Genomic DNA, 68,526 nt, shown 5'->3' with positions numbered 1-68,526 from the left:
CATCTAAAGAGCCTGTTAGGCCCTACATTTGAATTGTATTCAGAAGAGCACATCATGTTGATCTCTTTACATTTTAAAGTCCAAGATGCTAATAATCAACAGATTAATCAACAATGAAAATAATTGCTACTTGCAACCCTAGATTCATTAGTATTATAATGTAGAACAAACCAAAATCCCGGACTGTTTAATCTTTTATTGCAATACCACCATTATGTCAATCAACCTCTCTTCAATCATCACTCATATGTACCTTTGTGTCCTCCGACCCACACAGGCCACGTCTCTGCAGACTCCGACTCTGCTGAGGACATTGCTGACGACCAAGATGCTGCCGTAGATGAGGAGGAGGACGATGAGGAAGAGGTGCTTGTTGAGGAAGATCAGATACAACCTACGGTATGTATCTTTTCATCACACATCGGTGTGGCAAACCATAGATTTACATGCAGGTGATAAAGTAACAATGTCATGTCGTGTTCCTCCTCAGGAAGGAGACGAAGACACTGATGACGCAGCTGATAAACTGTTGGGGTCTCATCCTGATGCCGACACAACCATCATCTTCACGACAGGAGAAGGTTGGTTTGGCTCTGTTTGTCAGGTTTTTGTAGAAAACTGAATGTCATCCTGAACTGATTAGTCTGTGTGCCACTCATACTATGTCTGTACTATGTTTTTTTTAATTTTAGAGTTTCCTGCCAATGAGATTGTGAGGTTCCTGGTGGGTTTCACCAACAAGGGAAGTCAGGATTTCAGCGTCCAGTCGTTGGAGGCCTCCTTCCGTTACCCTCAAGACTTCCAGTTCTACATTCAGAACGTAAGTTGAATCTGAAATAAAAACCGACAGACATTTCTCCACCTTTTGACTTTATTTGAAGTTTGATACAAGCCAAAATAATTTTAATTTATTTTTTAATTAATTTTCTTCTTATATAACAAAACCCAGAACTGTTATTAAGTCCTTCTTAGAATATGTTCCACGCTCTAAAGTGAGGTCCTGCTCATAAATAATTCACCAGTATTTTGACATGTATTAACCCACACAAGTTCTACTAGTGAATTAGTTATGAGCAGGACCTCACTTTAGAGTGGGGAACATATCTTATGTTAGAAAATACTTGTTTGTGAATTAAATGTTATTTGCACACTGTTAACAGTTGGAGTTTTGTTTTTTGTTACATAATATGTGACCATATTTATGAAGTGCTATTAAGGGAGAATTACTATTCCTGTGGTGTTACCGCCTTATAAGGCCCATACTGAGCAAAGTATGTTAAGATCATTATTCATGTACAACAACTTCCTTACATACTGTCAGTAAGCAGTAAAAAACTCTCAATAGCCAAGTAGTTGCAAAATAAGTGCCAGTTCTCTCGTCTCAAAGTGTTTAAGTTTATTGAATGAATATTCAGTTAGATGCTAGAGATAAGGTCTGTGGTCACCACAGGTTTAAGATTTACGCGATTTGTTCTACAACATAATATACATCAGTAAATACCCCACATGTGAATTAAAAAGTGTTTACGTGTCTTTCAAAAGGCGGTTGCTAACAAGTAGCTAAATGAGACTACAGAAGTTGTCAGGCACATTAAACGTCATCGCACCAAACAGAGACTCATCTAGTCACTAGTCTGTCTTTACAGGTGGATTTTAGCTGCAAACTATTCTAACTCTAACTTAACAACTCATAGATTGATTAATTTATAATTAAGTGTGTATAAGTTAGTGTGGTATGATGCTTAGTGGCGGGGACTTTGAAGTCATGCGACCATGATGTAGTTCATTTATAGCCTAAGTTTAGCTTTTTGTGTTTGCAACAGAGCTTATTTTCTGCAGTAATCCAAAATCCAATCGGCAAAATCCCATAGGCTTTTTTGACGAGTGAACCAGGGCGATGCTAACTTCTGGGTTAGCCTACAAAAATACATCATCCCTGCGGCACTTTATTAATGGCTGCTTTATAATGACTAATTAAGAGCAAGATTCTACTGAAATGCATGTAAATAAGCAACTAGTTAATGGTTAATATGTGTAGGGTTGTGTGTTTTTGGGGTGTGGTTGTTTAATGGTATCTTAAAATATAATTCTGAATGATGTAGGTTTATAAAATACCAAGCTCAAGTGGTAAATTGCAACCATTTATCCCACTTAATTTCATTTTTATTTGATATTAATGCCACCATTGGGGTTTAAAGCATTTCTTCATTTTACTTTTAGTGACTCAAGACAAAAAAAGTAAGACAGATGCCTTTAACTTAACACAATAAATACAACAAGAAATCTTTACCATGTCTTCGGTTGGAACAGTAGGAGATTGCATGGTACGATAACTGTCGCAGAAAATATCACAGTATTACACAATTATTAACATTATCATCAGTTGCAATAACCCTAAAATGAATGAAAATAGAAGGGTTTATTTGGTTAAACAAATGCTTATTATAATTTAACAAAATATCATGTCGTATTTTTTAATAACACCTTTACGGTCGAGAAGCTAATGTACATGACGTGAAAGCCATCAATGTTCATGCCAAGGTATACCGTTAAACAGGTTTATTGCTGCCGCCCTAACCGTGTCACAGTTTCATATCTGTGTTTTAATGATTTGTTTTTTCTGTAGTTCACAGCTTTGCCTCTGAACACTGTGGTGCAGCCTCAGGCTCAGGCCTCCTTCGAGTACTCCTTCATCCCAGCTCAGCCCATGGCAGGACGTCCATTCGGTCTCGTTATCCTCCTCAACTATGTGGACGCTGAGGTAAAAAGAAAAAAGACTTAATAGAAAAATATTGGTGGTTGATGCTTGAGGTCTGTTCAGGTTAACTTTTCAGAGAAAAGATGTAGTGTGATGATGTTAGACGGTGACTGTCGAGATGCTCTGCAGGAAGGTTTTTCACAGCCCACCTCAAATTCTTATGATTCATGAAAATCAATACCTGAAGAAGTCAGTCTCAGAAAAGCAGTTTGTCTTTGAGCTTTGACTGTTGTTTCTGTGCTGTTAACGAATGATGTGATAAAGGCTGACTCATATTGACATTGTGGTGTGTAAAGAGCAGCTCTCAAAACCTTCAGCAAAGTTTTTAAGTGTCTGAGGTACCTGCTTACAAGATTTTGATTTCTTTTTCAGGGCAGTGTGTTCCAGACCGCCATTTACAACCAGACTGTCACCATCACAGAGCGTGAAGAGGGACTGGATGGAGAGACGTAAGGCTTCTTTCCCCTGGGTTTATTTTATATCCTATCGCAGAAATAACTATAACTGTAGAGAAGGCTTTTGCTTTTTTGTATTATTTCATTGCAAAAATGAAAAAAAAAAAAAAAAAAAAAAAAGACTGCAAGCTATAAACACCAAAATGACTAAATCACAGTAGACAGTGGGTGGACGCATAAGCCAATTTCTGCACCTCAGTTCTTTCCAAATCATGTGTAAAATCTTATTATTTTGCCCACCTATTACTTATTTTCCATGTCCCTGAAGGCTACATTCAGCTCTCGAAGGCTTCACAATACCAGCCTCCCCAGACGATTGCAGCACATGTAGGAACCTGTAAAAACGAGGTGTGAAATTGGCACAAAAGGATCAGTTGTCAGAATTGTGCTGCTAGCGCAAGACACAGAAACTGTCACCAGCAAATTAGTCAAGCAAAGGAGATGTTGTTTTCCATCCTTAACTCTCAGATCAGATCAGAAAATGTTGCAATTGCAGGTCACTTAAGGGAACAAAGGAGCCAGTTTCGGTAGACCGGTCGTTATGCTCAAAATCTGCTCTTGAAGTTGCACAAACATTAATCAGTAATTAATCTACAGAAAGCTAGGAGAGTTCAGAGAAATGTTTCCATACCATCTTCAACTGGCTTGTCTGCTATGGATATTTAAATAAATTACATCACAAAAAAAGCACTTGGAACATAGATGGCTACGAAATAAGACAATACATTGTGACAGATTTGTACGTGGAGTAAATTGCATTTCAGTCAAGATCTAAATGATGTATTCAGTCATCCAGTAGCCACAAAAACACCAAGTGACTCTTTGATGATTTCTGTTTTCTGATTAAAGGAGCAATATGTAGGATAAGGCTCGAATTCAAGTCTGAAACATCCAAAAATGGAACTAACCGTATCAAAATGTAAAGAAACATCAGTTTTTGACACTATGTCAAAGACGTCTGTATTGTGTGTATGTATCGCAGAGATGTCTAAAAGCTAGCCCTGGCTCAGCTGGCTGTCTTGTTATACAACTTTTTACCTCAAGAGGTAGTCCCAGTCCGGTGTCCAGTAGTGTTAACTGGGAGTGGTTGCTTCACTGCAGTGGTCATGTCCCAGGCAAACTCCAGTCAGCTAATAGGGCAGCTAGCTACAGCCATAGATAGCTACAGAGTAGTGTAGGGTAAGAATATAGTCGGCAATGAGCAGCAGTTAGCGATTATGCTGCGCCTTATGTTTTTGGAGCTACCTTGGACAGGTGGCCAATCCATGTCTTAGATTTAACACCTTTTAAAGAACTTCTTTTGTTTATTCTGCAGGATGTTCATGTACATCTTCCTGGTTGGACTGGTGACCCTGATGCTCTTCGGGATATACCAAGTCCTGGAGACGAGGACGGTATGTGTTAGTCTTCTCTCAACTGTTCTGTTTTTAATGTTTAGATTATGTGTGGTTGGTCTATATATATACTTGGGGGAGATGGATCAAGCAGTTCCCTCTGTTGTAATGTAATAATGTAATGTAATAAAATATTTTCCTGTGTAAGGCCAACAGCAGTAAATGTAATAATGTGCACTTTAACAAGGAGTGTCATCCATCCTCCTCCACTGTAAAATGTTCTCCTTAAAGAGGCTCATGAATAAAATGGTTAAATAAATTAAATAAAATTGGATGTGTTGTTGTCTTCCGACCTTTGTTTTGCAGAGAAAGAGAATCCCAGTGAAAATTGAGAAGGGCACCGGTGGGATGAATGATGTGGACATCAGCTGGATCCCTCAGGAGACACTCAATGTCATGAGTATGTTCACTTTTATAGAAATGACTCGTTTGAGATGTGATCTTTTGCTCATATTACTGTTACTCTCCATTAAAAACGAACAACACATATGTGATCTTTACATCCTGTCTTACAGACAAGGCTTCCCCCAAAGCATCTCCACGGAAACGAACCAACAGGGCAGCAGGAGCAGATCAATAAAATGCTCCGTTTCCATCCATCATATACTTTCCATCAGGCTTTTAAAGCTCATTTCCTCCCCACAGTAACACAGTTACCATCTAAAATGGATCAACATTTCTGGAATCCAGTTCTCAAGCAATGTGTTTAAGATGTTTGTACGGATCTCAGCCGGCTGGTTTGACGACCAGAAAGCATCCTAGACTCTACTGCTCTGATCAGAGTGTGACCATGTAGAAACTGACAGGACTGAACTACAGTTCAGTTTTAATGGGACTTTTTTTTTATCAGTATGTAAGTGTGTGAAAGGTGAGCAAAGATAAACCAATAAGTCATTATTTTTTTTTGATGGAAAAAGAAAGGGATTGCGGTACGAACTGCCCCCCATAAGAAACTGAATACATTAACTCTGTCTGTAAACACCATTGTGCCTTATCTGTACTGTACTTGCTGTGCCCTGCAAAGACGTAATGTTACATAATGTTTAGATCTGATACCCCTCTGCTTTTAACATCCAGTCACATATGGCATAAGGTTTTTTAAAGTTAAAATATTGTTTTACAGTGGGATGATGGCAGCTGCAGTAGCAACAACAGTGTTCTCTGGAGGTTTCTTCGGGTTATTTTACCTGTTTGTTTATTGATTTTATTGTTGTAAGAAGCTCAGTGGAGCATTTTTAAAAACAATAAAAGGGTGAACAAAGTGATTTGTGTCCCTTTTGTTTCTCTCTGACTATAAAAACTCTATTTCTTGATTATTATACTGTAGTCATTTGCACTCTTAGTATTAGTATAACTGAATACACCCATAAATAAAACATTTAGTTAAATAAATAATTGGCCATTAAAAAACATAAGAATATATATTTTTCCCTGCACCTCCAAACCGTATAAGTAAATGTATTTTACTCTCTTATTATCATTTTTTCTTTGCAAGATTTTTTATTTTCTTTATGCTGAGCCTGTATGATAATAAGATGAGTGTCTACATACTTTAAAACTCAACACATCCAAGTAAAATTAAGTAAAATAACAGTGTCAGGTTTACTCTGTGCACCCCTATAATTTATACCAAATTACTGTACATACTTCTTCCCAGGAAATTACTAAAATGTGTAAACAGGATTTCTCATGCACCCAAACATTGCACTGTGATGTGAACAGGAAATGATCAGATTTAATAATCATTTTATTGATTGAAATGTTTATTTTGAATATGTAAAGTACAAGAAACGACAGACAAGAATAATAGTTCAAAAATGAATAAAAAGCATAGACAGAAAACAAATATTTAAAGACAATAAAAAGCATAAAGCAAAATAAATTGTCAAACACTTGATGACTGTGTTTACATATTCGAAAAGGAGTGAGAAGAAGTACAAACTTATCTAATCCCACCCCTTCTCCATAAGTCACTGAATGATAATTAACAATCTATCTATCTATCTATCTATCTATCTATCTATCTATCTATATGTGTTATATATATATGAACGTTATATATACATGTATGTGATATAATAATAAACAATATCTGATTATGTGTATAAAATACAATGAATAAAATACAATATAATAGAATATACATAGAATAAAATAAATATAAGAAGAAATAATCAATTTTATAAACAGGGACCATAAAAATCATATTGTCGAATAACAAAAGCACCACTAACAGATCATTGTTAACCATAAGACAAAAAAATACAATAAGAAGCAACACAGAAATAAAAAATCATACAGTAAATAACAAAGCACCGTAAAATAAACATCAGTCCAGTTAAGATAAAGACACACAGTAATGAGTAGCTAACAAAACGATACTGTGTTGAAAAAATAATACATTTAATGCACATGGCCCATGTGTACAGTAAGAACAGACTGGAGCTCACATTAAAGTGGACAAAGTGTGATGAGGGAGTGATGAGCTGACAGGCAGCAGCGTCCTGACTGCGTTGTGTGAGGGTTGCGGGAGGGTTGCGCGGCGGTTCCTCCTCGGGGAGCTGAGAGCTGTCCGGTGCTGAGGGGGGAAGATGAGCTCAGCGCGCGCCGGGGGGCAGGTAACGTCAGCAGTCGGCCGGAGCAAGCAAAGACTGTACATACACACCCACCAAGTGTTTATCGCCGCTTAATCACTGAGACTCACCGACTCACATTAATAATGGGCAGCTAATCAGCTCCGTGTGACTCAGCGCCGCTTTTTAATTCCGATCCATGACAGCCTCGGCAGCATCCCGCGCCCTCCGCTTGGCTTGAAATGGGATGATATGGGATTTTTCATGTCGACGAAGATCGCAGGGATTCTTGCTTTTGCCTTGGGTAAGATATCTCGAGCTCGTCCGTGGGTTTATTTGGGCTGCGAGCCACTTTGGACGGTCTGACAGAGAAAACTGCCTTATATCTTTTCTTTTTTCTGTTTCTTTCTTTTTCTTTTTTTTTTATCTCCCTGCATCGGAAATGCCACTGCTGTGATCTTTATTTATCTCCATCAGTGTTGCATGATGGTTAGGATGAGACCTGTGCCGTGGCCAACAGCTTGTAGTACACCCATCGACGGTGGATGCTGGGTGTCTATACTTAGGTGATAGTGTGAAAGCTGCTGGGGATGCAACATTTAGAAATAAAAGCCGGCACATTGATTATTTTCTCTTAAATGCCACTTTTTTATTCATATTTACGGCTTTATTTGTGCTTGTTTTTTGCGTTATCCTCTTGCACAATGTTGTACTGTGGAGATATCTTAGCATTTAACCTGCAAATAGCTCTGAAGAGAGCATTGCACCCCATGTGGAAGGAATGCATGGGCTGCAGTGATCAGGACTCTGGGTTAACATGACGATTTTTTAACTAAGGAAAATGTTAATAATCAAACAAAAAATTGAATGTTTTTTGAGAAAAAGTTGCATGATCGTAAGCCGTGTTTGAAGCCACTGGGAGTGGGGAGATTGTTGAGAAAGAGGAACCAGACTGAAACTATTTGACACATAAATTATAATACATTATAATAATTTTGCTTGTGCATTTGTCAGGAACGAGCCGCAGATTCGTCTTTCAAACCTCGCCCATTCAAAGAAAATAGTTTAGGAGGGTTCAAGTTTGGTCACCTGTGTCTGTCTTGCAGTCTTCCTCTCCCTGACGGTGTCAGAAGACTCTCCAGATGTGAGGTGTGAGAACATTTATAAGGACTTCTCTGACTGTGTCCTGGAGCTGGGAGAGAGCATGGACAACTACCAGGAGAACGTGACCAGTGAGAGGGGAGTGGCGGCCGTGTGCAGGTGATGATAACTTCATCGGTGTGAGAGAGAGAGAGAGGAAGTGTGTGTGTGTGTGTGTGTGTGTGTGTGTGTGTGTGTGTGTGTGTGTGTGTGTGTGTGTGCGAGCAGCATGCAGCATCCTCTTGTGCACAATGGGACATCCCCAACTAAAAATTTGTGTTTTTTATTTCAACCAAGCATGAGTGAATTTAACCAGAAAAGGCAGGCGTCGGAATAAAAGCCTTGAGTAAAAAATAATCATTTGAAGTTAAATGCATTTCCGTTAAATTTGTGTGAAATAATGCAGAGAGATAAAGTAAGAGGTAAGCATTTTATGGCAAACTGCTGAAGAGAAAAAGAGCAGATGCCATAATCTCAGAGGGAGAATAGAGAAATGAACGGTGCTGAGACACCGAGCCATTGTTCTAAATAATTTATGACTTTGCTGCAGCAGTAATGAAATTCTGGGGACGCTTTTTGTCATTGTTACTGCACGCACCCCACAACCCCGGCACGCTATATGGAAGACAAAGATTTACACACAAGCCTCCTGCTGAAAAAAAAAAGCTATCACTTGCAGTATCATCTGTGATATTGTTTCCCTCTCTGATGCAGTTGCCATGGTAATTAAAGCTCAGTTTGACTTAGCCAACATAGCCATCTGAGTGATGGATTGTTGGCAAGTAAATTAATCCACGGCAGCCAGGGCATGTCTGCATGCTGAACTGTGAGTTACATGGCAGATGAGGAGCTAATCTGATGATGATTCTTTGTTTGCCACAGCCACTGGGAGGCCTTCCACACATGTGCCCTCACCGCGCTGTCCGACTGTCAGCAGGAAGTCAGCTCCATCTGGGAGACTCTGAGGCAGGACTCCAGGAAGATGCGCTTCCAAGGAAGTCTGTTCGACCTGTGCAGCCCCAGCTCCTCTCCCAGCATAAGTTCTCCTCTCGCTGCTCTTACCCTGCCACTGATGGGCATGCTGGTCCTGACTGGGCCTGACTGGTCCTGTATATAGACAGGGGTGGGGTTGAAGGTGAGGAGGGCCTCCAGTTCCCCTGGGTTCAGTCCGCCTGAGCTCACACTTAAAGCCAAGGATTTAAGAGGGACAAATGTTTTAATAATTTTGACACAGAGCCACGGAGGTCTGTGGCAAGCCAATCAATATTTGCTGTGATGAAAAATGTTTGAGATCTTCTCAAATACTTCAGCTTGATCCTCCCTTATGTTGAGAAACTGATAGAGTAGTTCAGAAAATTGCCTTTCTGCCGTCTCATCAGTGCAGGCAAACTAAAGCAAACACTCCAAGTATTCAAGGGATTCTAATGCGATCAGAACAGTCTACAGTCAGACACCTGTGGCTCTTTGTTACCAATATACAAGGGGTGGACAAAATATCATGAACGCCTGTGTGATCTAATGCAATCCAATGCAAAAGCCTCTTGAGTCATTTTAAGGCAGTGTTTGTGAAGTTGTGCTGGTTTTCAATATAAGACAGCAAGGTGTTCGTGTTTTTTGTCCACTTCCTGTAGCATGTATTGCATTGAATCATTTTATCATGATCGTTAAAGGAATAGTTCAACATTATGAGAGATAGCTGAAAAGATCTATGCCACTCTCATGTCAGTATGCTAAATATGAACATACGGCCAGCAGCCAGTTAGCTTAGCTTAGCCCAGGGTGCCTATGGCTGCTCCCAGTTCGACATATAACTCTCCGCAAAACCACAACTTGTCGTTTTATTACAGTTTCACAAATTATATAAAAAGTGTTGATTTTTAAGTTTTAGAGGTGCTGGTGTGCCGGTTTTGTTACCTTTGGAGGCCTGTTTTGGCGCTGTCCACACATACACTGGCATTTCATACAACAAGCTTTCTCCTTGTGTTTTGGCTTTTCGTACATGTAAACTGTTTCAGTTCACTGAAAATAGACCTTTACGAAAACTCCAGCCAGGGTGAAGACAGCCAAGATATCCAGTGTTTTCAGTGTTTACGTCTGAGAGATTTGCGGAATCAGGGACGCAGACACACAAGTTTATCAGTGTTTGTAGCATGACACGTGAACTTGGAGTATGCATTTTGATATTTGAGTTGTACTTCGACTGAATGGATGTTTTATTGTTTGACGTTATATTTAGAGACACAGACGTTTATGATACAATGATGGAAAAGAGAAAAAGAACGGGTGCTTACAATGATTTGCTGACAAGTTATCCAGAACAGTTCTGTGAAGAGCAGTCACATTTCCCTTCCTCGTTCATTGTATTTCCTACAACTAAGCAACCAACTGGAATATGCAATCTGCTTTACACTGGCATGTGCATGCCCAGTGTTCGTGAATGGGCATGGGATTTGCGTTTTCAGGCGTGTTGTATGGATGGAGATTATTTCTGAAACTGTGTAAACACAAGTCTGGACAGAGATTTGTTTTTTTCAAAACTCTGTTTCCAAAAATATCAGTGTACATGTGGACGAGGCCTCAGCGTACAGACATGAGAGTGGTATCGATTGTCACATCTACTTAAACTCAAACTATTCCTTTAATTTAAAAGCTATAGTTTCTGTTAGACACCAAAATACTAAGTTTAATCTCCAGTGAGTTTGTACAAATACAGCCAAGCCATCATGGTGTAATTAGCTATCATGTTACAAGAAAACAATTAAAGGAGCACTTCACCAAAAATAACAGCAATAGCTTAGAGAATCTTAACTCGCAGTTATCGTTATACGTTGTGAGGTAAAACGACCAAACTGCACGACTAAGCCAGACATTAATTCTACAGACTTGATTACACCAAAACAAGCGACTAAATAATGTTCAGATGTCTCACAGGTGAAATGCCCCTTTAATCTGTTTCCAGGTGTAGTAAATGTTTGTGTAAGTGACAATCAAGCCACTTGTATAGACCTTTTGCCCCCCGTTCCCCTCAACACCTCAGCCCACTGTGGCTGCTGATGTTGCACGGCTGCTATAAAGACACCAAAAACAGACATCTGACACGGCATCATCACGCATTCACCTCGCTCGACGCTTTGGTTCCATCTTACGCTCGTTCAAACTTCTGACCTGTTGATGTTTGTGCAAGAGGAAAATCTGAAGATTTAGTGTTCAGTGTTTGTTTCACTCAACTTGCTCACTTGTAATAATGTGATATTTCTAGGACTTAACTTTAAAGCAACATTATGTGACTCTGTGAGTCCCACTCTATGCCCTAATCACTTGTATTCACACTATGTAACTCAGGCAGGCGGGTAGGATCGCCTAGAAGAAGTGCGTAACTTGACAGCACGTCACACAACTATGTTGGTGAAAATGGATCTTATTTAATGGATATAATATTTTCTGGTTTCCCTACGACTGCTCTGCCTCAACTCTCTGTGATGGTTTATAGATGATAGATAGCTCTAACTGCTAACTGCTGCTAACTGTAGTTGCTGTTAGCTGGTTAGCTCAACTGACATCACATCTGATAATATTGTTACACATATTTATTTTTCAAGTGGTGGTGTTGAAACTGTGGGGGTGCCAAAATGCACAAAATAGTAATTCCTACATACTGTTGCTCTAAAGTTCTCTAAGTACTGCATAAACACAGTATATGATACAGTATACAGATAGACTACACAGATAAGATTTTTAAAGAAGAGTCTGTATAATAATGCAGCTCGAAGTATAATGAAAATTCCCAAATGTACTTATTTTAATGGCTGAGTACTCCTACACAGTATTTACTTGACTTTAAACACGTATAATTAATCTCTAATGAAGCCAAATTAAACTAATAGCTCGAGTAATACAAAGCAAAAGCTTATTTTTATAAAATATCCATACAATACCTTTTGTATCAACAGTATTTCAATTGAAAATCTTCCCATTAATGCACTACAAAATTATGATGTCAAACTAAATAGATTCCAAACTGTGGTGCTCCATTTATCTGTTTCATGCTTTTAATTGATATAACTCTGGCTTGATGTTAAACAAAGTACACAACACTTCAAAAGCAGCCAAGGACGTCTGCCTTGAATCTCATCAACAGAAATAAGCTTTGATGCTAGTGTGTTGCATTCCCAAAGCCCATAAACCACGTGAGATATCGCTAATTGTAATGGTCTTTCAATAATGCTAGATTTCCTTCATTGGACTGTTACTGCAATAGTCACCTAGCTTCAGAGCAAATTAAAAATTAATAAGCAATAGCATTAATTTGTTTTGTTTTTGTTTTTCCAAAACTGTCACCATTTGCATATTTCCTTTAACACTCATGGTCCCAACCGGCATTGCACAATTATGGAATGATTTCTGTGGTCCTGGATATTTTCCAAACTCTTCTATCACAAATGCATGATAATCTTAGTGACAGTGCTTCAAGAATAATGAACAGTCTGTTGATTTGGACAAAGTGTACAGTGCTATTGATCTGTGCATGAACTTAAGCTATAGCTCCTCAGTGTATCAGCATCCTCTTTATGCAGATGCATTACCCACCATCCTTACCTCCATTAGCATGTTTGTTCTAGTTGTTTCTATTTATTTCACGTTTCCATTGTGTGACTGGTGGTGAGAATACAAAAACAGTCGTGATGTCCTCGAAGCATGAGCAATATGTACGGTCACTTCTTAAGAGAGGACTCTAATCCCCTCGTACACTGTTGAAGAAAGCATGAAAACGATTGTGTTATCATAAAGCATTATTAGACCACGAGGAAATAACCCTAAAGACAGTTTCAACATGGAAAGAACTCTGAATGTAAAAACAAGTTCAGCATCCATGTGGATTTTTCAGTTTACTGATAGAAAAGCACACTATTTACAAAACTGTATAAAGCAATATATGGCAGAGTAATGTGTTTGTAATAATAAAGCACCATGTTTAAAACATACACTGTGTTTGTGTGTGTGTGTGTGCATCACCTTCAGCAGAATAATAGAAAGCAGAGATCTAGAAAGTGGTAAAATAAGGGAGCATTTAATCGATGCGGTAAGTCCTCTGCTGTTCGACTCATTTACTACAGGAGCTTCTGTTTTTAGACGCCCCTGAAGCAAAGTGTTGATAATGAGGATCGGAACCAGCATCTTTCAACTCGTTAGAGCTCGCCCATCTGCTTCTTTCCACCTGGACACAGAGGCAGTGGTGGGAGAAAATGAGGGATCGGGGACCCGGGGCGGAGATCCAAACACACGCTTGTGGTGTGCCCCTCATTAGAAAACCTCTCTCTGAAGCATAATGGCCAATTATTTTTTCCACCTACAGCTTCCTGACCGACTTTTACACTTTTTATCCAATGCATATGAACAGGTAGTGTTTTATTATACCGCATATGCATAAAAGTACTTACATTGGAGCATAATTCCTTCATGCTGGTGCCAACAGCCTGCATTTAAATCTTCAGAGAGGTGGAATAAATATGTAGACCTTGTCTGAGTGTTTCTGCACTAGAAACAAGTCAGAGGATTTAATTATATGAATAGGTGCATCTCTCCATTTCTCTGTATTTAAATACATTATAAAGCTTAAGTTTAAAGAATACAAAGGGGGCATCACATCAAAAAGGAGCATTTGCTAGAAAAAATAGGTGATGCTGGCTTAGAGAGGAGTCATGAGTTTGAACATAACTTAAAGGAATAGTCGACAATTTTGGCGATATTATTAGCTGTCTTGCTGAGAGTTAGATACGATCAATATGAGGCTAGAGCGATATCCAAAATTTTATATCACGATATTGTCCCACCCAAATATCGCAATTGACATTATTATCGTCGACACCTGCTTACAGCAAAGACAACATGTAGCCTCATTCGCATCTCTTGGCTGGCATTCAGCCGGCATTCTTCTTAGAAACTAAGTCCTCCATGTCTGTATGTTAAAGCGCTGCATGCGTGCAGCTACACTACGTTAGGCCAACTAACCTGTAGTAACCTCCCAAATATCCACACATATTGTCTCTGCTGCCATGACAGCTCTGCATGTAATTTCTTTTCAAAATAAAAGCCAGAAGATGCCTTAACAGCTGTTCGATATTCGACATTGTGAAAGATATCGCATATGACGGCAAATATCGCAATATTATATAATATTTAATTTTAGCCCAAGCCTAATCAATATTACTCTCATGTCAGTGCAATAAATACCACCAGCTGCCTGTTAGCTCTGCCTAGCATAAAGGCTAGAATTATTCGATAATTCAATATATCAAGAAATACTCTGCAGATGGATCGCTAATGAAAAATAATAAAAAGATGAATTAGTTGCCAGACAATCTGCTGGTTCTCATCAACTTTATGGTGTCAAGACGACTCCAGGAAGTCACAGCACCCACACAGCCAAGAACGATTGGTCATATAACCCCTGGAAAAGCACAACTTGTCATATCATACTTTAGTTTTAATCGTACAAGATATAATGTGTTCATTAGTGGGCTGTAAAGGTGCTGGGTAACATTTTGTTTTAGCTTTTTCCAAGTTTCCAGTCTAAACTAGGCACGCCGCCTGCTGCCTGTGGCCTCATATTTAATGGACAGACATGAGAGTGGTATTGATCTTCTCATCTCACTCTCAGCAAGAACACAAATAAGTCTATTTCCCAAAGTGGCCGACTATTGTGCAACTTTTTAATATGAACTCCTGTACGATATGATGTACTTATACTAAACTTTAGTAACCTGATTTCAAAACAAGACACTGCATAGTCCACACTATTAAAGCTGACAGTCACCACACAGGATAAAAGGATATAAGTGGATGTGTTGCAGAACCTGTAATATTCGAATAATAATTAGAACCAGTTAATTTCGACAGGGTTTTAAAACCATTGTCATATGAGCTGGAATTGTTCCAGAAACCATCAGTGCTGCACATTTCACTACATCTCACATCACGTCCCCACAAACAGTGAAAGTGTTCTCGGAGACAGACACATCCTGCTGTCAGAACACAGCTGGTGGCTGACAAAAACTGTCCCCAATGTGGCCACCGCGCCTGCATAATACATCATGACATAAAGAGACAGAAACAAACAAACCCAGGCTGCGAGTAGTGCTGTACAAGCTTGACAAGAATGGCTTAAAAGGAGCATTGTAAGACTGAATGTACAAACCTCATCCAGAAATATAAAAATAAGCCAGACTTTATACTTTCAACCAATTATGTGATGAGATAATAAAGCATAAAAAGTCTCTCCTACATTTGGGTTTACATAATGATTGATTATTGTATATCAGAAAACTACAGTATACCTGTTTGAACGCTGAACCTGTGGCCCAACATTTAATTTCTAGCTGCAGCTATACAAAAAAAAAGATGAAAGAGGTGATGGGTAACTTTGCACATTGCACATAAATTCCAGTGAACTTTAAAAACAAATTATCCTGTAACTAGTGGTCACGGTTGTTTGCCAATCAAGCCAACTTGTACTTATATCAAAACCACAAAGAGTGTCAATAAAGTGAAGTCTGAAGAGAAATGTCTGTTGTTGACCTTCTCCTGCTTTGTATTTGCTTTGTTTCACTGGGTCGTTTGCCGTTTGTGCAAATGTGTACATAACAAAAAAAAGAAGAAATATTCTCAATCTAAAAATGAGGGAATGCTCATGTACTTAAAATGAACACAAAAAATTTAATTACAAAGAAAAGAAAATCATATCTATAGTCATTAGTTTCAGAGAAATGTGTAAACCGAAGCCTGCTTTTGTAAGCATTAAAACATATATCTTAATATGCTACAGAGTTAATACCATCCAACATTTATCGGACAGCTATGAATAAATAGATCAGTCCATCTGGTGTATCACTTGAAGAGGAGATGGATGATAATCCAACATCCAGGCTGATGAAGGTTCATCCTGTATTTCTTCTGCAAGCAGTGAAAAACCTCCTCTGAGCCAGGTCTTTGCGGGTTAACCGTCCACAGACTTTCAGTGTGGAGTCATTTTAAAATTCACAGGTTAGATTTGGGTCCACTGTTGACTGGAATAGCCCTGAGCTCACTCCGCATGCACAAGTACTCTCCAATCACAGCCATCAGCGCCATGCAGGCCACATTGATGAGCCACCAGGACAGGGCAGCTGGAAGATGAGCGTTATAGATCCAGCAGCCGATCATATGGAAGAAGTGCACGGTGACTGTGAAGTCAAGGCACTGTTTCCCTCGACGGATGAACAACCACAGGCCAAGGGCGCTGCAGGAACAATGAAACAGAAAAGTTATGTTACCAGCCATGCTCATTTTAATTTCAAATTTGTGTGAATAAAAAGATGTCTTTCAATCTTTTCAAGTTCAAGTTATGTCATGTACCAAATCAATTATAAGAGTCATTTCTGTCTGTTTCGGTAAAGAACTACAGATCTATCCTCAATAGAAGCAGACGCAGGTGAGAGGCACAAGGATGCCGAGCTTGATAAGGCCTTGAGCCCTTAACCCTCATGGACTTATCTGATGTCATCTGGTAAGTGTGAGTTAGAGAGACTAAGAGAGCCCGAAATGGTATAAATAGGAATGGTATAGCACTTTACGCATTTCACTTTACCCTTGTGGTTTTGGGACTTTTTATTTTACATTTTAAAATATATAATAATAATACAAACAAATAACAGGAGTACACATATACATAAATCTAAACATATTCAATGAGAGGCTTCAAAGAAAAAAGATGATGTGACAAAAGCTTCTTAGTTTATGCTTTTTAATAAACTGAGTGTTTTAAGTAGAGAAGCAGTCCAAGGAGAAAGGGTGATCTAAAACAGTGATCTAGACAATTTCTGTTTGTGAAGGAAAAAACATAAAATAATGTAATTATTCAGATATTCAAGAGCACTCTCATCTTGATTATCAACCCAAAGTAACCGCTTGTTTAACATTACAATGCTATGAGCTGTGGGTAATTCCCTCAGACAAAGTCCGCAAAAATGCAGACTTATGGAGAGTGGCCATAAAGGGCTCGAAATCTCTGCAAGAGAGCCCTCATGCACTTGATAGTTTGACAGGAGGACAGACCTAAACCAACTTTGACTTCCGGGAACGCACTTCAAAGTCTGGAAGTCTGTGAGTAAGGACATTGGGATTGGGCTGTTGTTTTTCAACTGCTTGCTGCTGTGTGGAGAAAAAAGAAATTGCTTACCAGGTAAGAGAGTTCAAGATGAATGCCATCATTGAGAGCCGGCCCTGCAGTGTTGCAAAACCAAGGACCTGCCAAAGCAGAGCAAAGATTTAAATACCATCTCAGGAGTGTATAAACGTGCCACAATAAAAGGTCAGATGGTCACAGAGATCTTCTAACTTACTTCATAGCTGAAGATCTGGTCCAGTGACCGATGACTTTGCACCAGACTGTCCACTCCAGCCATCCACAGGCCCAAGAAGCTGTAGTAGATGCACTGCATCAACACAATCTGACTCACAATGAGGACCGGGTCCCAGATGTAGCTGCGGAAGTTACTGGCCATGGTGGACTGATGTTACACGTACAGGCCCAAAGGATGCTAACAGCTGGCCCCGGCTGTTAACAGCTGGCCCTTCCAGTGTGACCTGCGTGTGATCACAATATCTGAAACACAGAAAGTTACATCATACATATTAATATATATCATGTATTGAGTTTTGAAATGTAGCCCAACAGCTTTATTACACAGACACAGGGATGCACTGATAGCGTAAAACAAAATATCATATTGTGCTTCTTTTGGCATAAATTGTAATTGCGATTTGATTCACAATGAGAGGAAATGATCATTTTTGCATCACAATTTTCATTTTCACTGAAAATCATGATGTGACATTTGTTCGGTCTGGATAAAAAACATGTTTTCTTACATCTGGAGAACAAAATTTGTAGACCAGGGCATCTCTGCAGAACTACAGCACTTCACATCATGATGCTGTTTTGTCACACATTTTACTTTTATAAAAACATTGCAGCTTCTTGTGATTGGGATATTGCACCTGGCCATGTTGCAATTTCGATAATATTGCAATTAATTGTGCAGCACTAACAATAACTGTAGCATTATAGCTATATCAGTAACAATAGAAAGAGCCAGCCACTTTTCTGTGAGGTAGTTTCAAAACAGCTGACTCCTCATCTTTACAGATGGAAGGCTTAAATCAAAAGGAGCATTACATTTTGGTGTTACATCCGGTTAAGGTGTTTGGAAAAACTCAGGTAAACTAAGCACTGGAGCTCTATGAAAGACAGTAAAATGTAACAACCTCTATTACCTTGAAATTATTGTGTGACACTTAAAACAGGTTTTGGGTGTGTAAAGAACATGTGATTAGTTTAAGGGGTTAAAACAGCTTTTATTTGCCTTCCTCCTACAGAGTCAACAACTACTAATCATTAGTCCAGGAACAGAAACCAATACAGTCATGTCCCTTTTAATCAATTCTATATCAAGTCTGAACTTTGAATACAGCTGAAAAGTTAAATTTAGAAACAGTGGGAAACAAGGATTATAGCCAGACTGATACTTACTTACTGATAACGGAGTTTAAAAAGCCTGATCACATTATATATGGGCAATAATTACACAAACATAATACGAACAACAATCTTGATGTAGATCCTATAGTCTCGATTTTATTGTAAATTATGGTCAAGATACATACTGACTGATCACATGTTAATGTTCTCCACACAATCTATGTAATGGAGACACTCTAACTCTAGATTGACATTTCTGTACCAAAATGACTTTGTTTATAGGAGGGATATGAAGTAAAATGAAGTAAAAACAACAGAAAGGCTGTCATTAATCACATATGGGTTAAAACAAGCATAAAGCTCTGTATAAAAACATCCGCTTGTGTTGAATATCGAGCCAGTTAATTACCACTACACGTCTCTCGCCGTGGCTGTGTCACGTATACTGCATTTACAGACCAAGCTAGCCCGGCTAGCAGCTAGTTGTTCACCAACAGACACTCAAAGGTTAGCTAACATTAGCCAGTTCGAGCGTGTTAGCATTGTATCGTGGGTGACTAAACTACAACCAGGCCGCTGTGACGTTCAATTAAAATGAAAATAAATGGCAAGTTAACACAGACATTAAACTGTGGGTGGAAACAACTCTGAAGTCTCTTTCTCGGTAACGTTAGAACAAGTTACAGCTTGTTAGCATGGCTGTTTTCTTTCGGAGCAGCAGGTGAACAGTTTCTACAAAACACAAAGACAGTTGATACAGACCTGAGGACTGGATTAGAAAGACTCCTGTGTTTTGTATTAATCCTTTTGGTCTCTTTATTTATTGAATACTCCACTGGTAATGGACTGGGCCTTGTAGTCGCCTGTCGTGCTAACAACACGGAAGTGACAGTGGTGGACCCGGAAGGAAAACTTAACAGCTGGCTCCTGATTTTCAAATTAAAATGTGTTATTGAGATAATCTTTACTAGTTTTCTTGTGAAATTGCTTCTCTGCAAACAACCGCGGCAGAAAATATCCTCATCGGGATATACGATGTTTTTCACCCATCAAAAGGTATTTTTTTCTATAAATGCAAGACTTACTATTAGGTTGTTCTTTTATTTTGAAATCACTTCCCTTTATCCCCAGGAAGTCGTGACAGTAGTTCCAAATGTCGTAATGCGCTAAAAAATGAAAATGAATCAGTCAGATTATTATTAAGCTATGAAGATAGACATGAGGACGCTCATTTATTTGTCCACAGGCATTTCTTCAGTCACATTTCAATGTTTTCAGAACCTGTTTCAAAATCTTTTCTTTTTTTTTTTTTTAAGTAACTTTTTTCAATTAAAAAAAAATAGGAAATATGGTTGAGAGAAGTTTTATTGTGGAATGAAAAAATGCTGAATTATTAAGAATGATTAAAAATGTTTTACTTTTTCTGGGTTTTGAATAGTTGGCCAGACAAAAGTAGTAAGAACAATGAGAACCAGAACAATTTCATGGTTAATAAATGGTTAATAAATGATGATTAAAAAAATAAAACATACCAAAAAAATGTAAAAAAATAAATAAATAAATAAAAAAAATTAATGATCTATCAATAAGCTCACAGGCCATGTCCATTAAAATGGAGAATGCATTTCTATGAAACCTAAGTTATCCTGATATTTTCCCATCTCGTTCCATAAAAAAAAGTATATGTCATTAAAAGAGTTGCATGCTGGGTAATTTGTAAAGCTGTTATGAAACAAAAGAGAGAAAATCGGTTTAATCAAAACTCTGGTTGATGATGAAAAACATTGTGGCCACAGTAAGTAAGATCAAGATCAACGTCATCCAGCGTAATGGCAGCGTAATGGCAGCGGTCCAGCCCGGTCAAGCCCTCCTCTTTTCACAGCTTCCTTGTTTTCTTCAAAGTTTCGCTTTTCAGATGGCCTTTTCTCTGACATCACGGTGGATTCTGAGTGGTAAGATAATTTGATTTAGTGCACAGTGAGGATTAAATCACAGATAACCTCCGTGACAGCCTTGTGCGAAAGCGTTTTTCTCTGTTTGAAAACAGAAAAACAGCGAGTCTGAAGATTTAAGATCCATGTTCGATATTATGATCGGAAAATAAAATACATATACATTCATCTCCACTGCAGATACGCATTGTAATACATGAAAAAAATCCATATATAAAACAATAATAAACTATTTCTATAGCCTAATGTGTTCGCAGAGAGTCCCAGTGGAGTTCTGCTCAGAATATTCTTGACTTTTAATACATAAAATGTAAAAACATTCTTATTTTGGAGAACATTAAAGGAAAAGATCAAATAAGTTGCAACACATTGAATATTAATTCGTATTATTTAACTCTCCTAAAAACTCTTAAGCTCCTTTTAGGAGTGATGCTGACTGGGATCAATTTGAAGTCACTTTATATTGTGGGGTGTTTAAAAAACAATATTAAAGGGAAAGTCACCACCACCATTTAGTAATAACCGTATTGTACATAGTTAATATCTTAATTCTTATCAAACATTTCTTGAAGAGGAGTGAAAATCTCAGAGAAATCCTGTTCACAGTGATCCTGTCTGTGCCCATGTAAGATATTATGTCATTTTTACTGTACAGTTCCTTAAAAATTTAAAGGGAAAGTCACCTCAAAGAACATAACGCATTGGTAATTTCCCCGTATTTAAACTGTCATAAATCTTGAAGAGATTTGCTGAGATATTCAGTGGGATCCTTTAAGAAAAATCCTGTCTATGATGTAAAATATGTGGTCAATTTACTGTACAGTTGTGTAAAAGACTAAAGGGGAAGTCATTCCAAAAATTCTAATGCATTGTAACACTCAATGTAACAATATTGTTACAATTTCCTGACATCCAAACTTCATCTTTTAGGTTCAGCGCCTGGTCATGCTCAGGATCATTCTGAACAAACCTCTGAATAAAATGTTAGATTTATTAAATCAAACAAAAAAAAACTGTTTTGATTTAATAAACACTCAATAAACAAGTCTGTAGCTTTAATTAAATGTTGAAATGACAATGAAATGGCAATAGAATAATGATATCATCATCATTGAGATTGGTTTCCCAAACACCTCACTTTCAATAAAAAGACAGTCTGGCAGTTCAGTCAGGCTGGCGGACCAGCACCATTTTTATCTGCTTTAACGTCTCCATTAAAGACTAAATGAATGAATAAAATGATGTTTTTTTTCCTGTGGTGTGGTGAAAACAACTTTGTCTTCGGGACAGCAATGCCAACAAAAATACGACTTGGAAATGCTTGAGAGGGGGAGTAGTCTGTCTATACTTGCAGTACACGCACTTCAAATACTTCTGAAGCATTTTCTCCTACTTTAGTGAGTGCAGGACTGAACTGTTTTAGGATATATTTAGTACATCATAACATACTGTAAGACTGGCTCAAACCTGCAGCCAAACTGGAAAAATCCACTTGTTTCAGGGCTTAATCAGTCATGAAGCAGCTTCTCACATCTGCTTTGTGTTGCCATACTTTGCTGAGGCGTTATTCAGGACAAAGGTCTAAGGTCGACAGGGGGCAGATCTTAGCCTGAGAAATTCCTGCAGCTGAGTGTGGAGCTCGCCCTCGGATCAGTTGTAAGGTTTAATATTTAACTCTGAATGGAAAGTGACACAAGTTTGATCTCTACTCATTCCTTTTCCTAGAGCAGACAGAAACACCACGATGGTCAGAGCACATTTGAGTGTGACAACAATACGGCAGCTCATAGAAATGAAGATGATCACATGCATCAGAGTACACAGGAACCTGGCATGTTTGCATCGTGCTGTGGGTAAGAATGTTTTTCATTCTTTCTTTGTGTTTTTCAAATGGGTTATTGTGTCTGAGCTTGTGTCTGAGTACAGCAGTCTGTGAATGATCTCCTGGACTTGCCTATGACTGTTTGGTTGATTCACCCCTGTGTAATAACAGCAACTGTAATTCTTTTTGTAAACTGCCACACTCACCAAGGAGGTTATGTTTTCTCCACCAAGTGTTTGTTAGTGAGACATCTGGAGAGTTTAATGGGAAGTCAGACCAGGGGCCGGAACAGATCATTAGTTTAAGTTGCTAAACCTGGGTCTTTTTAAAGGGAAAGTTGAACACATTTCAAGGTATAGCATTCCTAAACATACATACTATTCTCTCAACAACTTCTACACATACAGCACACGTGCCTACTCATTGTAGCATCGTTAGCTATTGATTTAAAGGGTAGTGATTTAATTCCTCCTTGTTGTCCACTTATCAAGTGTCCTTGAGATAGGCAATAAACTCCTGATAGGTGTGTACGTGGGGAAAGTGTTAAATGATTGAAGTCCCCATCACTTTAAACACTTTTAACTGTATACATGAATAAAATAAACTCATATGTAGGCAAGAGCAAACATTAGCAAAATATCTCCCACAAATGCTTCAAAGGTCTCAAGTATTTCTTTCTTTTAGGTGGAGTTCGGTGGAAGAGCAGCTTTAGACAAGCCCCCCTCCTGACTGCAGCTCCCGTTCGCGGCCTCATAGATGAACAGATCAGCATTAAAGGACGTTTCCTGCCGCCACACAGTCCCGTCACAGTTCGTGCACGGATGCAGAGTGAGGAGGGTGACCTGTGGGAGTCATTTGCACATTACAATACGAATGCAGATGGCACTGTCAACTGTGAGTTACACTGAGTTTTGTAGTACAGTATTTTCCCTGATGATGCAATTACCTCAGATTTAAAGGCTAAATATATGAGATTTTTAATGTACAGATATACTGTAGTGGAGTAATGGTGTCCTGAGCAGAGGATGAAGTCACACTACCTATATGTGTGTTGTAATCTGAGCTTGATAATTTTGTCGGCTGTCAAGTTAGTGCACGTTAGGAATTCTGGAGGAAGGTAGCTGATTATTGAGTCTCGTTCCCAGGTGGCCGGGTGTCCCAAGGCGTCAGTATTTGAAGACCTGGGAATGAGACTCAACAACAAACCATCATTCTCCAGAATCTCTTACTGCACATTTAATGTTTTGATTTTATACAGCTGCTGAAAGAAAACACAGGAGGAGGATTATAGACAAACAATGGTTCCAATAAATGTTGGAAATGTTGGCATGATTAATTGTATTTAATTACAGTTACCATTTTTGCTTTTATATTTTTAACTTTGCAGCTGCAGGTTTGTAGTGTAAAGTTGTATAAAAAAATAATAAGTCATGAGAGTTACAACATTTATTCTGTTTATTGTGGATGCAGCTTTAAAAAATCTGATTATTTCAACCATTTAGACTTTTATGCAGGCAGTTGCTAACCTCTCCTCTTTGTCCCCTCAACAGTGACCCGGGATCATTCAGTCGGGGGTTCATATTTGGGCTGTGAGCCAATGGGACTGTTCTGGGCACTGCAGCCAGCTCCTGGTGCAAGAGAAGGTTTAAGGCAGGTGATGAAAAGAAGCTCTCTGAGAGCTACAGAGAATATTGTTTTTGGCATCGAACCGAGCTGTCTGTTGTCTTATACACTTGTAGTGAAGATTGAAATCTCTAAATAAACTCTGTTACTGATGGAGCTTGCAGTTGTTCAAGCAGGAAACAGTGGTCATTTTAATAATCCAATAACATGCAACCACAGCCTAACTCAAAAACTTACTGACTGCTTCCTTCAAATCATAACCACTCGTTTTCACTTAAAATTGTCTTGTTTTAAGTCGTTGTCACACATTTTTTCCTGAGCACATCACTCAAAGTACCAGAGTAAATTGTTTGTCGTTGTCATTGCAATAAACGGTCACAACAAATGTCCTTTTCTTCACAGGCTGAGGAAAATGAACGTGGAGACGCCAATCGTTGTGCTCATGTCTTTACTGGAGGGCCACGTTTCCCCCAGTGAGGGACAGAGCACTGAGCTGGCTGTCGTAACTACAGAGCGCTGGTACATGGCACCAGGCGTGCAGAGAATAGAGATTCGGCAGAATGGAGTTGTGGGGACGTTGTTTTTACCGCCCGGTGAGCACAAGATTAGAAGCATTCACAAGTTTTAAGACATCTGAGCAGCATACACTTTGTTTAAAATAGCTTTTTGGAGGTTTTATTTGCTTTATGGCATTCTGTTTTAGTCTCTTTGTGTTTTTGTGTGTAGTTTTTATGACTTTTAGCTTGTTTTATTACCTCCACCAAGGAGGTAATGTCTTTCGCCAGTGTCCGTCTGTTGTGTTGGTTGGTTGGTTTGTAGGCAAGATTACACAAAAGCTACCAAACGGATTTCCACGAAACTTGGATAAAGGATGGGTCGCAACCCAGAATAGACCCTATCAGCTCTTGGTATGGAACCGGATAAAGGGACAGAAACAGGATTTCTTTTTCTCATTTTCTTTGAAATTGCAATATAGGGCATTTTTTTGACATTTTCATTTAGGTGGCTGTTTTCTGTGAGTGAGTACAATTTGATACCTATCCAAATAAAAACCCAAGCAGTTTAAAATATGTTTTATTTGACTGAATTAAAGGGGATTGTTTGACTTTGGCGGAGCTATGAGATTGCCATTCTAGGTAGCTTTGTGTTTTGTTCGCTGCTGTAAAGCACTTTGTAACTGTCTTATGTAAGGTGCTTTATAAATAAAGTTTATTCTCATTGTTATTATACTGATTTCCTGCAGGGCCAGGCCCATTTCCAGCCGTGTTGGACCTGTGGGGTATGGGTGGAGGACTGATAGAGTACCGCTCCGCCCTGTTTGCATCCAGAGGCTATGCTAGCCTCTCCCTTGCCTACATAGGGCACAAAGATTTGCCCGGTCCACAGAACAGCATGAATGTTGGTGATTCATACTTCAAGGTGAGAGATGAAGATGGCTGTGCTTTGTCCATTTCTTTCTGCATCACGTGCCCCATAAACAGAAGCTCATGTTTACCTTTATTATTTCGTCATTCACTCAAAATCCACAATTTGTTTGTTTGGACAGTCAGCATTCCAGCTACTTCAAGATCATCCTCAGGTCGATGGCAGCAGAATTGGAGTTATGGGTCTCTCCTTTGGAGTCTACCTGACTCTTCGAATTGCTACTAACCTTGGTGTCAAAGTATGTCTGTCTCTGTAATCCAATTATAAATACAGTTTGATCAATACATACAGCTCCTTGTATGTAAAACATCAGACCTGTTTCATAAGAATGAATAGGTACCTCATGTCAAGCAACAAAAAGTAGATAATTACTTTTATTGAAGGTATTAATGCAGGAATTATGGGTTGCTGTTAAACAAACCATTTATAAAGTTTCCCCCTCCTCCCCTGCTCAACTACACTGAGAGAGCGGTGGTGTTCGAGCAAATGAAGAGACGGAGCAGTGTTAGCGAGAACAAAGCAGTGAATCAGAGAAATAAAATGTTATTTTCTGATTCTTTTATATGTTTATGTTTTAAAGTACAAATAAACATACCCCCACATCTGCACAAGAGAGCAGCGTAACCTGTAACCTGGTCGCTATGCTACTACACACCACTGGCCAAAGGTTGACCCCGAGAAACACACTTGTAGCGGGTCCTCAGTGATGATTGAGAGGGATTATGTTTGTAATGTAATGTATTTGTTGTAACGTATGTGTCTATACATTACCTATTTATCTTTGTTTGTTTTAGAAATCCCTGCATATTTCCTTTAAGTCTGATTAGCTTGTAGGATGAAGTTCACATTAACTTTTGACAATTTATGTTCTCCTCTCCAGCCATCCTGTTTGATTTGTGTCAACGGCCCCATAGGAAGTACTTTAAAACTCATAGATTCAGAGGGCAGGAGCGGCAACTTTGAAAGGTAAATTAAAGACGCAACTTGTGGATATTATTGTTTTTAAGACATCACTGTTGAATTATTGCATGAATCCATCTGATCTAATCGGATCTAGTTACAGGTGTTATATAAAGGTCCAGTGTGTAGCTTTTGGTGGTTGTTTTAAAAAGATTTACGATTTGAAAATATATATCTCTGTTAACGTGTCTTTCAGTGAGCAGAAGTATTGGACGTTTGATGATCAGGGCTACGTCAGTTTCAAAGACGTCTCCTTGCCTGCTAACCTTCTCCCTGAGAGCATAGTGAAGGTGATCACAACACACAACACTCAAATCAATATGCAGATCAGTATTATGTATCAATGAGAGAAACTTCACTCCAGGATCACATCTTGTGTTTTTGCAGGTAGAGCGCCTCACCTGTCCTTTAATGTACATAGTAGGTGAAGATGACCTGAGTTCGTCAGCCATAGAGAACGCAAACCTGGTAGATTGTCTTATTTTCCTGTTTGTTTGTTTTTTCCAGTATTACAAATGATGTTTGATAAATAGTATAGAATAGTGTTTTCTTATGTGGTTTTTGTTGTGTGTCTCTTAAATGCTCTTGTATGCACTTTATTTTAGTTTATGGCTCACTGTGAAGTTATTGAGTGATGTTTTATTGGTCATCAGATCGAGGAGACCATGAGTGCTGCAGGTAAATCCCAGCTCTTCACCCGTTTGTCGTACCCCGGTGCTGGCCACCTGATTGAGCCGCCTTACACACCAAATGCAAGAATATCCCTGTGGAGCGTCAAACCAAAAAAGGGTGAGCCCCATCCCAGAGCTGCATTTAATCCTCTTTCAAGCTTGTGGTCATTACATTTTTCATTGCAATATTGAATATGTTCTACCATGAATAATAACTACTGCCCGTTTTTCTTTCTCCTGCAGTGATGACTCTGTGGGGAGGCCACACGGCACCTCACGCTGCTGCCCAGGAAGACTCCTGGAAGAAGATCCTGGATTTTATGGAGTGTAATCTGAGACGGTGAATCTGTGTCGAATTGAAATCTGGAGACAGAAAATACATAATCATAAATGAGACTGTGAAATGCTGCATTTATCTGAGAGAGTTTTACGTACAGAGAACTGAGGCAGAAAGAAAAATAAATGTCTTTTAGAGATGTAAAGGACCTCCTAGAGCTGGTGTGTTACAGACACTCTTAAAATCACACGTTCATATTTAGCAGGCTGCAGATTCTCCACAAGGGGGAGCTGTTTGTTCACTTAACCTGCCAACCAGCACCTGCAGTGGAGACAGAAAGTCATGTTAGCAGCCGTTGAGACCATACTTGCCAACCCTCACGATTTTCCTGGGAGACTCACATTTTTCTTTGCCCTCTACCGGTTTCCTTCCAAAGTACCAGTTCTCCTGTATTTCTCCTGATATATAACACATTCTCACATCTTTTACCCTTGTTGTTATCACAACCTCTTTTTGGCACTTTAGCGTGCAGTCCGCTGTGCTGTTGCGCCTCATCCCCCTTAATGAGTGAGAGATGGTCAGAGACATAGAGAAGACAGACAGCAGATGTCCTGGTTTGTACAGAAAGTTTTAAAGGAAAGGGGCATGCAATTTCCAGAATCTGGAGTGTTGATTTTTCTGCCAACTACTGGTGTTGGAACGATGTCAATCACCACCGAGAGGCTGACAAACATAAGGCAATGGCACGCACAGACTACATACATTTTTACTGCGAGATTCAAGTTTTCAACACATAACATTGTTATGACATAATGAGTTTTGTTTATAGTTAACACCTACATTACATCTCAAAAACTGTTATAGACCTGGGATTTGTATTCACGACAGTGGTGTTGCAACCAAATCACACAAAAAACAATATCTACATAATGTTGCTTTAACATAAAAATGCTGTTGCAGTGTACTTATTATTTGGATGGATTAAAGGGACACTATATAGTTTTTGAGAAGGAATTCAAATTCATAATTTTGATATTTAAAATGTTAATTAGGTAATAATACAAACTCAGAAAGATTCATTTTTTCCATAACTGAATAATCAAGCTGTTCTCAGAGGAAAATAAGGTCCCAGAACACTGTGTCATCCTTTAAGGTCAGTTTGTTTATTCAGGTTGTTTAGGCATAAAAAAAGAAAAAAAATCAGTCACTGAAGATCTTTCTGTTCTATAATTTCTTCCCCAAAATGACATAGTGCACCTTTAAGTGTAAAATAGGTTTTCTTAGGACACATTACAGACTGGAATTGATTCATAAATGCAGCCTGTAGATGGATGACACTGACAGAGTCCAGTTTCACTGTGTCCTTGTTGTAGTAAATGTATGTTTTTTTCATGTGTTTTCATACATTTTTATTTTATATACCAACAAATATTAAATAAAACAAGTAACAAAGATCAAAATTGGTCAAAACCTTCTCAGACACCTTGTTTATGTACACTAACCACTCTCACACGCTCTTAAAAAAATCACAAACACTCTGTTTGAGTGATAAGTAAGTTTTTAATGATTAATGTTTATACATGCTAACTAATCACTGTGTTATGGCACGAAGAGTTCTTCACACGCTGAGGTGACCATGGCGATGAGGGCGATGAACTCTTTGAAGTCAATCTCCAGGTCTCCGTTCTGGTCGAGGTCCGCAAAGAGCTCATCCAGAGTGTCGCTGTCTTGGATTTTCTGTGCAGCAGGAACAGGGAGAAAGAAAGAAAGAAAGAAAGAAAGAAAGAAAGAAAGAAAGAAAGAAAGAAAGAAAGAAAGACAGAAAGAAAGAAAGAAAGAAAGATAGATAGATAGATAGATAGATAGATAGATAGATAGATAGATAGATAGATAGATAGATAGATAGATAGATAGATAGATAGATAGATTTATACACAAAAATTATTTGTGTGTTTTGGAGTGAGCGTTGTAAAGTCTGATGGCACCAGGTAGGAATGATTTCCTATCTGGTGCATGAAGCTGAAACATTTGAAGGATATTATGGACAGTAAATTTAACCAAAAGTCTGTTGAAATGCTCGTGACACCATGAGGTCAAACAGCTTGTTACAAACAAAATTGTTGCCAAAAATTGTGCAAAACTTTCTGACAATCCGCCCGATAGTTGTCATGATACTTCAGTTTAGATTAACCGACTAATAAATGGACCCAACAACATCTACCAGTGTTTTTTATCAACATATTCAAGTATCTGATACACAATAATACACATCTTAACTGTGGCGTACTGTCGTCTCAAAGTACAAATGAAAATGACACATGCTTATTAACAGCCCATCATCTTTAAGTTGTTTAGGTAAGATTATAGGTAAAAGTAATCACAAGCATTACACATACCACATACATGCTGATATTTCCACATTTAGTTCCATGACTCACCTTTATGAATTGACTCATCTCATTGTTGATCAGCTCTTTAAGCTCTGCTTTCTTCAGCTTGCACTTGTGACCCGAGTATTTGTGGAAAACTCGGATAATCGTGACCATGCCGTTCTCTAGGTCCGACATATTGTTCTTCGAAGCCTGAAACAACCCAAACTCAAATCAATCCCACCTCACACTCATGTTTTTTCTGTATGTTTCTATACATTTAATACCTTGTAAAATGATCCATGCAGTTAACTTGTTATTATCATGTAGGAATAGATGTAAAATATATAAAAATAAACTGTTAACTACTCTCTCTTACCTTCATCTGAAGGAACACCTCTGTCTTGTAAGGATCCTGAATGCAACTGATGGCTTATTCAGCAGTGTTTACTGCCTCGCCCAGTTCACAGTAGACACTTAACTGTATTGATCAACCACATGGCAGCTACTCATCTGCCGTGCACCACGTAATGGTCGACTAATGGATATCCGTGGTCAGAGCCTTGACCAACAAACATTTGCTCTTAAAATGTGTCATTTCACTGGAATCGAGTTTCTCCATTTCTTCCAGCAGTCTGAACGTCTGTGAGAGCCTATATAAGTAACTAATGGGTGCTTTTTCCTGCCACTTGATGTCTGTCCACACCACTCCACACTGTGTGAATGGATTATTTGACTTGTGATTAGTTCAGATAATGTTTAGCACACTCAGTACTTCATACACAGTGAAAGAAAAATGCAAATGTCTACAGAATGCAGCGTATGTGAAGTTTGTGAATATGTAGAAAAGATTTGTAGGCTAGTTAGAAAAAAAATGTTCAGTAGTTATATCAACAGTAAGGTACACACAGACACTGAGAAAAAATAAGTGCTTTTATGAACATCGACTACAGATTCATAGCAAAAAAAACTGTGTTTAAAGGATAAGTTCACCCAAAAATGAAAATACAGTCATTATCTACTCACCCCCATGCCAATGAAAAGTCAGGTAAAGTTTCATAGTCAACCAAACATTTCTGGAGCTGCACACACACATACACACACACACACACACACACACACACACACACAGTGATGCAGCACTCTCCTAAACAACTGAAGTAGATGGGGACTTATTTTGAAATGTTAAAAAAACAACTAAAAAAAACCCCCAAAACATAAAATGGCTCCATACAGCTCATCAGATGTAATCAAAGTCTCCGGAAACCTCTAGATCCCAAGTTGATTTGAAAAGACATTACTTACACCATGTTTTTGAGCAAAAATCTTTACGGTAGCTGCTAAGCTTAAAGTGTTAGCATGCACCCTGCTGAAGTAGGTGCACGAGCTCGAGGTGCATGTGGAGCTTTGAGATACACATGCACAAATACATTTAATTTTTTGCCATTTCGCTGTAAAACTAAAAGAAAAATATTTGAACCCATACTGTACATAACAAGTGAATTGATGTTATTTAGGTTTTATGGAGAACATAATGTGCCTTAATAATATATTTCCTTTTTGAAGAGTTAAAATATTTATATATTTAGAAGACAAAAGTAAAACACATGGAGGTTACCAGTGAGCTCTGCAGAGAGGATGGGAGAGGAGACAGTGTTTCCCTTTCTTCTCTCTAATAATCTGTTGATAAGATTACTGGAACTCAATTGCTAAACATGGCAATATGGTTTGGCAATTTATGAAATGTGTTTCCTGGCAATAAGTCACCACCCTTCTGAACACTTTGGCCCTCTGATATTACACGAACAGTAACTTCTCACTGAGATGGAGGTTTATTTACCATTTCCAGATGTTATAAACTCACTGACAATGCTAATAAACTGATATTTTAACAAATTTTAAAACAAATTTGAGAGTTTTTTGCTGACTCTCTTTTGGACAATAAGCCTAGCTGTGGTATTACTTCTAAAATGGTTGCACTCAGCAAACCCCATGGTAAGCACGCAGACAAATGAAATGCTGTTATGGAATGATTGGTGGAAGTGCTTGGAAGGCTTTTGCACGCTCATCACGGTGTGAGCTACAGAGTCACCTTAAACTTGATAATTTGTGAAGTATGGACGATTATAAGAATAGGATTGAGGGCTATTTGACCACTGAATGTACATATCTTACTCAGTGGGGATTCTACATATATATATTATATATATATACTATAATAACAACAACCAAAAATGTTCAACATCTAAATCTTTTGTTATTCCTATGTTCACATTAGTAGAATTTCTGAAAATAAATAACAAATAAATCCACATTAAAAACTAAACGACTTCAATGTTGTCCCAGTGTTACTAACCCACATCATAAGCCCAGTGATCAACACATAAACCATTGATTTTGAGGTTGCAGCTATGCACATTATACTGCAAAATGTGCCAATATGAGAGGCCATCGAGGGCCCCTTTTCCCATATTTCAAAAAGTATCTGATATTAGATGTACTTAAGTATCAAAAGTTAAACTAAAAGTAAATCATACATTTATTTACATGTATGTACTGTTAACATCGGTCAATTGATTATCAGCCTGGGCTGATCAGATCAGATATTCATATTTTTTCTGATTATCTCAATCAATTCGGTGTGTTTTTTTAATCTGATTTCCAATAAAATAAAGCAATATAAAAATGTGCTTCTTTGGCTCTGATCCAGGAATTTGAAAAGTAACCAGTAGCTAAAGTTATCAAATAAACTGAGTAAAAGAGCTATATTTGCGTTCAAAATGTAGTGGAGTGGAAGTGTAAGTAGCAGAACACGGAAATACTAAAGTGAAGTACAAGTACCTCAAAATTGTAGAGAAGTACAAGTACCGAAGTACATGTACTTAGTTACTCTCCATCACTGACACTGTCCCACTTTACCTGAAATCACCCTACAATTCCCAGGGAAGCTTGAACGTCGCATGTGCAGTTGAACGCACCGCGGCTCCACATCCTGTTGTCCGCACCTTGTAGAATACGCTCACCGTGCTCTGTGCAGCGACGCGCCTGTCTGAACCTTGTGCTCGGCGGCCTAGATGTGAGGAGAGCGTCCGCCCTTCCTGCGAATCTGCGATAGGAAACTCACTGACGTAAAGAAACCAGAGCAGACGGAGCCCACTGTTAATTGCTTTAATCCCAGTGTTTTACTGAAATTCACCGTCCTTTTTGCACTAAAACATCCGCGTTTAGTGACTGTGAGGCGGACTGAAAAACACAGCAACCGAGAGCGACTGCCGGCTGGAAAATAAGCAGTGTGTGCATTGGTTTTGGTAAGGTTTCAGTCATTTCACACTGTTTTTCTGTCCTCTGACGTTTAAATTCCTTTGCTACAGTATCTCACCTCACGCATGCTAAGCTAAACGCTAGCAAACACGCTCATTGGGATGCTAGGCGCTTTGACGAGAACATAGTTAGTTTACAGGAGTAAAGTTGTGTGTAGTTACAAGTCAGAACAGCTACATTTATATTAGTTTTCATGTTTTTTTAATGCTCAGAGGAGATACAGGTACTGTTATTATCCTCTGACATTACTACCAGCCCTCAGCAGTGTGTAGGTGGATCTCAGTAGTCACTTTCTACAGACAATATTCTGCTTCTTGGTTTTTTTTCACACTAGAAATGCCTGTACAGTTCAGTTATAAAGTTTTGCATACTTTCTAATTAATTATCTAGAAGTGTAAACGTGTTTGTGGAGAGGACTGTGAGCTGCATATCTGTTCTCTCTCGCTTCATATGCAGAGACCAGAAGCCACATCCCTCCTTCACACACTTGTCTTTTTTCAGAAATGCCCTGTTTTCATTTGGAGGCTATAATTAGCTCAGTGTGTGAATGTGTGACCTGCCTCATCTCTTTTTTTCTCTCACTCTCTCACACATAGAGTTTCCATCTCTGTGTTGACTAAACCCTCACTTCTGTTACATCTGTTCAGGCATGGCTGACCTGCTGAGGCTGCTGCTCCGGGTGGCTGAGAAAGCGGCGAACGTGGCTCGGGTCTGCAGGCAGGAGGCTCCCCTCTTTCAGCTGCTCGTACAAGAGAAGACTGGAGACGACAAGAACAAGAAGTTCGTCCAGGACTTCAAGACACTCGCTGACGTGGTGATCCAGGAGATGATCCGGCATGATGTCGGTGTTCAGGTAGGAGAAGTCAAACCGTCTGAATAAGGTGGAGCTGGACTGTGTGTTGGATGGTAATCATGTCCTGTCTGTTTGTGTTCAGTTCCCTGAGATGGTCGGCTTCATTCATGGAGAGGAGTCCAATAAGTTTGAAAATGGGCTTGGTAATTATGACTTACTATTACACTAAACACACTATGTGTTCATCTGGTCCTCCTCTGGTTTTAGGTCTCTCTGGAGAACAACAGTCCAAAACACAAAGACTCTTCATTTACTATTATAAATGACAAAGAAAAGCAGCGAATCCTCACATTTAAGAAGCTGGAACCAGCTAATGTTGGCAGACCTGCTGACCTGTACGTATTTAGACATCAAAGTACACAAAAAGCTTGTGATGCCTTGTGAATTTGACCAATAGTGCTGCATTACTCAGGTCTAACAGGAAGAGGCAATTAGCTTGCAACCTGCAAAATAAATAATAATAATAAGAGTTTGATCAGTCATTTCACTTGCCTTAACCCACCTATAAAACAAATATTTGCAAGCAGTTATAACAGACAAAATGCGTAATGTCAATTCAAGAGACTTGAATCAACAAGGTGACAGCAACATTCTTGATTTTATAGCTCGCGTTCTCCTTCCTCACTACTGCTGGCTGTTTCCTCACATACAGACTGTACTTTGAACTCCTTTGCAAAGGTAAAGCGACTCGTTACTGCATGTCCGTCTTCTTTTTTTTTTTTGGTTTCGGTATTGTTTGAGGATTTACAGCATGAAAGTACTGAATCAACAAAGGCAGGTCCTGCTTTATTAGCTACTTCTGTGATGGGTCTTAACATGAAAAATGTTTGTTTTGTTCAACACAAGATATTCAGTCCAGGATCACATAAGACAAAGAAAAGCAACAATTTGTCGTATTTGAGAAGACTATACCAGAGATTGTTTGACCTTTTTGTGTAATAAATGACTTAAATGATTGAGCGATCATCAAATATGTGCAGATTAATTTTCTGTTGATAGGCTTTTTGTTTAAATCAGAGTAGTTCACTGAGAGCACTGATCTCTATTTCAAAAACGCCCTGTTCACACACTCACCTGCCCAGTATGACTTCATTCTTGCCACTGTGCTCCTCCACTGCTGCAGTTGTTGTTTACATGTTTGTATCTGGCAAAACAAATTCCTCTTATCTGAAAAGCTATTTGGCAGTAAACCTGTTTTTGATTCTTATTCTGGATTTATGATAACAATCACTCCACCTTTATATGACGATCTGCACTTGAACCTCACACTGACTGAATCATCTTTCATCCAAAATAATCAGCGCGTCACTGTCTAAATATTTAATAATGCTGCATATTGCCTGTGTCAATATTTAAAGACATTTGTTGCCTCATTGGCTCTGTGTCACCAGGAGAGAGTGTGACGGTCACAGTGTGCGGTACAGAGGTGGAGACCGCCGCTCTGCTGGCCTCAGTGCTGGATGGTGACCAAACGGCGGCATCTCTGCTGGCTCGAGCGATCCACCAAGACCCGGCGACCATCGACGCCAACACAGACGGTCTGACGGTGCCTCTCAGCCCCTCTGAGCTCGGCATCTGGATCGACCCCATAGGTGAAAGGCTGGATGTTGTCCTTTGATCCAGAAACTGATTCCTGCGGAGAGTAGAGCTTCAGTGAGAACTGTTTGTCCCTTGTTTTTCATTAAGATGCAACCAGCCAGTACATAGAGGGCCGAGAGGAGGTGCTGGAGGAGGGACACCTGTTTCCTTCAGGTCTTCACTGTGCTTTGGTCCTGATCGGGGTTTATCTCCGCAGCACAGGCGAACCGGTCATGGGCGTCATCAACCAGCCGTTCAACTACAAGGACCCAGCAGGTGGACGGTGAGTTAAGACAGAAAACACATTTCCTCTTCTACCCTTGAGCTTCTGACAGGTTCAAACATTCAAACAGCTCACATTGATTTATTTCACTGTGAAGAGACCTCCTTAATCATATGTAATAAACTATAAACAACAGATGTTTCATTCCTTAGCTACTGCCATCATCAACTCAGGAAAAAACAGTGTGTCTAACACAAAATGTTATTGAAGAAGACTTTTTAAAAACAAGTTTGAACGTCTTCTGGATGCAGTCTGATGAAGTATGTGATGCTGCTTTCTACTGTTGCCTGTTTTCCACCCCATTTGTCATTAAAAAAAACATGCGACACCAGGAAAAAAAAAAGCAGAAAGGAACTCGGCTACAGGCAATGGGAATGAAATCAATCGCCTATTTGAACAGGCTTAAGTTGAAAAGTTGAAAAAGTATGAAAATATTGAATTTCTGAGTTGTCTGTCCATTATTTTAAATGAGGACAGTTTCCCAGGGTATTTCTGAAAGTATGAATGAGAAAAGTAAGCTGCAAAAAAGTGACAGAAGGAATGATGTTAAAGAAGAACACGTGTTGTGAAAGTAACCTCAATAATTCAATGAACACCTCTTACAATTTCCAAAAAACATCATAGGCATCAGAGACTTTATAGCAATAGTTGTATAGTGTTCCTAATAAAGTGGCTACCTCTTACTGTGTCCTGTTTCAAAATGGAAATATTTGCGTCTTTCTACTGCTTGGACAGCCAAGTTTTATGCAAGGGCCATCTTTCCAGCGGTGAAATACTTTTTTAACCTAATAACAGATATTTTCAATACATTATTTTCTTTCTCTCGCAAATATATACTCAACAGATCCTAAAATTATATTCATGTTACACTCTTATGCGTATGTTACCTCTCATTTCAGACTTTCATACAGTCCAACCTAGATAGGTGACAGCTGTGACTTGCAGCTCGGGCACTTTATTCAGCCAAAAAGATTTTCATCTTATTTATATAAAGGAGCTGCATGTCTGAAAGGGCATTATATATATCAGTGTCTTTGTATATCTGTACTGTGTGTACTGTCCACTTTCTCTGCCTTTATCTCTGGATCTTTTTCTCTTCGCCTCACACGGCCAGAACTCACATTATGAGAGCGTTTTTTCCAGTTTGAGTCTGACCAGATTCTCCACGTGTCAGGTCAATCTCAAAACTGGGGGGAGTGTTCAGATGATGAGGTGACTTATTACCTGAACTTTGTGAGCAGCTGTGTAACCAAGATGTTCTAAAGTTGATGCATGGTCAGATTTTAAGCTTAAAGGACCAATAAAAGATAAAAAATTGAAAAACATGAATAAAGGTCCACACACTATCAAAATGAATAACGATGTTTATTCGTATCTGCTGGATGTGTAAATTATCAACTGTTCCCTAACAAGCTCATCCTAAAAAGTGATGATAACTTCACCCAGTAAACTGTTTTTGTCAATATTTGACAGACGTGTTTTTCAGTTGGTGGTGAAATGTTGGTTAATGTTGACGTTTGAGTGAAGAAATGAACTGTCAGTCATCTTTGGTATCATCTTGGGCTTTTTCTGTTCCCACAAGTAAAATATTCTCAACCCACCACTGATGACTTGCTTTCACAGCTGGAGGGGGAAGCATTTCTGGGGGGTGTCCTACGGCAGCGTCAACGCCTGCTCAGAGTCCCGGCCAAAAGACGGAACTGGGGGCGGGCTGTCTGTGGTGCTGAGCTCCAGTGAGAAGCAGGTGGTGAAGGAAGCCCTGACCTCGCTCTGCGGCCCTGACAAGCTGATGTATGCCTCTGGAGCCGGCTTCAAGATCCTGTGTGTCATTCAGGGCCTGGCTGATGTTTACGTCCTCTCAGAGGGAAGCACCTTTAAGTGGGACTCCTGCGCCCCTCACGTCCTGCTCCGAGCCCTCGGAGGGGGAGTGGTGGACCTGGCTAAGTGTCTACAGTCCAGCTCTGGAGAACCGGATCAGCAGACTGAACTGACCTACCACCAGCCTTACACCGAGTGTAAAGGAGCAGACCGCTGGGCTAACCAAGGTGGCCTGGTGGCTTATCGAGACTGTTCTCGGCTCCACAGTGTCATGGGAGCTCTGAAAGGCAAGCTGTAGTTGAAAAAGCAGTGAAAGTAATCAGCACGAGCTGAAGCACTTTTTGTTGCATATATATGATCATATTAATTTTTTCTATATCAGTAGAGAGAGGGACAGGGGTACAGGATGAAATATTTTAATTATAAATAATACTGACTTATTTTAAACCAGATATATTTGCAAATATATATTACAAGATGAACATCTGGTCTGGGACAAATAATATTTTCGAATACTGTCAGGTCTTCAGGTGTTCTGAAGGGCATAAGGGACGAGTGGGTGTATGAACAGGGGCAAAAAAACATGAAGTTTAACAAGATTAGGAACAAACAAGTGTCCCGTGATCCTCACACGACTGTAAAGATGCAGGTTAGAAAGATTTGTTCAGAAAGCAAAATGAGTACAACAGATCTCTTTTTGAAAGGGAAGAAAAGAAAAACAGCTCAAAGCTGCTACAAGCAACTTGTGTTTATTTCTTCAGAGCAGCTTCTTTCCTCGGGCTGTGAGACTCCTCAATTCATCCTCAGCTCTCAGCCACAACAAATCATTTTAATTTTATGACTTATCCAACCTGGAAAAGTCAGAATCTGTCCCGTAGAGTTTGAACAACTACACAAAAGTAGCCAATCTTTTCTCTGATGGTCTTGTTTGCTTATTTAGGTCATCAGTATTAAAGCTGCTGTAAGTGATAAACTGTATTTTTGTTATTTGAACAGTAATCACTGTTATAGAGTGTTTGGTCAGTAACCTGTGTCTCTCCTTGAGAAAATACATTATCTGGGATCCCTGCCCATTTTATCCAATCAGGACAGAGAACAGGATCCTCCTGTTTGCACAAAAAGGGACAGAAAGTTAGCCAAAACGAGGAAAACACTTAGAGCAGCTTGAAATTGAGACTTGTTCATAATCAGTTAACTCAAATAATCAAATCCAAAATAAAAAGAAAAATGTCTCACTCCCAAATTTATTGTTAATATACCAAGAGAGCCTTGTCTCTTTATGATTTTAAAAGCAAACCGGAAAAGAAACAGTAGATCTGTGTGACGGAGTGAGAGTGAAAGGGTTGATTAACAAAAATGAGTTTGGGAACCACTGATCTGCATCTTTCCAGATGAGGGACACTTGGGTCAATGCAGTAGAGGGTTTAGACAATCATAGGAAAGTTTTTCAGAGACAGTTTTACAAAACATTTTTATGAGTGAGAAGTTGATGTGGTGATCAAGTATGTTTGCTTCCTCGCAGCTTTATCAAACTAAGCATTATTTGTGAATTTGTTTACCTCAGACCTGATAATCATTTATTTAACATTGCTTAGCTTTTGATCAGTTTGTCTTCATGTTGCACTGAGGTGTAATGTTAGTTAGAAAGTAGAGTGCTCACTGCTGGACAGCTGAGGAACACATCACTGCCAGAGGAAAGGTAACATGGCACGATTTCTCTTGGGATTTAAATTGCAATTATGAAAAAGTGATATTACAAATTTGCAATCCTATCTAACCTGTAAAAGGCTTTGATAAGACAAGTGAGTGAATGAGACTCAAAAACAGTGTGCAGGAATCCGCACCTCTCTGAAACAACTCCTTTTAAGGAGCAGAGAGATACACGTGCTCTGCCCTCTTTCCACGGCTGTAGCAGCATTAGTTAAAAAGGTCAGAGAAAGGAGAAGCCATATGAGGGAAAGCAGTGACACAGAGGGCTCTTTTCAGTAAAAATGAAATATTACGCTAATTTTAAGGATGGGTCGTACGCAGGCTGACAAGCTCCTCTGAAGGACTGAAACACATTCTTATCAAGATGTTTGTAACCTTTCATTGTCACTGTATATGTTTAAACTGACGCTGTTAAGTAACTGATGAGTCATTTATGTGTGATGAGCATAAAACAGAACAACAATGTGCATATATGGAAATCATCTTTATTTTGAAAACCAGAGAAAGCGGGGGAAAGAAACCCAACAGTGATATTTTTAAAACTGTTTGCCAGCCAGGGAACTCGCATCATAATTCCCTACAAAAAACCCTGATGATTGTCAGATATTTTTTGCAATACTTCTGCATATTCTGTTTAAAAAATTGAAAAGAAACAAAAGAAATAATGTGTTGGCTCTTTCAATGATCTCTTCGAACTGCTACCTTTCACATACAGCACTGTACATTCTCAAGTCAAGGTGGACGTAGTGGGAAACAACTCACTCTGCTTAACATGGTGGTTACAGCGGTGGATCCAGTTTCCTGAACAGGGACTGAGTTAGATAATTGACATTGTATCATAACATGTGGACAGGAACTTAGATGGTCGAGGCCTAAACAAGGATGTAAGATGGAAAAAGAACAAAAGTGTTTTTGTTGATTTCTCTCGATCTCGTTCTGAATTCAAACCTGCCTGATTGGAAAAACAGAATAAGCTTAAATCTTATATTTAGAGTTGGTTTCATTTAAAAGGAAGGGCCTCTTTAGTTGGAAATAACTCGATCCATGTCTGGGAAACTTACAAGAGAAACTATTTGACACATGAAAAGAAACATGGCAAACTTAGTGTCCTAGTTCAATGAGCTCAAACAATAATTGCAACAAAGGTTCATCTTCTCAAGCTACCAGACAAACCCACATTAAGATGCCATAAAACAGTTCTGATCTGAGTTTTATGGCTGTGCGACTCAAATGTTTTTCCAAAAATGTGTCACTCATTTAACATTCTGATTCTACCAAAAAAAAATCTTAATTTGCAAATGAGCTGTTAGCATAGCGAGCTACACCTCCTACTCAGCTGCAGCTGGAGGAGTCTGGTTAGGCTAAATTACTGATGACTGTTGTGATGTTATTACCGGGGTGGGTGTGCAAATTAATACCAAAAAAAAAAAAAAGATTGGACATGGTACTTTTCATCATCAACTGTCAATATAAAAAAAATAGCCTTTATCAAATGCCTTATCACACAACCATTTCACTACACTCTCACAATCTTCACATATCAGGTGTAAACAATATCAGATCTGTTCTCTTAAATTAAACTATGTTGAAAATTAAATTGTTATTTTTATGCAATATCAAGAAACAAAACCCCAAAATACAGCTTATTTAGTCATTTTTTTCTGGAGGGTAATCAGTTTTGATTTAGATTTGTGTGACTTTGACATTTTGAAAGCTGAACCGCGTCCAGGAGGAAGAAAGCACGCGTTGATAGCACGACTGCAAAACTTGACGAGACAGATTTCATTTCTTAATTTAATTTCTTTAAGCTGTCAGGAGCCACCAAGATGTCACTGCAGACTAAAAACACAAATATGCAAAAACGAGGACGGCTAGAAACAAATCTCTGGCAGACTCTTTGCCGATTCGTCCTGAGCTGGGTGACGGTCGTGACAGATCACTGATGTAGACGCTTCACATGCTCTGAAACATAAAATGGCACTTAACAAGAAGAAGCAGGACCTTGGTGAAAATGCTCGACTAGAGCATTGTTTTCAAAAGCAGGCTGAACAATTGCACAAATTAACTATGAAATTAACATGTTGCAAATATAACATTTTTTAGAACTACAAGGCTCATTGTGAAGTCATCAATGTTCAAAAACAATGCTGATAGTAAACTAAACAGTGTTTTGAGTCAGCTGCAGGTCAGGCTTAGTTCAGTATTTGTAAGAAGGAATAATATCAAATTGCATCAATTTATGACTCAAATATGTGCTGTTGTATTACTAACTTTGTAGATAGGTTTATCTGTGAATCAGCAGGGGGCAGTGCAGATCAATTAGATGTGGTCTTTTAAATAGCAATGAATATTTTTTGAAGAAAAAGATCAACATTTCAAAATGTCAAGGTGTCACTTTTAAAGTTTTGAGGCCTTCTCAAAGCAGCTGGAGCTCAGAATGACAGGAACACCACTGAACTCAGTCCTGCTGTTAGATTTGAACCAGTGCTGCGATTATAACGCCAATCAGCAGCTGAAACAATAAACAGAACTCCGGCATTTTTGAATCTGAATAACTCAAAAGAAATAAAGGTTATTTTATCATTTTCACTCATTCAGGTCCAGATTTCACATCTTGACAACGCTGCAGGCTCACTGTCACAATACATTTTTCAGTGGGTGGTCTTATAATGCAGGGTGTGATTCTCTGGTAACTGCCACACAAATATCAGCATCCATTTTAGCCAAATCTTTAAATAGTTAGTTTACTTATTAGAGGTTCTGAAATATCTAACCGTTGAAAGTGAACTTCTAGAGAGAACAAATTTGTTATTTCAGAACTCAAGAGACATTCAGGTAATATTAAATTCTCCATCATGTCAGTTTAAGAGATAATTCAGATGTTTATAGTCATACAACAGTGGGGCCCTGATGCTCAACGAAAGAGGTATTTATATTGACATATTCTGTCGGCATGCTACCAGAGTTTCACACCAAACTGCTGGATTTTACCATAAAAGGACAGCTTCAAAAAATGTGGTCGCTGCATGTAAGTTTTAGAATTTTTTGCTGTTTTTGCACATTTGGTTCCGATGTGTTGGGTTTGGCAGTTTTTGATTCATTTTTGAAATATGGTGGGCGGAGGTGAGTAACACTGACACAGTGAAGCTGCCCAGATCGTTAGCTTCTTCATGTTGATTATAGTGATACATGTATCCCTCTTTTCAAGTGTCAGTCTCAGTTGGGAACCAATGCCGTACAGTATACTAACCTTATACAAAACATTAACAACAAAAGTGATGGAACTGAGGTGTTAAAACGCAGGTGAATAAATCATGCATTGCAGGATTTGGCAGGAAGTTATGAAAGGAAAATGTTTTATTACAGCATCCCGATAAGGACTTCAATGCCAAGGCTACAGTCATCTTAAGACCATCCAAAAATAAGGTGAAATGAGAGGTAAAGCACCATCACTGCTGTGTCTTCAACCCTCCTTCAATACTTCAGTTAACAGGCTCCTCTTCATAATCCAGTCTCTCTCTCCTCTGGCTGATCTGATGCAGCCTTACCCACATGAATCTGTTCAGATCTTGGCATGCCAACAGGCAGGCGAGAGACAAACATGGCCATTATTTATTGTGTCCCTGTGTTGTTATGTTGATACACTGAGAGGTCTACAGACTTCACCTCTGGAAGGGTTTGCGAACCTTCTTCCTCCTTCTGGGGGGTTTTCCACTTTCGGCCCATGTCTCGCTGGACTCTGGCCGGTGGCCCCCCGGCATGTAGAAACCTGTCTGGCTTGGGGGAGGGGAGAACGGGGGCGCTCCAGCACCAGGCGGCTGGTGATTGGGCGGACCTGAGGGGAAGAAGCCCCCGTTGGCAGCCATGTCGTTAGGAGGTCCTCCCTTGAAGATGCGGTTGAAGAAGTCCTGCAAATCTGCAGGGTTGGTGGGACCGGGGGCGTTCTCTGAGGGCGCCCTGAAAGAGAAAGTTGGAAAATTCAGACATCTTTTGAAGTGGAGGTTTTGCTTTTAGTAACATGTGAGCACAATAAATGAAACCCAATTATAAAGTAATTAGGGGTGGGATGATAATATATTTGAACATTAAGTATATCTCTTGATTAAAAGTGCAGGGAATTCATTTTCTGCCAATTTCATTTTCTGTCAATCGTCAATTTTATCTTTATTTTTTTTCCACTTGCAATAGCTTTTTACCTTTCTTTAGATTTTTCTACTTACTATGTTTATTGTTAAGCACCAAGGCAAATTCCCTGTATGTTGAAAACCTTCTTGGCAATAACCCTGATTCTGATGCTCCAGCACCATGCAGGCACAACAACAACCCAGATGGAAATTAGGGATGATGATGATTCATCAATAAATCACCATTAAGAATTTAACCCATTAAAAATGTATTAACTGAAAATCAGGGATAATCGATCATTAAGGCAGCTGTCTATCAATTAAAGAAACTCCTTAAAATTTGCAACCCAAATGTGAATAAAAACAACGTACCTGTGTCGTGTGGGGTTGCTGTTGTTTTTTGAACCGAATGAGATGTGATAGGGCACACGGTGTGTGTCGGGAGAAATGACTATCCTTTGGCAACCTGCCCACTCTGAAACATGACAGCATCACAACAGGTCACATGATAGAGAGAAAAAGTGCATCTAGGAAATACTCTACAACTGCTCCGAAGCTTTTCTTAGTATATGAGCTCATGCAAACTACAGTAGCTGATTAAGGGGAGCAGATAATCTTCATGTTCACCTGTAATATCATAGACCTTGCCATCCATACAGGCAAAGTAGGTGATACGAAGGCCCAACATGCTCGACTCGGCCCACAGGTCACCCTCCTCAGCACTATGGCAGCGGCTGCATTCAGCACAGAACCGGGCCTCAGCAGGTTCACGATCCATCTCGAACCGCCTGCGCACACACACACACACACACACACATAGACACACATATACAGGGTTACCCGAGACATGACTCAGCAGTGTGTAATACATAATGTTTAATTTCAGTCTGAGGAAGTGTTTGACACAGGTTCATGATGACGTGGCATACTTGTGTTTTCCTTCACACTTTGTACACATCATGGTGTTCATGGCTTCCTTCAGGTCATCCTGCAGTTTAGTGAGAAACTCGTTCATGGACTTTGAGAGCTCAGTTGCTGCCATACGCTTCCTGCGTGGGGAAGAAACAGGCTGGTTGGTGGCACGTGAACGTAACAGGCCAAAGGAATTAAATACACTCTGAATCACTGTACAATTTTAGGCCCATTAACCAGAATTATTTCAGAAAGATGGACTTACAATAGTTCCAATCAATTTGTATTTTTTATCACCGCTTTGAATTTAGCGAAATTGAAGGAAAAGTTAGAATAATATCCAATTCTACCAAACTGATTTAAACAAATGATGATTGTATCAACAAAAAAAAAGATTTAAAAAAAAAAACATCTCATAAACAAATGTTTGTGAAGATGTTTGATCCATTTTTAGTTTTGTTTTTCTTTACAATCCATACGTCTTGTGATAACCACTTTTTCAGTGCACTCACAACTCATACTCTCGTCGTGTCTCTGGGTTACTGACTATATCCCAGGCAGCCCTCAGTACTTTGAACGCCTCTCCAGCTCGTGGGTGTTTATTCTTGTCTGGATGGACCTGAAAGAGAGAGGACATGGGAAAAGGTTGCATGAGTAAAGGAGAGAAAATGTCAGCCTCAGATACTGTTTATTAGTGGTTAAGTCAGCTTCACACACACACCTGGACAGCCAGCTGTCTGTAGGCCTTCTTCAGCTCAGCCTCAGTGGCGTGCACCTCCACGCCGAGCACTGTAAAGGGGTCGAGCTCGTCCTCGGGTACCTCAGCCAACGCTAGCAGTCTCTCCAGCTCCTGGCCTGGCTGGCCTCTCCCTGCTCTGCCGGGTGACTCAGGGCTGGATGGTGGTACGGGGCCATCCCTCCTGAACCTGCTTCGGACTCTCTCCAGCAGGGACACCACACTCTTCCAAAACCTTGACTCTTGAAAAGCTGTCCAATAGCGTTTTCCCCTCTCTCCACCAAGGCGGACCAACGCACCCTTTGCCCACTGGGAACCGAGAATAACCAAAGCGCAGAAAAGTCTCAAACAAGATACGGCAGCTGTCTTTACCCACTTCACTGACCGAACTATTTTATCCACCAGGTCCGTCACTATGCATTTTGTCCATTTCAGAATCCGACTGGCATCCTCCTTCATTCCTGCTATGTCTGTCACCTTCACAAGAAGCTGCTGCCCAAAGTTGTAAAGTTTCACCCCTCCGGTCTCCACACCGACGCCACAATTGTGAGTTAATGTGACGATAATCTCAATCATCATGTGCACGCAGGAGATGCACCAGAAGCTCAGAGACTCTGACAGCATCTCCTTGAAAGCCAAGATGAGCTGGTTGCCTGTCCGCCTGCGGCCTCGGTTCTGCTGATGGTGGTGGTGGTTACGTCTGCGGGTCTGCTTGTGTCGGCCACCGCTTGACGTAACATTTCCTTTTTGAACAGAGGAAAAAGCGCTTTGACTGCTCTGCTCTGAAACCGATCCACTGCTCCTTAGTTTGCATCTCCTCCCGGCTCCCTCGTTCCTCCAACCGGACTCCCCGTTCATGTGCTGCTGCTCCTTCGCTGCTTCATCCTCTTCTTGATTTATAACATGAAAGTTGTCGTGATCTGCGTTGCTGTCGTGCTCGAACCCATCTGAAGCCTCATCATCATCCTCTTTGGCCTCTGGAGATCCATAAAACTCTGCTTCACCAATTCCAGAGTCTTGTGGAGTGGCTGGATTTGGGATGTCCTGAGATTTGAGATAGGCTGTTTTGTCCTCCAGCTCGCCGTCATCATCAGTCTGTCTGACCTCCCACTGAGTAGAACTGGTGACTGAGGCAGAATCACCATCAGGGGTCTCCTCATCAGCGTCTGTGACACCATCCATCTCCTTCTCAGCTGCTTCTCTCTCCATGTTCCTTACAGCAGTTTGATTGAAGCGCTGTGAAATCGGAATCTCATGGAAGGTGATATCCTAGATCCGAAAGCTATGGCAACATTTTCCCCAGACTCTCATAAAGAAGTGAGACTGGGGGCTCCTAAGGGTCAGTCTCAGGTCCACCATATCAGCAGCCGCTTCCAGGTGTCAAAAAGCTTTTTACACACCACACATTATGCACCAGGTCGTGGTCTGGAAAGCAACACATTGAGTTAAACATACTACATAGTGAATACGAATAAATTAATAAAGATCTCACTTCTTTCAGTAGTGATTTATATTAAAATGCAAGTTTTTACATTAGACCTTCTAAAAACTTAAACAGACATTTAAGACAAAGACCTTTATGGAACAGAGCAGAAGGTGAGGCCACTATAATGATAGAGATCTGCTGATGATTAATCTATAGTTTCTCAACTGAATTTCCCAAGAAAGGTGCTGTATTATAGTACAGTACATACAGTACATATATAACACACAGCATAATAAGTTAGCAATCCTGCAAAAATGTCAAACATTTTACTTTTAGCTGCTTTTCTCTGCTTATAAACTGAGTATCTTTGGGCTTGGCCTGTTGGTCGGACATAGCAAGGCGTGGAGACATCAGCTCAGGCTCAAGAAAACTGTGACAGGCATGTGTCACTATTTTCTGACATTTTATAGACTGAACAGTTTTATAGAAAGAAAGAAAAAGACTGACAGATTAAACATTAAAAGTGCAATATGTAACAAACTAAAATAATCAACAGAATGTGAAGGAATAACAGTTTTGACATTGTGACGTCTGTGTACTGTGTTGTAGATAAAGTGAGCTAGCTAACAAAGTGGCCTCGGCCATTTCAACTCAAAGGTCCTGTGCTAGCGGTGTGAACACCAGCACTCCCAGTGCTCTGCGCTCACAGTCTGGACACAGACAGATGCACAGTTTATTTAGCTAGCTGGCTAATGGCAGCTACAGTTAGCAGCAGTTAGCACTTATTCTAGTGAGATGATGCCCCCTCTTCTTTTGAGGATGAATTTGACAGGTGGCCAATTCTTACATATTGCACCTTTAAAATAATAGTTAGCTGCAGCCCTGTTAGGAATACATTTATAATAACAAACTGACACCATCAAAGGTTTTTACCTTTCACCTTTTGCTACCAGCACAATGAAGAAGAAACAATTTGGAGCAAAGTGCTTTGCCACCAGAGTTCACCATGACTGTATAACAACACTGTTTGAAGGAGCTAAACTAAGACCTAATGAGTAATATAAATCCTGAATGATTAACTTACATATAATGTAGACACATGACCTCATCAGTCCAGCTGTTGTGAAAGTAGTCATAAATAAACTGAAGTTAAGACTTGCTTTAAAACACACATGTTAAAATAGTAAAATACATTCAGTTCAATACAACTAAGCAACATCTTAGTTGTCTGCTAATACAGTTAACCAAAGAAAAACACAGTGCATCTAAATACGAGTAGCATGAATAAACGACTGACCTTTAGGAACCGATAAAGAGCGAAAAAACAGCCATTACAAACCCCTCAATCCTGCCTGGTGAGCAAGCTGACATACTAACTTAAACTTAGGATCGACTTAACTCAACAACAACACCAGATATTTTACAGGCGGCTAATGTTAGCTGACAGCCAGGGTGTTAGCATGAGGAAGCAGCCAGCCAACAGGATGACAGACAGGCGCTACAGGGGCTAAAATTAGCTCGCCTCTGGCTGGCTAACCTGACAATATTCCGACTAAATAAGGTCTCAAACGAAGATTACACGACCGCGCAACAGCTAATTGTTAACGCCTTTAGCAAACAAACAACCAAACGAGCAGCTAAGTCTTAGCTAATAACAGTAGCGAGCAGGACTAGCTAATATTAACGCTTGTTTCCCCTTCCTGTGGGGCTGACGAGTAAGCTAAGGTATGTTTTGAACACCGCACGAGTCTAGTCAGGAGGCAAATTCATTTGCATTTTGTATTCAAGCATACTAGATGTCATATATACCTCTCGGATAATTGTGTAACCTTGTTTGTTAACAGACAGCCAAGTGCCCGTGTTGTTTTTTTTAGCCACTTCTTCTTCTCCTGCTCCTTTTCCTACTTTCTTCCAATTTCTTCTTCCTCCTCCTGCCCTTCTACTTCTTCTTCGTTGTTTTCCGACTGCTAGCAAACAGCTGAGAAAAGCACTACTGCCACCCACTGATGTGTAAGTAAAGCTGATAATTAATAATAAATCTTAGTATTTTTTAATAGATTTTTCTTATTAAATCTAGTATATAGTGTCTTATTTCACACTATCCACCGTGTTGAATAAGATAAACATCAGTTTACCTTTTATTAAAAAAAAAAATCTAATTCTTGGGCTCATTTTATTTTTGATTTTGTTGCTTTTTTCAATTTTGTAACTTTGCTTTATGTATGGAAACATAACTTTTGTTGGTTTACAAGACAACTCCTCGCATTTTATTACATTTAACACAATAGTGTGCTTTAAACTTTGCAGCCACTGGTCAAAGAAGGCCTTTGCTTGTGTGAGGTCCATAAAAAATGCTCGTGAAATCATTTGTTCAGTCCTCATTTTTCATGGGTGAAAGTCATCTGTGCTTTCTTCATGTCATGCCTCAGCTACCGTAATGTCTTTTTCACCTGCGTCAACAAATCTTATCCAGCACTGAAGCTTTTAAGAAAAATTAATTTATAGATCAATTATTTACACCAGGTCTAATTTCTCTCTTCTGCCCCCCTGTCAGTTATATGATTGATTGGGAGTTGTTCCCAATACCCACACTAAACATATGTGGGTTTATTGTTTTGGTGTCTCCGTACTTTTGGCCATGTGGTGTATCACAACCTACAACTGGTTTCTCCAAATCATGTATGTTACTTCCTACTCACCCTGATCATCTCTCTAATTTTCTGAAAGGAAGATGATGTTGCAGGAGCAAAAAAACACAGAGACAACACACAGCATGTTCTCAGTAAGCTGCAAACGCCCCCTAATGCGTTAAAGGGTAACTCCACCAATTTTCCACATTCAAGTGTGTTCACAGGTCTTGAGGAGTGCTGCTGCGTATGTGGAAAAAAAATAGTATAAAGCCTTTTGTGGCTCCAGATAATAAGCCATCTGTCACCATCCTGCTGAAAAATGTATATCTTAAACATATACCAGACATTGTTCACAGAATACTTTATTTTATTAAAGGGTAACTCCACCAATTTTACACATTAAAGTGTGTTTACAGGTCTTGTGGAGTACTTCTGCACATGTGAAAGAAAGTAGTATGAAGTGTTTTTTGTGGCTCCAGAGGAAGCTGCGTGTAATCTGATAAATTGCCTCCAGTGTTGTCACTCACTGGCAAAGCTGCACTGTGGGTAATGTAGGCGGCAGGTTTTGAAAAGGATGTATGGGGGAAAAAAGGTGATATCTCTGATGTATCAATCAGTGTTATACGAGTGTGATGCTAGACCAGTGAACTTCTTTTCAATACTGGTGCCTACTTTACCCACGATGCAATTCAGCCATTGAGTGACATCACAGGAGGCAATTTATCAGATTAGATGCAGCTTCTTCTGGAGCCACAAAAGACTTTATACTAGTTTTATTTTCACACATGCAGTAGTACTCCTCAAGACCTGTAAACATACTTCAATGTGAAAAATTGGTGGAGTTACCCTTTAATAAAATCCTATGAACAATGCTTGCTATATGTTTAAGGTATACTATTTTCAGCAGGATGGTGACAGATGGCTTATTATTGTGTTCTGTTGTTGTTTTTTTTAACTGGAAACCAGCAAGGTTAAAGCTGCAAGCGAAGAACTGGTGCACAATAAACACCATACAGTGCAGTCACTCTGTGTGTGTGTGTGTGTGTGGTGTGTGGCACCTCAGGCATTAAGCATGATGGTAATTATAAAACAGAAGAGTAATGAGCCCTGGTTTGCCCACTCAAGACAATATCATGTAGGAAACTGTATTGTGTAATGTGATTTTGATATCGGCAGCTCCAAATAATACAACAAAAAGAAGCATTTTCAGTGGAAACAGTGACACACAGTGAAGGCAGATGCTGATCCTGGATGTGCATTGGCAGACAGATGATGCACTGATAGTTTTGGTGATTTCAGAAGCTGATTTATGTGAATTGTCCCTTTAAATTTGCAGCCAGCACTCAAAAAGTACAGGGGGGGAGACAACTGGGTTTCACCTGTACTCTTAGAAAAAAAATGTACGACCACCCACCTTCTACATAAATAAGGTGGGAAAAAACAGATCACGGTCCACATGTGTCACGTCTGTACAGTGTCCTCTATGAGCCTATAGTGTTGGTGTGCTGACGGCTTGTATAGGGGTCTGTGACACGGCAAACAAACTGTGGGAACCCCCTAAAGCCTCTGCATAAAAGACCAATCTTGAAGACGCAGAGGGTTAATTTCAAGCCCCCACCACCACCACCCACATCTCCAATTTGAAAGCCGCCTCTCTACCGGGAGAGGAAGGCTCTTTTTCGGTCAGATGGCGTGCTGCAGTCCGCCCCCGTCATTCTCCAGCCCACACAGACAGGGCAGCCAGCAACCAATACGGTGCGCCGGAGGAGGATTTCTGCCAGTGATTTCAGACGAGGTACGATACGCAAAGGGGATTTACTACGCCAATCTGAGCCGGGGAAGCTTTCAGCAATAGGCGACAGGGTAAGAAACGAACAGGAGAACAACTGCGATGTGTGTCTGAGCGGGGTGGTTTCTGCTCAACATCTGGCTCAGGAGCACTCGGTGGTTTTGTGTGAACTGTAGAGAATAATCCAAGCGGCTCTACTGTCTGAACGTAACGTGCTTTTGTCTGGCAGATGAACCGAGATTAGTTGTTATGTCTTTGTCAGTTTCATTCCGGGAGTAACGACCTGTGACATCGGGTGGTTGGAGAGACATTTTTTTTCCTTTTTTTTTTGTGCGTAAATACGCCAGTTCCCTCTGTGCACATCCGTCTGCCTGACCTGAAGAAGGTAAGAGAGGTTCATGTTTCCTCAACTCTTTAGTCACATGAGGGTTTAAATGTAAAATATGTTGAAAATAGGCATAGCATATGAAGGAAACTGCTCCAAACACATGCACAAACTTCCTTTAATCATGTTTTTATTCATGCTTGAGCAACATAGAGGAAAGTGTGTCAGGTACACCAGGTGTAGTCCAAGTCTTAATCTAAATGAATAACTTGTAGAGGATTTCTCCACCTGCAGGTTCATGTCTTTCCTTTCTCCTGCCTAAACTTTCCAGTGCAGTGTGCCATGTCTCTGCCACGCACACTTGGGGAGCTGCAGCTCTATCGGGTGCTGCAGAGGGCCAACCTGCTGGCCTATTATGAAACCTTCATCCAGCAGGGTGGTGACGACGTGCAGCAGCTCTGCGAGGCAGCAGAGGAGGAGTTCCTGGAGATCATGGCACTAGTTGGCATGGCCACCAAGCCACTGCACGTGCGTAGGCTGCAGAAGGCCCTCCGAGACTGGGCGGCGAACCCTGCCCTCTTCAGCCAGCCCGTCTCTAACGTGCCTCACGGGGGCATCCCTCTGTTCAAAGTGGACGGGACGGGTGCAAGCGGACCAGCAGGTGGGCCCAGGAAGTCTGTGAGCAACGGGCAGCCGGGGTCTCCTTGTGAGAGGGAGGATCGGGCGTGTCTTACTCCAATGCACAGTGGGAGTCCCAGAAGCCCTTGCTCCCAGGCCTCCCCGCAGCCTCCGGACACACACTACAGGGAAAAACTGTCACCCATGGACCCACACTGGCTCAGCCCGGAGCCTGATGGGAACTGCACTCTGGCTTCTGCATCTGGAATAGAAGAGGAGCCGCCCAGCCCTCCTCTGCTGTCCACATGTCCCCCAGGACCCTCCACATCTCCGAGCCCCTCGGCCTCTTTCGCTCCTGCAGCCCTGTCGGCCTGGCCCGGAGGACAGCTGGATGGGGAGACGGCGAGGGCAGTGGTGGAGAGCGTGGAGAGGCTCCTCAGGACCCTGCCCAGGTCCGATCCTGCAGAGGTGAAGACTCTGCTGAGGATGAACAAGAAGATGGCAAAGACTGTGGGGCACATATTCAAAATGGGGTCCCAGGATATGAACAAAGAAGAAGAGATCCGGAAGTACAGTCTGATTTACGGGCGCTTCGACTCCAAGAGGAGAGAAGGGAAGCAGCTCACACATCATGAGGTAAATGCACCAGAGACAAGATGAAGCATTTGAATGTCTCAGAGAAAAGTATGCATTGTCTTTATTGTCTGCGTGTCCGTCCCTCCTTCACTCAGTGCTTTTTCATCCTTAGTTGATCATCAATGAAGCAGCAGCCCAGTTCTGTATGCGCGACAATGCCCTGTTGCTGAGACGGGTGGAACTCTTTTCTTTGGCTCGGCAGGTGGCGAGAAAATGTGCCTACACCTCCACACTAAAGCATGCAAGGTAGGAGCGCCGACCATAGAACAGAGTGATGTGTTCAGTGACCAGCACACCTCACACCTGCTGGGTCTTGATTGCTCCTCAGAAATCAAAAAGAAAATCTCTAAGTGAGTCAGGGTTAAAGTTTTTGTTAAAGTTAGTTTCCTGCATGGTAACATGGCAGAGTGGCATCGTTATAACGAGCCACATGTGAAATAAATGTAAATTAAAGTGCCACGTGGTTTCTGTGAGTCATATTCCTACCACTTTATTCATTTTCACAATGAACCTGGCTCAGATCACAGTGGGAATTAAACTCCAACCTCTGTAGTGTTCGTGTATAATGAGCTGAACATTGGAGCCACATAGGAATTCACAAATCCCCCACCGTATGTGTGTGTGTTCACTCACACAAATCATTTTTATATGACCTTTCTGAGAGTAAATACCAGCAGTTTTTAAAAAAAAACAAAATTACCCTAATAATGAGTAATTGCCGAAAATGACAACAAAGCACAAACCATAACTAACTATTTATGAAAGTACTCATTATATTATTAAAATGAATTAGACTTAATAAGTGTTTCTAGTGTCCTTGTTTAACTGTGTCTTCATTCCAGATGTTATTTTAGGTTTTTTAGTATTTCCTAGTCTAGTCGATGTCAAATAACCAACAAAAAACACCCATCATCAAAAATACATTTGCATACAAATCATTCTGATAAATACAAAGTTTATTGGGGAATTATAGATAAAATTATGTACCAGGAAATTTTACAAGTTCAATAAAAGTTGTACTCAGTGTGGATTCTTGTCTCCTGCCGCATCTTGTTCAAAAACATCTGCTTAAAAGAAAAGTTTGTCTCAAAAGAAAATCTTAACTCAAGTTCAATTTTTCTGAGACTTCAACCTCCAACACCATGCAGTTGAAAGCCCTGCAAAAACACTCTTTCGTGGACATTAAGTCAAGATTTATTTATGTCAGATTTCCTGTTTCCAAGATCAAGAATGAACTCTGATGTTCAACTGTCTGAACTGTTTATCTCCTGCAGAACAAATGCAGATGAGAACAGCCTGCTGCCCCAGAAGAGAGCGAGACATGAGGTGAGTTTGCAGAGCAGCGCTGCAGCCACCTGTTAACGACATGCAGCATGGCTTCTTACAGATGAATGTGTGATTCTAACACACAGCACCGTGTGTAATTGTAGCCAAGTTTCAGGTTGTCAGATTATCAGCAATAGATTGACAGTGGTGTGTTTTAGGTGATTGTGCCTGAGAGTGTGTCATCTCTCCTCGGAGTGGAGGGCTCAGAGGGTTTGACTCAGAGAGCAGATGATGACAGCTTATCTGCAGAAAGCCTCGACAGTGTATCACACGGTAAAGAAAAAACTGTGTTTTCTCTGAGCTCATCAGTAGATCATCATGTTTCTATAAGACCGTGGTGTTTGAAGACACGTTTACACCCAAATCTGTCTGTCCCGTTAGACATCGGCTCACAGTGCAACCAGTCTCCATCGCCCCGACCCCACACTGACACCTCCAACCCTGCCAGCTGGAGTCGCCATCTCATACAGCAAACGCTAATGGACGAAGGACTGCGATTGGCTCGGATGGTGTCACATGATCGGGCTGGCAAGATCAGCCTGGGGTCAGAAGGGACTCACTCTACAGGTGACTTTTCCAATAATGACTCAACAATACTATGTGCTTAATGACGAACACTCAATAAAAGTGTGTTTCGCAGTGTTTGCCCAACGTCGTTCAGGTTAAAGGAATAGTTCGACATTTTGGGAAATAGGCTTATTTGCTGGCAGAGGATGAGATGCATAGATGTATCACAGAATGTTTCAGAAGTCTCTAGGTTTTACTTCCTGGTCATGCGGCCCACTGATATGCACAGTGTTTCTCCTGCTGGCCCCGCCCATGGCCTCCTGCTCGGCCAATAGACTTTTTACATTTTTAAATTGCATTTGGCTCTAGGAATTACATATATAAAACCTCAATGGATCAAATAATTATAATTGACTTTGTTTGCAGTTCAGAGTGTAATGTCAACAGTTATATAGATGTTTCTTTGATAGTGGTGATCTATGGGGAATTTTATGCTGCAATACCACCAATGGCCACTAGGCAAAACTGGAAGCAGGGCTGGGCAGTGGCGCCATATTCCTGTCTTAATAATACATTCTAGATAGCTAGATGAAAAGGCGGGTACCACTCTCATATTTGTAAGGTAAATATAAGGCCCGAGCCAGTAGCCGGTTAGCTTAGCGTAGCACATAGACTGGAAAAAGGGGGGAAAAGCTAGCAGCAAAAGTGAAAATGCAGCAAAAGTGCCCTCTTAAATACCCCTATGTTAGTTAAAAACGTGAAAAGTGCTCTCTAGGATGCCCTTCCAGTGCCCTTTCTGCTTGCGGTGCCCTTTTTATTTTTTGCCCCTGCCCCTAAAACATCCTGAGTCCGCCTCTGGTTTCTGAAGTAGCCTACTCTTTCCTTTTTCCAAGCGCATCAGACACAGTTTTAATCTATGTTGTGTTACATAGAACCAGTTATCTTCTTTTATTTTATCTTTGTTTGTTTGATGTGTACAAAAACAGAACAGTAAAAAAATCACAATTTGCCATTTCACGAGGGGTTATGTGCTAAACTATTTCTTGGCTGGGAGCAGTTTTACACTTTGGTTTTTGGAGAGATTTAAACAAACAAGATATCAAGTGTTAATAAGTGAGCTTTAGAGAGGCGGGTAGGTGGATTTTGTAACCATCAGTCAGAGTCAGGCTAGCATTTTCCCCCTGTTTCCAGTCTTAATGCTAAGCTAAGCTAACTAGCTAGTGGCATTAGTTTCATAGTTAGTGGTACACGTCTTCTCATCTTACTCTCGGTAAGAAAGCCAAAAAGCTTATTCCCAAAGCTATTTCTTGAAATTGGAATTTGAGGTTGAATTAAAACAAAGCATGTTGATGCTGGGGTGAACTGAAAATGACAGACAGAGACTCACTAACCTCTCCGAACAATGAATATTTTATAGCTCCAGTGCTTGAACTCTACTGAGTCACGCTAGGTGACGCCTCCCACCATGCACAGCTGAACTCCACCAGACTGTAAATTAGAGAGGATAGAAGTTAGAAGGGGAAACAGAAGGAGGTGTAGAGCGATATATAGAGAGGAAAAGAGTGAGCGAAGGAGGGTAGAGAAGATGGAGGGAGGAGGGAGGGTGTTACACTGTTATAGCACTTCCTTAATACCCTGTTACTGTAGCATTTTTCTGATGCATCACAGCTTCTCACAAGAAAGAGAAAAAAAAAGCAATGATCTGGGCAAGTTAGACGTTCTGGGCTGTGATAGCCAGTCGAAGAGATGAAGCGAGGAGAAGGAAGCCAGCAAAGACATGAGGGGGCGGGGAGGGAGGGAGGGAGGGAGAGGGGGGGGATAGGAAGTACTCTGTGGGTGGCAGAATCGGACCCCCCCTCTCAGCAGCGACTGACGTCAGAGTGTGTTAGGTGCGTGGGCTGAAGGGCGGGATGGATGGGGCGTGGGGGCGAAGGAGTGGGAGGTAATTGGAGGGGCGTTGCATTGACTCACCAAGCGACAGTGTACAAAAATAAAACCTGTGGGCAGGGAAATGGCACAGTCTTTTTTATACATCTTCTCCCTCTACCAAAAGGACTGCGGAAACAACAAAAAAATGACATATGTTTCATCTCTGACGTCGATCTCCCTCACTTTGTCTCTTTCTTCTCTCTCTCTCTTTTACTCATCCAAGTTTCCTTCGCCTCATTAATCACAACTTTCTCTCACTTCCTTTCAACGTCACTGTTGTCTGCCATAACTGATCTTCCGCTGATGGTTCATATAGTCAGGCTATCATTCGTCATACATCAGTCTGTACATACAATCTGATAAATCTAACCAGCTGTATTTTTCCCTTTGTGCTACTGAATATGAGCTATTAAATTTTTGTGTTATGACTAATTGCCTTCTTCATAAGTTATTCCAACCGTCTGGCTGAACAATGAGGGTCTCTTAATGAGAAAATAAATAACTGAGTAGTCAATAAATGAATATTCTTTTACTCCAAACACTGCTATATACACTCACAGCCCAACATCAGATGTGATTGTGTCAGCACAAATACACGTAATTATTATGAATAAATTCATGACTTGTAATCTCATATGTAGCACGTCTCGTTCACTTGGTTTGTTGACTTCATCACAACCATATCACCAGCCCAGAACTAATTAAACTCGGAGACTTTTCGTTACTCAACAGCTTGAGTTGGTCATATGAACCATGATGACTTCACTCCACGTGGGAGAGTTTCTTGCTGAATTCCCCAAACTATTATTCAGAGGTCTTCAAACACTGGTTGTATCTTGATTACAATGATTTATATTTGTCTTTTGCCTCAGTGTTATGATCATTTGCTGTCCAGCTGTTGATTTTTAAGCAAAATTATGTAACTTTTATATCTTACAATAACAGCTTCAAGATCATTTTGATGGTACAGTGTCTTGTAACAGGGTGAATAGTGTCTCTGTCTCAGCCACTCCGCCCCCCTATCACTTCTTTCTGCTCTATGTAACTTCAGTAAGAGGGTAGGACCACAGCGTTACGTACATGTTTACTGCAACATACAAGTTTTCAACACAACAGTGTTATGACATAATGAGTTTTGTCTGTAGTCAGCACCTACATTTCGTCTGAAACAATGTTACAGACCTAGAATTTGTATTTAAGACTGGTGGTGTTGCACTCAGAAACTGTGGGGGGCGCCAAATCACATAAAATACCAATTTCTACATAATGTTGCTTTACATTAGGAGTGCTTGATTTCATGCAAGAAGATCCACTCAGTGCTCTTTATATGTATTTTACTGTACTGTTATTTATATATTCACAAAACACTCCTCGGCCAACAACTTGGGTTTATTACGTCTTCGTAACTACAGATCAAGTAAGCACGGCACTAGATCCCAAGATTACTTCATCAAGTCCTTTAAAACCACCATACTAATACCAATAATGGTAAACTAAAGGTGGAATAAGCTGATACCTTTCACTCAGTTTAAGACCCTTTTAGCTGAGACAGTATGTGTTTTCATTGACTGTTTGTTGAGTGGTTTGTTTACATTACACATGCATTATACCATATATATATTATATGTGTAGGTTTTGATGTTAAATTTACTTTTGCCTTTATTGTCCTACATACACAGGGTGCCAATGAAAAAGAAGAGAGTAACAGCTCTCATTGGGCCACCCTGTATAAATAACGGTTGAATGAATATATGTTTCATCGGTTCTTTAACTAGCATTTGTTCTTTAAAGCAACATTATGTAGAAATTGGTATCTTGTTTGATTTGGCGCCCCCCACAGTTTCTGAGTGCAACACCACAGTCGTAAATACAAATCCCAGGTCTGTAACAAATGTTTCAGACGTAATGTAGGTGCTGACTACAGATAAAACTCATACGTCATAATAATGTTACGTGTTGAAAACTTGTATGTTGAAGTAATGTATGTAACGCTGTGGTCCTACCCTCACACTGAAGCAACATAGTGCAGAAACAAATAATAGGAGGGCGGAGTGGCTGAGACAGAGACACCATTCACCTTATTACAAGACACTGTACCATCTACATGATTTTGAAGCTGTTATTTTAAAGGAAAAAAGTTACATAATGTAGCTTTAATTGACTTCTAAGTTAATTTCTGCATCATATCTCATCTCAAACTTTACCTTTCTCCTCAGACCTTGACATTAAAGTAGAGAGGCGGAGTTCGATAACAGCATGCAGGAGCAGTAGCCCCTGCATCACCAAAGATGACTCTAACCACCGCGGGAAATGAAGAGGCTCAACGTTCATCAGGGAACTTGCTCTTAGGCCTGCCACTGAACTCAGCCACACAGGCTGTTGCTCAGCAGGTTTTTTTCATCACTGACGTCTGATGAGAAGAAGACTCATACCGACTTCAAATCAATTCAGTAAATGTCAGAATTTACCAGCGACTGATATCATAAACCTGCAGTGACTTCTAAATACTGAAGTTTAAAATGTTTTCACTTTATACTCAGTAAATATGTAGAGGAGACACTTTTTTGTTTTATTTTTTAAATACATGGACTACATGTCCTGATGGTGGAAAAAGAATATCTGATTGTATCAAGAAAAACCCGATATTTTGTCAGTCAATTTGTTGTGAGGAGTGTGTTTAAAGTGTTTCAGATGAATTAGGCTCAACACAGCAGGGGGCACTGCAACTTTGGAAATGGACTCTAAACTCGTGCAGTGACATGCTGTAGTTGTGTAAAGGAGATGTGGTTTCACAGGGAGACTTTTATCTACATTTACAGAAAGATACAATATGAAAACAGTCTGATAACGTTCTAAGCAACTCCTCACCCTCAGGAAACAAATGGATGTTCTCGGTTTTGAAGTCAGTGTGTTAGATATTGTTTAAGACTCAAAAGATGAGGATAAATTAGCGTTTGTGACATATGTTGATCTTGATTACACACAAACACCGCCGTCAGGTTCAGAGGCCTTTTATCCTTTGCTGCACCATGAGATCAGGCATGCTGAGGTTTATGAGGTATAAAGACCTGGTTCTTCATCATCCACTCCCTCACATCTTTCTGTAATGATATTTTTTTGCACAAGCGGCTGATTTGGTGTTTGCAAGAGATAATAGTTCAGGCTTTTCATTATCTTTAACTCTGTGAAAATGTGCTTACAACACCTTTTCTTAACTCAGCGGCATGAAACAATAACGCAGATGATGACTTCATTGATCTCCAGTCGATTTTCCAGCTGGCTTTCTTGACATTGACATCAGGTTTCAGGGTCTTGCTCGAGGGCCCTACCCTGCAGCAGCGATTGTACAGACTTTGAGGATTCTCCATTCAAAACTACACTGAAAGATTTTGAGAATTTAAAAAAGACATTTACCACAGAAAATGTGGTGATTAGTGTAGTTTTTTGTAGGTAACTTACAATATGGAAGTGTGTTTTGGGGATGATTTCTGTAGTGTTAGATATTAACTAGGTGAACCTTATGTGAGTTTCCCTTTTTTAAAAAAAATCTTATGTCATTTGAGACTCATAGTGAATTAGGGTGACTAATCTTTAGAAAAAGAAGAAAACTCATGCAGAGGTTTACAGAAAGAAATCTCATGGTGCTTGACTCTTGATACAGCAGCTCCTACAAGCTACGTCAGCCTATTTGTCCCAGTTGAAATTGTTACATGTGTTAAGACTCCATGTTATGACAAGGCTCATGATAATGATTAAAAACTTTAGACTTTTGTAATCACAGAGTATGTCAGTGAGGTAGCTTGCTGTGCATCAGTTACACCTGCCTGTCTCTTGAGCATTAGTAACTTCCTCAGTTTATTATGTTGCAGAACAGATTATTTATTTTGTTACATCTCAATAAATGTTATTTTATTGCTTAAAACCACGGAGTGTTGCATTGTTTTTCCACAAAGAATCTTTTTTTTTTCTTTTTTCTTGGCACTTGCGATGTGTCAAAGAGGCTGCAGGAGTTGCGTCACGCAGCCAGCAACACCTCTGCTGTCGTCTTGTTTGTTGCACTGACGCTCTGCACCGAAGCGGCATGACTCACCTGTACCAGCAATGTCATCAGCACTCATCCACTTACAGCCCTCCCTTGCTTGATTTACAGACACCAGAGAGGATCAAGACACACGATCTAAACCTCAAACAACTTCAATGAATTCAGGATTTATTTATTTATTTATTTCTCTGTAGGTAGCATACAATTTGTTTTAATATTAATTGTTAAAATCAAGCATTGCTGTTATGAGGGATGGCTGTGTCTGTAGGTCAGTCCATCACTGAAATATCTCAACTTTTAGTACAAGACATTCATGGTCCCCAGAGGATGAATCCTGCTGACTTTGGTGGTCCTCTGACTTTTCCTCTAGTGCAACCATGAAGTTGACATTTTTGCATTTTCTTAAAATATACTCCATAGGATGGATTGGCATGAAATGATTTACACACATTTGTGGTCTCTAGAGGATGATTTAACAAAAAAAAAAAGAGAGAGACCTCATCTTAAAATGTCTGCTTGGCCATTGCTTTGGATCATGACAAGATACCTACAAAGCTAATGACATTCCCACCAGTTTCAGCAGTAATTTATGTTTACTGCTAATTGGCGAAATGTTAAAATGTTAAGATGCTAAACTAAGATTGTGAACATTATGAGATATAAATATCAACATGCTGTATTTAGTGTTGTAAGTATTTAGCTCAAGGTAGCATACTGTTGACTCTCAGTCATGTTCCTGAATTACACTCTCTCCACCACAGGACCAGTTTCAAAGAGACATGGTCAGATGTTACAGGTGATTTTTATATAAAAAGTTGCATTACCTTCTCTTAAAGGTCCAATGTGTACGATTAAGCTGCAGTGAGGTTACAGATTGCAACTGATTGAACACCCCTCCCCTCACCCTCCTCTATGGTGACCCTATCTAATGTCAGCATTTGGTTTGTCCGTTCTGGGCTTCTGTAGAAGCATGGCAGACACAGTGGAAGAGGCTGTTCCCTCTGTAGATATGAAAGGCTCACTGTAAGGTAATGAAAACAGAATATTTCTTATTTTCAATTGATTATACGCTAATGAAAACATGACTTTGAATATTATGTTTCTGCCTGTAAGTCCCCCTAGATCAGACACACTGGGCCTTTGAAGGAGACTGTCGCACAGTCGAACACTTGCGGAGATACACCCAATTACACATCCACTACTTTTATTTAAATTAACTTTTTATGACTTTCAGTGATGTGGTAAAGGATGCCAAAACAACGTTCTTTAATCTTGTGTAAAACAGTCAGTGCAATCCCAAATTTGATTTCACATTATTAGAAATATTGTTACCCCTGCATTTATTTCTCTCTTTGTTGATGAGATTAATGACATCAGATTGAACACAACACCTCTGACCCGTCGAGACATTGACCCTACAGACCTCTGAAGGTGTCCTCTGGTGTCTCGCACCAAGATGTTAGCAGTGGATCCTTGAAGTCAAATTTCAAGGTGGAACAACCCAAGGATTGGACTTGTTCCAGCACCTACCACAGACGCTTAATTGGATCAAGATATCTGGAATTTGGAGGCCAGGTCAACACCTTGAGTTCTTTGTCATGTTCCTCAAACCATTCCTGAACCACAAAGGTAGGTGGTAGGTGTCATAGAAATACCCACATGAATGCTTTCTTCCCATAGTGCATCCTGGTGCCATCTCTTCCCCAGGCTCCTTATGCCCACCACTGAACCTTGGTTCACCAGTTGTGCATCCTTGGACCACTTTTCGTTGTCTAGACAATTTTCCTGCCTCCAACACATCACCTTCAGGAACTGACTGTTCTCATGTTGCTGAATATATCCCACCGCTTGACAGTTGCTCTGTGTAATGAGATGATCAATGTTATGCACTTACCTGTCAGAGGATATAATGTTGTGGCTGATCAGTGTATAAATAAAGTTACTTGCTTACTGACTCACTTGATTACACATGAGCAGCAATATCTGAGTTGTTTTTCTTTTTGTGTTTATGAGAGCAACAGATGAAGGGCGCCGCCTTCATCAATCAGCTCACTAATTAGGGAGTTCAATCTTTGAGTCTATTCTTAGCCCGTGCTGTTTCCTCAGTAACACAGAGCTGAGCTGCAGACAGCTGGTCAGTCTAATAATGCTCAACTGCAAACATTTCAAAAGCAGCAAGATGACCACTGATACAGTTATGAAGTCCAATAATCTGTATTCAAATCTTAGAAATATTCTTTAGGATCATCCAGATGAGCGTGAGAATATGTGAGGAGCTGAGGTGGATGTAGTTTTGAATAATGTTTACTGAGATGTAGGATAATGGTTCAGTGATAAAAGTTAATCAGATTAAATTAGATAATATGTTTTGCTTATCCAAGCTTGAAGAATATAATTGAACTGGTGGGATAATTAATAAGAAACTTTGTTCACACTGAAGTGCAGAGATCAGCTGAGACGTGATGATCAGAAAGTCTTCTTCATGCAGAAACAGCTTTTTCTGTCTCTAATTAAGAGTCTGCTTATGAAATACTTGCATCTAAAACCAAAGCAAACAAAGTTACAGTTACATAATATTATATATATTATATATATTCATTGGCCAGCACTGATGAACCCATTTCATAACAAGTTAATGATGTAACAAACGTGTCAGCCACATTTACAAGAGACAGCAGGTGGAAACTTTCCTATTACATTTCTAACAATTGTCTTTACAGTTATCTTTTCAACCAAAGACACCATCGTGTCTCCCTGTCCATAACCGACAGTATTGGCCAACTTATGAACAGCACACAGAAGGTCTAATAACAAAAAATATATAATTTACTGTCCCAAATAAACATTGCAGAGAATTTTTGGCCCAAGAAAAAATAAGCGTTTCACATTGAAAGGTAAAATTGACACAAATTAATCTTTTTATTTCAACAATGAACATCCTATTACAATTTCAATTAAATGCAAGCCATCAAGATCTACATGTTTTTGTTGTCTATAGTCACAAAGGTAGAAAAGGTGTTTTCACAGGTACTATTATGAGCTACATTAAGGCATCTGGGGAGGATCACAATCAGCATACATAAAGTAGGGATGCTTTTACGTAATTGACGGATGAATTACAAGAGGAAATATAGTTATTGCAGGTTGAAACTACAAACAGAGCAGTGATTATATATGTACAATATTTAATGCTCTGTGTGAGCCACATAGCTTAAACAGTGAGTAAACTACTGATATCTGGCAATGCAGAGATAGTTTTGTTGAGTTTTGGTATAATTTGCTTAGATTGGCTTAGATTTACATTAGTTTCGACAGAAGAGAAAGTATTTCTCTTCTATTTACCCCTATTTATTAGGGAGACATAAATCTCAGAGACCTGGATCTCAAAATCTTGAAAAATTAAACCATGGCTACATACGAGTACTGTAGAAGTAAGTGTTTTGTGTAATATGGGAAAATGAGCCTTTAAAATACAATACCTCAGTATTTTTGTATACAATTAAAGCATAGAAAGTCTATTTAAATCCTTCAGTTCACATTTCAGAGACAGAAAATCATGCCAGCATCTGTACAGTTCATCCAAACAGCTAAACAGCTAACCACATAAAGAACAGGTCTACTCAGTGCTGTTTCCAGAGGTCAGATTGACCTGCTTCATCACAGCACATCATATGAACACATATCTCATATATCAGGAGAAAAAGATAGTTTAGGTGACATGGGTGTGAAGGTGTCGGAGGAACTCTCCTCTGGTGGTTGTGTCTCCGGGGAAAATCGCCTGGCAGAACTCACAAACGTGAGACTGCAGCGCCACGTCTGACATCAGCATCCCGTGAGATAGAGTCCGCAAGTCGCCGGCCAGGGAGGGACTGTCTGTCGCAGGCGTCTGACACAAAGAGAGAGGAGGAGACATGGAGATTTTGAGGGACAACAAGGACAGATCGGAGAACCCCTGCCCTCAGGTGGGATTTTTGTCCAGTAAAGACACCTACCCTCAGTGTGTGCATCGTCCCGTCTCCACACAGATGATCTGCTTGCAACACATTTCTTGAGGCATTCGAAGAAGCTCCTTGCCACCTCAGGGAGTCCATGCTCAGCAAAGGTGCAAAGGTTGGTTGCACCAACTCCTGATTTACCTTTATCCGACGAGGCCCTTCCATACAGAGCTTGGACATATCTTTAGCGAGGAGATCAGAGAAAGTGCCCACATTTTTAGAGAGGTGATCTGCGACGCCACACTGTGCTGCAGCGTTGTGTGCTGTGGCTGTTAGTGGTTGAGGATTTTCAAGGAGACATGCAGGGATTTCTTGGGTACACTGCACAGGGATGGACATCATATCACTCGCCTCCCCATTAGGAAGAGCTGCACCTGCAGGCAGACAGTTTTAAATGTGTTAAGTGAATCCTGACTGACACATGTTTATAAGCGTTTGGAGTTACAATAGATTTCATACAGACCTTGCTGTTTCTGCAGAGCTGTTGTGAGTTGATGTAACAGAGCTGCTTGTCTGAGGCAGAGTGACCTCAGGCGAAGAAACTGCTGGTACAGTTCACTGTACGCTTCCTCCATCTCAGCAGCTCACAGATCCACAGCTAGTAAATACAGGTCAATACACAGAGCTGTACAGTAGACTTATATAACATACACTTACATATGCATGAATCATTCATTATATAGACTACGTATTGGTGACATACTGTTTTTACACACATGCTTGCAGCTTTGTGAGTCTGTACTTTAGTACAACAGTGATTTGAGCAAAATGCCAATGTTAAGGAAATATTCTCCGTCGTCATCTTAATTTAGCCTGTTAGCATGTTTGTTAGTTTGAGCTAAACACAGCTAAACACAAAGCACAGTATTTGGTTGTAAAACCAAACAAATTGATATTTCTACCTGATGATGGCGCTAGATGAAAAGTTAAGGGATTACTAAAGTCATAAGAGCAAATTTCTAGGGACCTTGCATTTTTGTGGACATTTTCACAGCAATCCATCTCATAATTGTCAAGATATTTCCATGTAAAAGACAATGTCAAGGTCATGGTGGTGCCAGAGGAAAGGTTCAGGGATCACTCACTAGTAACCATGAAAATCTGTAAAAAAAATTAATAAAACAAATCTATCCCATAGTTGTAGAGATATTTAAAGGTACAGTAAGAAATATCTGGAGAAAGATAGTTGATTGACTCATTCCCAGGTCGCTTTGGGTTGGTGGCTCGGTTCGAGACACTATTGTTTATCAAGTCTCATTTGAATGTGAATCAACAATCAACAATCAACAATCTTTCTCCAGAATCACTCACCCCACCTTTAAGTCTGGATCCAAGTGGTGAATCTATCAACTGACCAACCAAAAAGCCAATACTGCCAGGCCGGCTAGTGCTGTTGTGGTGTTTTGATAGTGGTAGTCCATCACATTGTTTAATTTGGATTAGATCTGGTGATACTGATGATTTTCATCATTTTCCTGCTTCTTATAATATTTTAGTGACCATTTGTGCCCTGTATTCAATGTTTCTCCACTAACGTAATTTTCTTTTTTTCTCTAAATCTGCTGTACATCGTCATCATATTATACATTTTGCTGAATATGACCAAATCCAACTTATACAGAGCGCAATGGTCAGGATTTCAAGAAATACTAAAGAATGAGTCCTCCACAAGATTACATGAAACTGAAAAGAAGGTTTTAATTCATTGAACTTTTCATATTTGATTTATTAGGTTAACTGTTCGTAAACTTTCCATGTATTTTATTTCCCAACAGATCTAGTGGTTTTACGTAATATACAACCATGACAAACCTTACTTTTAATCCGGCCTGTTTCAACCCTGATGCATCGGCTCTCTGTGAATATACAAGGTGATTTCATACTGTCAGTGTGCATCAGTTCTGATCTGCTTACCCCCTCACAAGCTCATGTGTCGCTTCTCCAATAATTCAGAACTCGTTGTCATTTCTTACAGCTGGGTTCAGGGTTCCTGTCGATCCTCCTCCATGTCGAACAAGCTTCCTGTTATTGTCACGCAATCAGACACTGTCTCAGCATGTAAATCCAGACTCAAATCCCTTTTAATTTATGACAGTGAATCCATTCTTCAAAAGAGGCCTTACCAACCACAGTGACTGTAGGTCGAGTCTCTTTCTTCCAAAGTGAGCTAATGGAAATTATACTGACCTACGTATCAACACATGCTGCGTTGGAAAATGTTGAGCATAAGGAAGTAGCTCTTAAAAACAGGGAAGTGAAACTCCCGTCATATAAAAAGGAACCTCACCATCACTCAGTTGACATGTAACATGAGTGTCTGCAGAGGCTTTATTAGCAAAGACTAAAAAGAGGAAAGAGTCAGGCTCTATTTTGAATGTAAATGAAGCACTGTTTCTTTTTATTTTGTATGATTTAAAAAGAAAATTGACGCCAGTGATTGTTCCATTGAGTCTCTCCATCTGTGTTTTTAAATGGTTTCAGCTGCTCATATGATTTTCTTGTGTTGTGACGGAGAGGAAAGTAAGAAAAAGACAGCACAGCAGAGCGTCTTAAAAAGTTGTCAGCATGTTAGCCAATAGAAAGAAGAAGGCATCTCCTGCACAAAATGGATTTGTATAAAACATAAAAATTACAGCAGCAACAATTAATCAATTAGTTGCCAACTATTTTAATAATCACCTAATCGGTTGAGTAATTGTTTAAGAAAAAAGGTGAAAAAATTATTTGATTCCAGGTTCTTAAATGTGAATATTTTCTGGTGTTTGTTCTCTTTCGTGGACAATACAAGACATTTGCAAACGTCAATCTTTGGGAAACACAAATCAACATTTTTCACAATTTTCTGACATTTTAAAATCAAAATAACTAATCGACTGAATCAAAATGAAAATAATTGTCAGTCGCAGCACTGATATAAATCATATATTAAATGCATAATGTCTCCCCATCACTTGTGAAAGATGGATTCAGATCCTTTACTCATGCAAAAGAAGCAATAATGTCAAAATAAGAGTCAGCACTTTCTACAGTACTGCCAGTAAAATCTCTCTTAGGATCCGAATTCAAAACTGAAAGTACACATGATAGGTATGATATTTGAGGGCAGTAAATCACTACCAATGCTGCATATTTTCTAAGTTTACTGTAGGCCTATGTTTCTGTAAATGCAATCTTAATCTGTAAAGTTTATAATATAAATATAGTGGAGTTAAAGTTTAAAATTGCATACAGTGGAAATGCTCAATACTCAACTGAAGCACAAGTAACTTAAAGTCATTAGTGCAGCACTTGAGTCAGCGTGGTGTCATACTCCAACACTGTCCATGTATGGTCACATTATCCAGTGTCAGTCAGCTTCAATCCCTTTAACTCTCTAGCCTCTGTCCGAACTCACATTTATCATAATTGTGTAACTTTCTCAGTAAAGTGGAAATGAAGAGTCACGCTTCACTTACTCAACTTACTACAAAACGCGGAACTCCAACCGAAATGCATTTCACTTTCTGCCTCTCCTCCCAGCCGTGAGACTCACACATGTCAGGACAGCTTTTCCCCCCGTGAATCACAAAAATAATAAAGTTTACTTACAACTCAAAGTGCCGTTTCATTCCCAGGAGGAAGTGCACACGCAGATACTGATGATGATGATAGTCATAATCCTTCTCCTGGCCGGACTGGAAAAAAAGATCCGCATTGTACTGTGATGACGTCACGAACCCAGCCTTAAACAGGAGTTCACCTGCGTCAAACTGAGCTACACCTGCCAAAATGACACTTCCTGATCAGCAGGCACCTTCAAAATAAAAGGCGCACATGTTTGTGGTAAAGCCTTAAGACCTTTTCAGGGAGACCTTTGGATTGAAGGTTGGTGTCATAAAAATGTTAAATAATTTTTTTTTTTTTTTTTTTTTTTAAATCAGCAACTGGATTGTCCGCTAAATTGCTCCCAAACTGCCCTCAAGTCCCAAAAGGTCATATTTCTATGCCTTGTTTGCATAATGATTATCATACTGTACAAGTTATGGATCTATAT

The 68,526-nt window shown here is 39.9% G+C and overlaps 9 protein-coding genes across 13 annotated transcripts in view; 5 read left to right on the top strand and 4 right to left on the bottom strand.

Annotated features, from left to right (window-relative positions):
* LOC140998288 (translocon-associated protein subunit alpha-like) overlaps positions 1-5,872 on the top strand; it is a 6,614-nt gene extending 742 nt beyond the window's left edge. The window contains exons 2-9 of the mRNA XM_073468525.1: positions 278-399; positions 491-581; positions 693-820; positions 2,627-2,761; positions 3,131-3,207; positions 4,529-4,607; positions 4,914-5,007; positions 5,123-5,872. Coding sequence (XP_073324626.1) covers positions 278-399; positions 491-581; positions 693-820; positions 2,627-2,761; positions 3,131-3,207; positions 4,529-4,607; positions 4,914-5,007; positions 5,123-5,187 — 791 coding nt within the window. The 3' untranslated portion in view covers positions 5,188-5,872. The remainder of the gene's footprint in view (positions 1-277; positions 400-490; positions 582-692; positions 821-2,626; positions 2,762-3,130; positions 3,208-4,528; positions 4,608-4,913; positions 5,008-5,122) is intronic.
* A 1,560-nt stretch (positions 5,873-7,432) lies between these two features.
* LOC140997737 (neuritin-like) lies at positions 7,433-9,437 on the top strand. The gene is made up of 3 exons (XM_073467723.1): positions 7,433-7,484; positions 8,287-8,440; positions 9,203-9,437. Exons 1-3 carry the CDS (start codon positions 7,433-7,435, stop codon positions 9,435-9,437), a joined length of 441 nt encoding a protein of 146 aa, XP_073323824.1.
* A 6,576-nt stretch (positions 9,438-16,013) lies between these two features.
* sys1 (SYS1 golgi trafficking protein) lies at positions 16,014-19,723 on the bottom strand. The gene is made up of 4 exons (XM_073467396.1): positions 19,599-19,723; positions 17,698-17,960; positions 17,535-17,602; positions 16,014-16,595 (listed from the first exon to the last, which is right to left on the bottom strand). The coding sequence occupies exons 2-4, from the start codon at positions 17,857-17,859 to the stop codon at positions 16,355-16,357; spliced, it is 471 nt and encodes a 156-aa protein (XP_073323497.1). The 5' UTR covers positions 17,860-17,960; positions 19,599-19,723; the 3' UTR covers positions 16,014-16,354.
* Positions 19,724-20,725: 1,002 nt separating this feature from the next.
* Positions 20,726-29,026, top strand: LOC140998360 (peroxisomal succinyl-coenzyme A thioesterase-like). 2 transcript variants are annotated; one of them, XM_073468625.1, is made up of 12 exons: positions 20,726-20,788; positions 22,514-22,641; positions 23,295-23,504; positions 24,161-24,260; positions 24,636-24,826; positions 25,477-25,652; positions 25,780-25,896; positions 26,539-26,624; positions 26,815-26,908; positions 27,006-27,086; positions 27,272-27,407; positions 27,533-29,026. In XM_073468625.1, the coding sequence occupies exons 2-12, from the start codon at positions 22,533-22,535 to the stop codon at positions 27,631-27,633; spliced, it is 1,401 nt and encodes a 466-aa protein (XP_073324726.1). In that variant the 5' UTR covers positions 20,726-20,788; positions 22,514-22,532; the 3' UTR covers positions 27,634-29,026. The 2 variants fall into 2 exon arrangements, with proteins under 2 accessions (XP_073324726.1, XP_073324728.1); XM_073468627.1 differs by having other exon boundaries at positions 20,763-20,788; positions 22,519-22,641.
* A 91-nt stretch (positions 29,027-29,117) lies between these two features.
* Positions 29,118-30,164, bottom strand: LOC140998361 (protein S100-B-like). Its single transcript, XM_073468628.1, has 2 exons — positions 30,005-30,164; positions 29,118-29,303 (listed from the first exon to the last, which is right to left on the bottom strand). The coding sequence occupies exons 1-2, from the start codon at positions 30,131-30,133 to the stop codon at positions 29,166-29,168; spliced, it is 267 nt and encodes an 88-aa protein (XP_073324729.1). The 5' UTR covers positions 30,134-30,164; the 3' UTR covers positions 29,118-29,165.
* Positions 30,165-33,014: 2,850 nt separating this feature from the next.
* inpp1 (inositol polyphosphate-1-phosphatase) lies at positions 33,015-39,917 on the top strand. Its single transcript, XM_073467794.1, has 6 exons — positions 33,015-33,243; positions 33,904-34,109; positions 34,192-34,252; positions 35,501-35,701; positions 35,796-35,970; positions 37,594-39,917. The coding sequence occupies exons 2-6, from the start codon at positions 33,906-33,908 to the stop codon at positions 38,084-38,086; spliced, it is 1,134 nt and encodes a 377-aa protein (XP_073323895.1). The 5' UTR covers positions 33,015-33,243; positions 33,904-33,905; the 3' UTR covers positions 38,087-39,917.
* Positions 39,918-42,837: 2,920 nt separating this feature from the next.
* Positions 42,838-48,641, bottom strand: dnajc14 (DnaJ (Hsp40) homolog, subfamily C, member 14). The gene is made up of 7 exons (XM_073467793.1): positions 48,506-48,641; positions 45,256-46,695; positions 45,047-45,153; positions 44,552-44,671; positions 44,250-44,410; positions 43,995-44,097; positions 42,838-43,455 (listed from the first exon to the last, which is right to left on the bottom strand). Exons 2-7 carry the CDS (start codon positions 46,477-46,479, stop codon positions 43,161-43,163), a joined length of 2,010 nt encoding a protein of 669 aa, XP_073323894.1. The 5' UTR covers positions 46,480-46,695; positions 48,506-48,641; the 3' UTR covers positions 42,838-43,160.
* Positions 48,642-51,782: 3,141 nt separating this feature from the next.
* nab2 (NGFI-A binding protein 2 (EGR1 binding protein 2)) lies at positions 51,783-58,770 on the top strand. Its single transcript, XM_073467791.1, has 6 exons — positions 51,783-52,694; positions 52,807-52,940; positions 53,969-54,020; positions 54,179-54,293; positions 54,402-54,587; positions 58,673-58,770. The coding sequence occupies exons 1-6, from the start codon at positions 51,783-51,785 to the stop codon at positions 58,768-58,770; spliced, it is 1,497 nt and encodes a 498-aa protein (XP_073323892.1).
* A 4,623-nt stretch (positions 58,771-63,393) lies between these two features.
* LOC140998231 (uncharacterized) lies at positions 63,394-68,192 on the bottom strand. Of its 4 annotated transcripts, none has more exons than XM_073468437.1 (5): positions 68,082-68,192; positions 66,408-66,515; positions 64,957-65,091; positions 64,491-64,867; positions 63,394-64,384 (listed from the first exon to the last, which is right to left on the bottom strand). In XM_073468437.1, the coding sequence occupies exons 3-5, from the start codon at positions 65,066-65,068 to the stop codon at positions 64,208-64,210; spliced, it is 666 nt and encodes a 221-aa protein (XP_073324538.1). In that variant the 5' UTR covers positions 65,069-65,091; positions 66,408-66,515; positions 68,082-68,192; the 3' UTR covers positions 63,394-64,207. The 4 variants fall into 4 exon arrangements, with proteins under 4 accessions (XP_073324538.1, XP_073324540.1, XP_073324539.1 ...); XM_073468439.1 differs by lacking the exon at positions 68,082-68,192 and adding an exon at positions 67,949-68,039; XM_073468438.1 differs by lacking the exon at positions 68,082-68,192 and adding an exon at positions 66,617-67,046.
* Positions 68,193-68,526: the final 334 nt, after the last annotated feature.

This window comes from Pagrus major, chromosome 6, assembly GCF_040436345.1.
Source record: "Pagrus major chromosome 6, Pma_NU_1.0".
In the NCBI taxonomy this organism is placed as follows: Eukaryota; Metazoa; Chordata; class Actinopteri; order Spariformes; family Sparidae; genus Pagrus; species Pagrus major.
This window is presented reverse-complemented; position numbering and strand designations above follow the sequence as displayed.

Bases quoted from the DNA above. Each gene is read 5' to 3' on its own strand.
- LOC140997737 (XM_073467723.1), top strand. From the start codon at position 7,433: ATGGGATTTTTCATGTCGACGAAGATCGCAGGGATTCTTGCTTTTGCC. The intron at 7,485-8,286 runs GTAAGATATCTC...TCTGTCTTGCAG, and splicing joins GATTCTTGCTTTTGCCTTGG to TCTTCCTCTCCCTGACGGTG. The intron at 8,441-9,202 runs GTGATGATAACT...TGTTTGCCACAG, and splicing joins GGAGTGGCGGCCGTGTGCAG to CCACTGGGAGGCCTTCCACA.
- sys1 (XM_073467396.1), bottom strand. From the start codon at position 17,859: ATGGCCAGTAACTTCCGCAGCTACATCTGGGACCCGGTCCTCATTGTG. The intron at 17,603-17,697 runs GTAAGTTAGAAG...CTGCTTTGGCAG, and splicing joins ACCAGATCTTCAGCTATGAA to GTCCTTGGTTTTGCAACACT. The intron at 16,596-17,534 runs GTAAGCAATTTC...TTGTTCCTGCAG, and splicing joins ATCTTGAACTCTCTTACCTG to CGCCCTTGGCCTGTGGTTGT.
- LOC140998360 (XM_073468625.1), top strand. From the start codon at position 22,533: ATGGTCAGAGCACATTTGAGTGTGACAACAATACGGCAGCTCATAGAA. The intron at 22,642-23,294 runs GTAAGAATGTTT...TCTTTCTTTTAG, and splicing joins ATGTTTGCATCGTGCTGTGG to GTGGAGTTCGGTGGAAGAGC. The intron at 23,505-24,160 runs GTGAGTTACACT...TCCCCTCAACAG, and splicing joins TGCAGATGGCACTGTCAACT to TGACCCGGGATCATTCAGTC.
- LOC140998361 (XM_073468628.1), bottom strand. From the start codon at position 30,133: ATGTCGGACCTAGAGAACGGCATGGTCACGATTATCCGAGTTTTCCAC. The intron at 29,304-30,004 runs GTGAGTCATGGA...CCTGCTGCACAG, and splicing joins AGATGAGTCAATTCATAAAG to AAAATCCAAGACAGCGACAC.
- inpp1 (XM_073467794.1), top strand. From the start codon at position 33,906: ATGGCTGACCTGCTGAGGCTGCTGCTCCGGGTGGCTGAGAAAGCGGCG. The intron at 35,702-35,795 runs GTGAAAGGCTGG...TTTTTCATTAAG, and splicing joins CATCTGGATCGACCCCATAG to ATGCAACCAGCCAGTACATA. The intron at 35,971-37,593 runs GTGAGTTAAGAC...TTGCTTTCACAG, and splicing joins AAGGACCCAGCAGGTGGACG to CTGGAGGGGGAAGCATTTCT.
- dnajc14 (XM_073467793.1), bottom strand. From the start codon at position 46,479: ATGGAGAGAGAAGCAGCTGAGAAGGAGATGGATGGTGTCACAGACGCT. The intron at 45,154-45,255 runs GTGTGTGTGTGA...TCTCTCTTTCAG, and splicing joins ACAGACAGCTGGCTGTCCAG to GTCCATCCAGACAAGAATAA. The intron at 44,411-44,551 runs GTATGCCACGTC...GTGTGTGCGCAG, and splicing joins AAGTGTGAAGGAAAACACAA to GCGGTTCGAGATGGATCGTG.
- nab2 (XM_073467791.1), top strand. From the start codon at position 51,783: ATGTCTCTGCCACGCACACTTGGGGAGCTGCAGCTCTATCGGGTGCTG. The intron at 52,695-52,806 runs GTAAATGCACCA...TTTCATCCTTAG, and splicing joins AGCAGCTCACACATCATGAG to TTGATCATCAATGAAGCAGC. The intron at 54,588-58,672 runs GTGACTTTTCCA...CTTTCTCCTCAG, and splicing joins AGAAGGGACTCACTCTACAG to ACCTTGACATTAAAGTAGAG.
- LOC140998231 (XM_073468437.1), bottom strand. From the start codon at position 65,068: ATGGAGGAAGCGTACAGTGAACTGTACCAGCAGTTTCTTCGCCTGAGG. The intron at 64,868-64,956 runs GTCTGTATGAAA...GTCTGCCTGCAG, and splicing joins AGCTCTGCAGAAACAGCAAG to GTGCAGCTCTTCCTAATGGG. The intron at 64,385-64,490 runs GTAGGTGTCTTT...TCTTTGTGTCAG, and splicing joins GGACGATGCACACACTGAGG to ACGCCTGCGACAGACAGTCC.